General features: G+C 42.5%; 4 protein-coding genes across 4 annotated transcripts; 1 reads left to right on the top strand and 3 right to left on the bottom strand.

The window, feature by feature from the left end:
* Nucleotides 1-9,590: 9,590 nt before the first annotated feature.
* Nucleotides 9,591-37,812, bottom strand: pomgnt1 (protein O-linked mannose N-acetylglucosaminyltransferase 1 (beta 1,2-)). The gene is made up of 21 exons (XM_023998141.2): nt 37,669-37,812; nt 33,621-33,869; nt 33,405-33,507; nt 33,100-33,215; nt 32,796-32,861; nt 32,032-32,145; nt 31,706-31,823; nt 30,360-30,458; nt 24,450-24,577; nt 24,257-24,327; nt 24,002-24,077; nt 23,746-23,829; nt 23,480-23,521; nt 23,326-23,384; nt 19,626-19,698; nt 15,352-15,480; nt 15,134-15,259; nt 14,832-14,941; nt 14,460-14,595; nt 13,080-13,189; nt 9,591-12,921 (listed from the first exon to the last, which is right to left on the bottom strand). The coding sequence occupies exons 2-21, from the start codon at nt 33,753-33,755 to the stop codon at nt 12,840-12,842; spliced, it is 1,977 nt and encodes a 658-aa protein (XP_023853909.1). The 5' UTR covers nt 33,756-33,869; nt 37,669-37,812; the 3' UTR covers nt 9,591-12,839.
* A 12,400-nt stretch (nt 37,813-50,212) lies between these two features.
* Nucleotides 50,213-52,986, top strand: LOC111971387 (interferon-induced protein with tetratricopeptide repeats 2-like). Its single transcript, XM_023998139.3, has 3 exons — nt 50,213-50,287; nt 50,702-50,902; nt 51,621-52,986. The coding sequence occupies exons 2-3, from the start codon at nt 50,898-50,900 to the stop codon at nt 52,891-52,893; spliced, it is 1,278 nt and encodes a 425-aa protein (XP_023853907.1). The 5' UTR covers nt 50,213-50,287; nt 50,702-50,897; the 3' UTR covers nt 52,894-52,986.
* Nucleotides 52,987-53,657: 671 nt separating this feature from the next.
* LOC111971389 (pre-mRNA-splicing factor 38A) lies at nt 53,658-57,429 on the bottom strand. The gene is made up of 10 exons (XM_023998140.2): nt 57,211-57,429; nt 56,620-56,779; nt 56,329-56,450; nt 56,142-56,227; nt 55,951-56,061; nt 55,689-55,798; nt 54,634-54,660; nt 54,346-54,431; nt 54,119-54,167; nt 53,658-53,951 (listed from the first exon to the last, which is right to left on the bottom strand). Exons 1-10 carry the CDS (start codon nt 57,338-57,340, stop codon nt 53,906-53,908), a joined length of 927 nt encoding a protein of 308 aa, XP_023853908.1. The 5' UTR covers nt 57,341-57,429; the 3' UTR covers nt 53,658-53,905.
* Nucleotides 57,430-64,411: 6,982 nt separating this feature from the next.
* LOC111971597 (thrombopoietin receptor-like) lies at nt 64,412-69,247 on the bottom strand. Its single transcript, XM_023998450.1, has 12 exons — nt 69,031-69,247; nt 68,274-68,394; nt 67,957-68,132; nt 67,630-67,781; nt 67,195-67,360; nt 66,982-67,093; nt 66,703-66,863; nt 66,288-66,430; nt 65,938-66,097; nt 65,770-65,848; nt 65,567-65,654; nt 64,412-65,389 (listed from the first exon to the last, which is right to left on the bottom strand). The coding sequence occupies exons 1-12, from the start codon at nt 69,152-69,154 to the stop codon at nt 64,877-64,879; spliced, it is 1,995 nt and encodes a 664-aa protein (XP_023854218.1). The 5' UTR covers nt 69,155-69,247; the 3' UTR covers nt 64,412-64,876.
* Between the last annotated feature and the right edge of the window lie 883 nt (nt 69,248-70,130).

Here is a 70,130-nt window from a genome sequence, read left to right as displayed (position 1 = left end):
TAGTGGCCCTATGTGCTGCAGTGTGTGTATGTGCACTACAGGTATTTGTGTGTGTGTCTTGTCTCCAGGCCGAGGGAATCCTGAAAGATCTCAACATCTGGAACAACACCATGACAGAGGTATGTTAACCTAAATCTAACTGCCCTGATCAGAGTGAACTCACAGCTACCCACAGTATATCCAAAAGCAAGACAGACAGGTACCATCGTTCTTAGAGAATGGTGAGCCTGAACTATCCAAGTCCTTGGGGAGTCCTCATGACTGACATTTTGACCCATTCCTGCTGAGTTTGCCATACACTAGTCAACACATTCTAACCTGTAATAATGACATGGCTTTGACTCATTTTATTATAGGGCTCCTGTATTGTGCCTTACCATCAATAGTGTTTTCACTTGCACACAATTCAAGTCCATCAAATTGCATTTGTCACATGCTTCATAAACAACAGGTGTCGTGACTTTCCCTCCTGGGTGAGGATCAGAGAGAGCCCCCCTCTCTCCCACCAAAGAGGAGGGGGAAGGGGGGGAAGTTGGCCAGTTTTATGATGGTCGTAAATACCTTGTAGGAACTCTCTCTCCCACTCTGCAGAAATGGAATTAAAAATACCTTTGTTGCAACAGAGAGAGACTTTGCAGTACTGTAACATCAAAAGATTGGACATTGAGACAATATTCCCAACACAAAGTCCCTCTCCAGCTGTTTATGCACTGTTAGCCTAGGAAACGCGAATGAAGACGAGAGACATAGAACAATTTCCTTTCACCACTATAGGTATCTCTAGGGTATCTATTTTAAACAAACAGAGTGAAGAATAAGGCCCATTGAACACCGCATGGTACACCTCTGGAAGAATCGTTCTACTAGACTCTCCGAGACCAAGAAGCTACGACGACCAGAGACTTTCTGTCGACTGACTCCACAAACTGATTGGGCGTTTTCAACAGAGCGAGACGACAAAGACATACAAGCGTAAATATGTACCTTGCATTTCTAAATCCGAATGAGCGGTTGTTGGCATACTAAATATCCATATTTACGATGAGTGTATTATTCAACTGTATGTACGATAGTTGAATTCCTTTGTCTCTCCTCCTCCCGCTCTTTCTCCCCCCCCATTTATTGTCTAACAAGCCGTCATATCGGGTTAGTCCAATAGGGACGTATCATTGTCTAACAAGCCATCATATCGGGTTAGTCCACTAGGGACTTTTCATTGTCTAACAAGCCGTCATATCGGGTTAGTCCACTAGGGACTTTTCATTGTGTAACAAGCCGTCATATAGGGTTAGTCCACTAGGGACTTTTCATTGTGTAACAAGCCATCATATCGGGTTAGTCCACTAGGGACTTTTCATTGTGTAACAAGCCGTCATATAGGGTTAGTCCACTAGGGACTTTTCATTGTGTAACAAGCCGTAATATAGGGTTAGTCCACTAGGGACTTTTCATTGGGTAACAAGCCATCATATCGGGTTAGTCCACTAGGGACCTTTCATTGTGTAACAAGCCATCATATCGGGTTAGTCCACTAGGGACTTTTCATTGCGTTATGTACTAATAAATGTATAATCTATCTGTGTGTTTGTTTATGTAATTCTTTGTGATTATTTAGTTAGTTAGTAAATAAATAATTAAGCCAATTTGTGTATCGCTGATTCATCATGGAGACTAGGGTTTGTGCAGATATGAAGTCAACAAGGTTCAGAATGAGACTGATGAGGTAATAGATGACTTGTATAACAATATATATCTTTAATTCAGGAAACAGTTAATTCAGGAAACAGTAACTCATTAAACAAAATTATTCTGTGGTGCCCCAAGATTGCTAATGAGTTAATTGTTACATTATTAATTTAATCATCGTAATATTTAAACATAGTTAATTGATTTGATAAACTAATCGTCATCGCATTAATGGCACCAACGTCACGACACAGGTCTAGACTAACAGTGAAATGCTTACTTACGGGTCCTTTTCCAACAATGCAGAGTTAAAGACACACAAAAACAAAAGTAGAAAGTGACACAAGCAATAAATACAGAGTGAATAACAAATAACATGGCTATATACAGGGAATACCAGTCCCGAGTCGATGTGCAGGGGTATAAGGTAATTGAGGTAGTTATATACATATAGTTAGGGTAAAGTGACTAGGCAACAGGATAGATAATAGACAGTAGCATCAGTGTATGTGGCGAGTGTGAAAGTGTGTGTGTGTGTGTGTGTGTGTGTGTGTGTGTGTGTGTGTGTGTGTGTGTGTGTGTGTGTGTGTGTGTGTGTGTGTGTGTGTGTGTGTGTGTGTGTGTGTGTGTGTGTGGGGGGGGGGGGGTAGAGTCCAGTGTGTGGGCCTACAGTCAGTGCAAAAAAAGGGTAAACGCAGGTAGTAAGTGTGTATTATACACGTGTGAAATGGAAATATGTTTGTTTTGCATATCGGAGAGTGGGATCACGGCCAGGGATCAGCAATTATTGACAGCAACCCTGGAGCAATTGGGGTTTCCTTGCTCAAGGGCACATCACTAACTTTTCACCTAGTTGGCTCTGGGATTCGCTCTTAACCTCTAGGCTACCAGCCACCCCGGGTAGCCATTTGATGAGCTATTTAGCACTCTTGTTTAGCAGTCATGGCTTGTGGGAAAAGCTGTTCAGGGTCCTGTTGGTTCAAGCGGTGATGCAGCACTCAATGGTGCAGCTGTAGAACTTTTTGAAGATCTGAGGGCCCATGCCAAATCTTTTCAGCCTTCTGAGGAGGAAGAGGTGTGGGTGTGTTTTGACCATGTTAATTCGTTAGTGATGTGGGCACTGAGGAACTTGAAGCTCTCAACCCGCTTCACTACAGCACCATCCATGTGGATGGGAGCGTGCTCGCCCCTCCATTTCCTGTAGTCCACGATCATCCCCTTTGTCTTGCTGACGTTGAGGGAGAGGTTGTTGTCCTGGCACCACACTGCCAGATCTCGGACCTCCTTTTATTGGCTGCATCATCATTGTCAGTGATCAGTCCTACCACCGGCGTGTCGTCAGCAAACTCGATGATGGTGTTGGAGTTGTGTGAACAGGGAGTACTGGAGGGGACTAAGCACACACCCCTGAGGGGACCCCGTGTTGATGGCCAGCGTGGCAGATATATTGTTGCCTACCCTCACCGCCAGGGCCTAAAATAAATGTTTTGGTCCTCCAGCCACACTTAGATGAAAAAAAATCAACCAGCCACTCACATTTTTTTTACAGCCAAAATATTTTTGCGCCATAAATACAGTGCATTTGAAAGTATTCAGACCCCTTGACTTTTTTCACATTTTGTTTCGTGACCTTATTCTAAAATGGATTAAATACTTTCCCCCCCTCAATCTACACACAATACCCTATAATGACAAAGCAAAAAATAATGAAATATCACATCTACATAAGTATTCAGTCCCTTTACTCAGTACTTTGTTGAAGCACCTTTGGCAGCGATTACAGCCTTGAGTCCACATGGGTATGACACTACAAGCTTGGCACACCTGTATTTGGGGAGTTTCTCCCATTCTTCTCGCAGATCCTCTCAAGCTCTGTCAGGTTGGATTGGGAGCATCACTGCACAGCTATTTTCTATTTTCAGGTCTCTGCAGAGATTTTTGATCAGGTTCAGGACCACTCAAGGACATTCAGAGACTTGCCCCACTCCTGCGTTGTCTTGGCTGTGAGCTTAGAGTTGTCCTGTTGGAAGGTGAACCTTCTCCCCAGTCTGAGGTCAAGAGTGCTCTGGAGCAGGTTTTCATCAAGGATCTCTCTATTTTGCTCCATTTGTCTTTCCCTTGATCCTGACTAGTCTCCCAGTCTCTGCCGCTGAAATACATCACCACAGCATGATGTGCTGCCACCACCATGCTTCACCGTAGGGATGGTGCAAGGTCCATGCTCTTAGTCCATTTACCTTTTGACAAATTCTAAGTGGGCTGTCATGTGCCTTTTACTGAGGAGCGGCTTCCGTCTGGCCACTGTACCATAAAGGCCTGATTGGTGGAGTGCTGCAGAGATGATTGTCCTTCTGGAAGGTTCTCCCATCTCTACAGAGGAACTCTGGAGCTCTGTCAGTGTGACCATTAGGTTATTGGTCATCTCCCTGACCAATGCCCTTCTCCCCCGATTGCTCAGTTTGGCAGGGCAGGACTCTAGGAAGAGTCTTGGTGGATCCAAACTTCTTCCATTTAAAAAAGATGGAGGCCGCTGTGTTCTTGTGAACCTTCAATGCTGCTGAAATTTGTTGGTACCCTTCCCCAGATCTGTGCCTCAACACAATCCTGTCTCGGAGCTCTACGGGCAACTCCTTCGACCTCATGGCTTGGTTTTTGCTCTGACATGCACTGTCAAATGTGGGACCTTACATAGACAGGTGTGTGCCTTTCCAAATCATGCCCAATCAATTGAATTTGCCACAGGTGGACTACAACCGAGTTTTAGAAACATCTCAAGGATGATCAATGGAAACAGGATGCACCTGAGCTCAATTTCAAGTCTCATAGCAAAGGGTCTGAATACTTATGTAAATAAGGTATCTGTTTTTTTCTTTGTAATAAATTTGCTAAAATTTCTAAACCAGTTTTTTTCTTTGCTATTGGGTTTTGTGCGTAGATTGATGTGGAAAACATGTATTTAATACATTTTAGAACAAGGTTGAAACATTACAAAATGTGGAAAAATCACTGTTCATACAAATACACAAAAAAAACAGATGACCATGCTTTACATTTGACATTTTAGTCATTTAGCAGACTTACACCTTAAGATAGCTAGGTGGGACATTTCATTTAATTTGAGCCAAACGTATCAGATGAGACCAAATTTTCACCTGCCCCTTTAAGGGCACGAGGTGACAGTGGTAATGGGGCAACTCGAGTTGTGTCACCTGTGTCTGTGTGTGAGATTTGGGATCTGACTAGGGCATCTCTTTACTATTATTTGAAGCAGCAGATTCAAACTAATGTTGAAAAACAACTGTGCTTGTGAACAAAATGTAAATAGCCAAGAACACGAGGAATTAGACCAACTTTTATGCCTGTGCGCAGCTCTTCCAATAATGTATCTATCAGCACAGGTCTCCTGCCAGGCAGTTTTGTGTTTGTATTTGTAATACTTTGCGATTAGCAGCTATGAAACAAAACAGCAGAAATACTTTAAAAACAGCTACTGCAGAATTGTTCTACTATAAATCGTACATGTGCTTCTATTTGACTTTTGACTATTTTTATTCACGAATGTAATGCTCGCAATGTAGAGCCCTGCAAATCGACCACCCGCCAACGTGGCTGGTGAAATAGACATTCTTATCTGCCATTACATTTACCTGCATTTGGCAGGTGGTGAGTGTTCATTTTATGCTCTGCTCACCGCCTGTGGGAGGAGCACCAGCTGTTCCGGGAAGTCCAGGATCCAGTTGCAGAGAGAGTTGTTCAGTCTCAGGATCCTGAGCTTGGGACTATGTTATTGAATGCTGAGCTGTAGTCAATGAAAAGCATTCTCACATAGGTGTTCCTTTTGTCCAAGTGGGAAAGGGCTGTGTGGAGTGCAATTGAGATTGCATCATCTGTGGATCTGTTGGGGCGGTATGCGAATTGGAGTGGGTCTAGGGTTTCCGGGATGATGGTGTTGATGTGAGCCATGACCAGCCTTTCAAAGCACTTCATGACTACCGACGTGAGTGCTACAGGGCGGTTGTCATTTAGGCAGGTTACCTTCGCTTTCTTGGCACAGGGACTATGGTGGTCTGCTTGAAACATGTAGGTATTATAGACTCGGTCAGGGAGAGGTTGAAAATGTCAGCGAAGACACTTGCCAGTTGGTCCTCGCATGCTCTGAGTACACATTCTGGTAATCCGTCCGGAACTGCTGGTGCTCTCATGCATGCTTCAGTGCCTTTCATGCCTCGAAGCGAGCATGAAAGGCATTTAGCTCATCTGGTAGGCTCTTGTCACTGGGCAGCTCGCGGCTGGATTTCCCTTTGTAGTCCGTAATAGTTTGCAAGCCCTGCCACATCCGATGAGCGTCAGAGCCAGTGTAGTAGGATTCAATCTTAGTCCTGTATTGATGCTTTGCCTGTTTGATGGTTCATCTGAGGGCATAGCGGGATTTATTATAAGCTTCCGGATTAGTGTCCCACTCCTTGAAAGTGGCAGCTCTAGCCTTTAGCTCGGTCCGAATGTTGCCTGTAATCCATAGCTTCTGGTTGGGATATGTACGTACGTACAGTCACTGTGGGTGGGACGTCGTCGATGCACTTATTGATGAAGCCAGTGACAAAAGTGGTATACTTCTCAATGCCATCGGATGAATCCCTCACAACCGCAGACCACATGTAACCACACCAGCCCAGGACCTCCACATCCAGCTTCTTCACTTGTGGAATCATCTGAGACCAGCCACCCGGACAGCAGATGAAACAGGAGTATTTCTGTCTGTAATAAAGCCCTTTTGTGGAGAAAAACAAATTCTGATTGGCTGGGCCTGGCTCCCCAGTGGGTGGGCCTATGCCATCCCAGGCCGCGCCCCTGCCCAATCATGACAATCAAAGAGCCTTCCCCAAATTGTTGCCACAAAGGTGGAAGCACAGAATCGTCTAGAATGTCATTATATGTTGTAGCGTTAAGATTTCCCTTCACTGAAACTAAGGGGCCTAGCCAGAACCATGAAAAACAGCCCCAGACCATTATTCCTCCTCCACCAAACTTTACAGTTGGCACTATGCATTCGTGCAGGTAGCGTTCTCCTGGCATCCACCAACCCAGATTTGTCCATCAGACTGCCAGATGGTGAGGCGTGAGTCATCACTCCAGAGAACACGTTTCCACTGCTCCAGAGTCCAATGGCAGCGAGCTTTAGCCAACGCTTGGCATTGCTCATGGTGATCGTAGGCTTGTGTGTGGCTGTCCAGCCATGGAAACCCATTTCATGAAGCTCCAGACGAACAGTTCTTGTGCTGACGTTGCTTCCAGAGGCAGTTTGGAGCTCGGTAGTGAGTGTTGCAACCGAGGAAAGACGATTTTTACACGCTACACGATTCAGCTCTCGCCTACTACTTTGCGGCTGAGCAGTTATATATTAGTGTTTTATTTTTCATACATAAAAAAATATATATAATTTTTCTTCCACTTTGACATGACAGAGTATTGTGTGTGTATCGTTGACAAAAAATTGACAATGAAATACATTTTAATCCCACTTTGTAACATAACTTAATGTGTAAAAAGTAAAGCGATGTGAATACTTTGAGGGCACTGTAGGTACACTATTTCTACACAGTTTCAGTTTGGTTTTAGTCATTTTAAAGTACATTGAGTTAGTTTCCTTACAAACCACCCGCGGGCCGGATAAGTTTGATACCTCTGGCCTACACAGAGTGCTAAAGAAAAGCTGTTTGTTACATAACCGTCAATGTCATGTTGCTTTTTATTGAACGCTAAATCACTAACTACTCATGTAAGAATGCCTTCATTGTGGTGAACACTAGCTAGTATACCATCCATCTAAAACAATTTTCATACCTCAGTCATTGTTGTTAGCATGTCACTCAAGCGATTGCTGAGAAAATGCTACAACATTACAGAGTATCTCAGATTTTCTCTCTTTCTCTCCATGTCCTTGAAGATGAACTGCTGTGGCTTCACCAACTATACTGACTCGTACTACTCCGAACAGAGTGAGGCAGCTACCCACCCAACTGCTGCCGACTAGACACTGTAGCCAGGAACAGGCACGGCTCAGTGCTGTTCAGGTGAGACCATGGCAGCCAATGGTTCAATATCCCCTATATAGTGCACTACTTTTGACCAGGTCTCAAAGTTCTGGTCAAAAGTAGTGCACTATATAGGGAATAGGGTGCCATTTGGGATGCATTCCGTAAACGTAATAGGGTGAGACACCCACAGAGGGATACCAAACAATAGGCCAGATGTACCTGTTTTTTGTGCCCTTGTTTTCCCCATGAATAAAAGGGATAGAAAAGACAAAGGAAAAACCTATATTTGTTACACCTTCTTCACTCACGTCCTCAAAAACCTTACATTTATCTAAAGGAAAAACAGATGCAACCTTTGCATCTGATGCAAATACAGTTGAAGTCGGAAGTTTACATACACTTAGGTTGGAGTCATTAAAACTCGTTTTTTTCAACCACTCCACAAATTTCTTGTTAACAAACTATGGTTTTGGCAAGTCGGTTAGGACATCTACTTTGTGCATGACACGTAATTTTTCCAACAATTGTTTACAGATTATTTCACTTATAATTCACTGTATCACCATTCCAGTGGGTCAGAAGTTTACATACACTAGTTGACTGTGCCTTTAAACAGCTTGGAAAATTCAAGAAAATTATGTCATGGCTTTAGAAGCTTCTGATAGACTAATTGACATCATTTGAATCAATTGGAGGTGTACCTGTGGATGTATTTCAAGGCCTACCTTCAAAGTCAGTGACATCGTCAGCCTTAAAGGTGAATAATTAATATCAAACTGTTGTTCCCGATTAACGAAAATGATGTAATTAATGTTGTTGTATTGTGCTGGAACTTATGACAAACTATAATTTATTGGGTTCAATAAAAAAAAAAAAAGGACTAATAGGATTCTGAATGGGGTGACAAAACACTACAAGATCTAGGCCTTTTGATTTCCAATAGGAAAAAAAGTAGTCCAATAGGATTCCATGATTCTGATACAGGTGACACAAAATCCTATAAGATCCAATAGGATTACATTTAATTTCCAATGGGGGAAAAGTTGTCCAATAGGATTCCATGATTCTGATACAGGTGACAAAAAATCCTATAAGATCCAATAGGATTACATTTAATTTCCAATAGGAAAAAAGTTGTCCAATAGGATTCTGGTAGAGGTGACATATCTTATAGGATTGTGAGAATCCGATTGGAAAATCACTCATCCTATAGGATATTTCGACTAAGGAAGGACTAAGGGGTTTGTCCTGTTGTGGGTCTGGTCATATCAGGAAAACCTTGTGGCCAGAATGACAGCTAGTGTTGGAAACAGAGGCTGTTACATGTAATTAAAGCCATGTCATTATAGCTGTAATCTAATCTTCCGAACACGTTTCCCTCTCCTAGGTGGCAGCCACGGTGGGGTCCAGGTACATGTGTTGTTACCTGGCCAAAAATGTCTGCTGAGATGTTTTGTTGAACGGTTGTAGTGCCATGTCTGATAGGTTGCCTTGGTGTTATCAGATTGTTTTTTAACAGTATGTTCCTACATATGAGATAATACACACCCGGGTATTAAATCAGTGCGCAACAACATATACTGATTTGTAGATGGAGGAAGTTTTGATTACAAAGTGTGTGCGCGCAGTTTTTGTTTAGTCTTGGTTGTATTACTTTCCAAACTGTAAGGATACAGAATAAGAGAAAACAAACAAACCAAGAACGAGAAAATTACAAATATTCCAAAGTAATAAATCAATGTTATGCCTGCTGTAGATTCACCTCTATTATAAATTCACATGCTTATGTTAATCACACACCTAAGCCTTCTTTCACTGCAACTCCCCCAATCAATAATACAAACACTGCAAGAAAAACTGACACCAGAATTAAAAAACATATTTATTCATTTCATTGAGAAAGACTAATACTGCACATGTAAGTCAAACTGCAAAACAAATGTTTATGGACCATTATCAAACTTCCATTATAATAGATCTGTCTTTGAAATTAGAGGACTGTAGAGCTAGACAACGAGATGATCATGACCAAGTTCTTCCCACTGAAATGTCCATTGCGCGTGTGCGCACACACACACACACACACACACACACACACACACACACACACACACACACACACAGCAAAATAACAAGTGGTTATTATGACTGAAATGAAAAACATTGTTAGCTGCAGGATATCGGCACGGTACTGATGAAACGCACTGCAGCCATACACAAAGAATAAACTCTGCAAAAACGGAGATACAGTATACGTACTTTTACAAACAATTTCATCACCATTCAACCCTACAGTAGATACTGATAACATATCCAACATTTTAAAAAAAGTGATAGGCTTTCTGAAATACTCCACCAGTAGTACCTTGAAATGTCTCTCAACCACACTGTGCAGAAACCATCATATATGTGCAGAAACAGACTGACAACAGACTTTAGTGTTCACGGGTTGATGTTAACCACTGTTCTTTGCGTGGCAAATGGCACCCTATTCCCTAAAGAGTGTACGACTTTTGTCCGGGACCCACAGGGCTCTGGTCAAAAGTAGTGCACTATATGGGGAATAGGGTGCCATATCTCTTATGTGCCTAATCTGCAACGACTAGCACTTTAAACATAGGTTAATGAAAAAATAATAATAAGAGGAGCCTTTTTATTCAGATAGATTTATCTATCTATATATGTAACAGTTGAAGTCAGAAGTTTACATACACTTAGGTTGGAGTCATTAAAACTCGTTTTTCAACCACTCCACAAATTTGTTAACAAACTATAGTTTTGGCAAGTCGGTTAGGACATCTACTTTGTGCATGACAAGTAATTTTTCCAATAATTGTTTACAGACAGATTATTTCCGCCGTTCAGATTGTATCACAATTCCAGTGGATCAGAAGTTTACATACACTAGTTGACTGTGCCTTTAAACAGCTTGGAAAATTCCAGAAAATTAGGTCATGGCTTTAGAAGCTTCTGATAGACTAATTGACACCATTTGAGTCAATTGGAGGTGTACCTGTGGATGTATTTCAAGGCCTACCTTCAAAACTCAGTGCCTCTTTGCTTGACATCATGGGAAAATCAAAAGAAATCAGCCAAGACCTCAGGAAAAAAATTGTAGACCTCCACAAGTCTGGTTCCTCCTTGGGAGCAATTTCCAAGCGCCTGAAGGTACCACGTTCATCTGTACAAACAATAGTACGCAAGTATAAACACCATGGGACCACAAAGCCGTCATACCGCTTAGGAAGGAGACGCGTTCTGTCTCCTAGAGATGAACGTACTGTGGTGCGAAAAGTGCAAATCAATCCCGGAACAACAGCAAAGGGCCTTGTGAAGATGCTGGAGGAAACGGGTACAAAAGTATCTATATCCACAGTAAAACGAGTCCTATATCGACATAACTTGAAAGGCTGCTCAGCAAGGAAGAAGCCACTGCTCCAAAACCACCATAAAAAAGCCAGACAATGGTTTGCAACTACACATGGGGACAAAGATCATACTTTTTGGAGAAATGTCCTCTGGTCTGATGAAACAAAAATAGAACTGCTTGGCCATAATGACCATCGTTATGTTTGGAGGAAAAAGAGGGAGGCTTGCAAGCCGAAGAACATCATCCCAACCGTGAAGCACAGGGGTGGTAGCATCATGTTGTGGGGGTGCTTTGCTGCAGGAGGGACTGGTGCACTTCACAAAATAGATGGCATCATGAGGTAGGAAAATTATGTGGATATATTGCAGCAACATCTCAAGTCATCAGTCAGGAAGTTAAAGCTTGGTCGCAAATGGGTCTTCCAAATGGACAATGACCCCAAGCATACTTCCAAAGTTGTGGCAAAATGGCTTAAGGACAACAAAGTCAAGGTATTGGAGTGGCCATCACAGAGCCCTGACCTCAATCCCATAGAAGATTTGTGGGCAGAACTGAAAAAGCGTGTGCGAGCAAGGAGGCCTACAAAACTGACTCAGTTACACCAGCTCTGTCAGGAGGAATGGGCCAAACTTCACCCAACTTATTGTGGAAAGCTTGTGGAAGGCTACCCTGAAACGACAGGGAATTTTTACTCTGATTAAATGTCAGGAATTGTGAAAAACTGAGTTTAAATGTATTTGGCTAAGGTGTATGTAAACTTCTGACTTCAACTGTACATTAGTATATCAGATCTGTAAACGTTTGGCCTAAAAAAAATAAAATAATAATTGATATTAATAAAACATTTCAACCACTTGTTCGTTGATATACTGGCAAGTTAAATAAATTAAAATAAGTTAAAATGTATACAGGATTGACAAAGCACTTAGAAATAAAATAAAAATACAATATTTTCTGGTTGGGCAAGTTTCATCAGAAGCCACTTATTTATGCGGGTGTGTCCCCACAAAGCTGGGGTTGAGATTTGAGTGTCAATTATCCTCCCTCTCCTTCTCTCCCTTTTCATCCAGTTTGTTTCTTCCATACATCATCCAACCGTCGTAAAGGAGACACAGTAAATGTTAACAGATCCCTTTTGTACTCCTCCCTGGTCCAGCCTCTGTCCCCTCTCCTCTTCTCCGAGAATTCACAGGTGGAGTGTCAGTAAGGGGCATAGCTATATATACGTAACCATTTGGACGGAATCCTGTGGCACAGCCTAATACGGTCAATCTCCCACTTCGTCAAAAACCTTCTAGTGAACCTCCACACAGTGAAAGACAAATGATGATCAGTGGTTCAGTCCAGTCAGTGTCTGACCACCACCATAAAAGCACCACTTCCAAGAAGCCTTGCTGTCTGCGTTAAGGCCAGGAGGGTGGTGTTGGTAGTAGTGTAAGGGTGCAGGCGTTAAGGCCAGGCTAGAGAGTGTGTGTGGTGGTGTTGGGCTACTCCACCTTTTACACGACACTATTTTGAAACCGGTTTCAAAAGAGACTATTTTCGCAGTGTAAAGAAACGGATCTGGCGCCAAATCTGACCTCAGGAATCAAGCTACCTCAGTAGGCAGTGTGGATCACTTCTACACCACATACCCCCCTCTGAGTGTTGTAGTGTAAAGAAAATGGCTCTCCGACGCCCCAAGCCCCTGCAAGAATGACCGTAATACCAGTCGAGAGCAATGTGAGAGGGTGTGTGGTGGTGTTGGGCTAACGCTGCTCTATGGGGGCTCCCTCTTCTTTGGGCGGAGGCTCTAGGTGGATGGGTGTAATGTTCACTGGCTTCTTCACACTGAACAAAGTGAAGAGAGGGAAAAAATATAGATATTAGCGGTGGAAATAAGTTGGATGGGATTCTGTTCTGGTTAAAAAAAAAAGTTTAGTTGAATATACATTGTCATTCTATTGTGAAGTACTGCAATTGATTCTTAACTCACTATAATAACTTACGAGTATGGCGAGATAGGAACGGCCACAACCAGGACATGGTTCCTCTTCCTGAAGAGCCTCCACAGGCCGTTGTGGTACCCTCTCACATCCAGATCCCACACATGGAGACACTGAGGAGGACAGCACACAAGTTAGTCCACAAAACACTCTTCAGAGAAAGACAAGGAAAAGAACTATAAAAAATACAACAAAAAAATCTCATGTGACAACAAATCAGCCACGAGTTTGATACCAATTCGTTTTAAGGTTAAAAACCTCTACCTACAGTGCATTCCTCAACTTTTTCCACATCTTGTTACGTTACAGCCTTATTCTAAAATGGATTAAATTGTTATTTTCTTCACCAATATATACACACACAATACCCCATAATGACAAAGCAAAAACAGGTTTGTAGACGTAAAAAACTGAAATATCACATTTACATACATTTTCAGACCCTTTACTCAGTACTTTGTTGAAGAACCTTTGGCAGAGATTAGAGCCTCAAGTCTTCCTGGGTAGGACACTACAAGCTTGGCACACCTGTATTTGGTGAGTTTCTCACATTCTTCTCTGCAGATCCTCTCAAGCTCTGTCAGCTATTTTCAGGTCTCAAGAGATGTTCGATCGGGTTGAAGTCCGGGCTCCAAAAGCCACTCCTGCATTGTTTTGGCTGTGTGCTTAGGGCCGTTGTCCTGTTGCAATCTTTAGCAGGTTTTAATCAAGGATCTCTCTACTTGGCGCCGTTCATCTTTCCCTCGATCCTGACTAGTCTCCCAGTCCCTGCCGCTGAAAAACATCCCCACAGAATGATGCTGCCCCACCATGCTTCACTGTAGAAATGGTGCTAGGTTTCCTCAAGACGTGATGCTTGGCATTCAGGCCAAATAGTTCAATCAGACCAGAGAATCTTGGTTCTCATGGTCTGACAGTCATTTAGGAGCCTTTTGGCAAACTCCAAGTGGGCGGTCATGTGCCTTTTACTGAGGAGTGGCTTCAGTCTGGCCACTCTACCATAAATCCTGATTGGTGAAGTGCTGCAGAGATGGTTGTCCTTCTGGAAGGTTCACCCATCTCCACAGAGGAACTCTGGAGCTCTGTCAGAGTGTCCATCAGGTTCTTGGTCACCTCCCTGACCAAGGCCCTTCTCCCCTGATTGCTGAGTTTGGCCAGGTGGCCAGCTCTATGAAGAGTCTTGGAATGCCAACTGTAGGACCTTATATAGACAGGTGTGTGCCTTTCCAAACCATGTCCAATCAATTGAATTGACCACAGGTGGACTCCAATCAAGTTGTAGAAACGTCTCATCTGAATACTTTCCGAAGGCACTGTATATTGAAATGTGACGAGCTTGTCTCGATATCTCCCCTCCCTCCCTTTTAATCCCTCCCCCTCTACCTTGGCAAGCTCAGTCCAGGTGGATGTGTCAGTCTCCAGCTCCATCTTGATGTACATGACATAGGTCTTCCCCTCTGTATCAGGGATGAACAAGTCCTCACATGGGTTCTTACTGTGGTCCAGTACATCAGCCTCCCTGAGCACAACACAGAATAACACACACGTTAGTCACCGAAAAGGGGGGGCTGTGTACTTTGCTACTAGCGTTAGAGCATTGACATGCTAGCTGTTCCCATAGACTTACAGTTATTGAGGCAACGACTATCCATTTAAAAGCGAATCTTGGTGGAAATACATATTTTTAAAAACCCACACATGCGCACGCACACACAGCTTAGATTTGTGGACTATATCTGATACATGCTCACTCACTTAAGTAAGTTCTGAATCTCCAGCTCGTAGGCATCTTTCTTCAAGCCGTCTACATTCTTCAGCTGGACATTAGGAACCGTGTTGAGCCTGTGCTTCTTGAAATACACTTCCTAGAGAGGATCAATTAGGAAGTAACACTCAATTGCAAGACCGGTCAAACCCATAATCAGCTTATGAAAACCCACTGAGAAAATATGTCAGTATCCTGATTCATCAAGTTCACTTTAAAATGGATACCAGGCTGAGCAGATGGCATGAAAGGCTATACCATAGTATTCTAGTAGTGAAGAAGAGGGCCTTACGTGGAAGTAGCCGTTCATGTTGAGTCCGATGATGCCAAAGTGGTAGGAGCGGGACACGTCAGGGATGATACACTCTCTGCCTTTCCTCTGTTCTGGCATACGCATCCACATGTCCCAGTCCCACAGCTACACACACACACGCGTTGTCATTATCACACAGAGAAAATATTAACTATCAGTTTCGGAAACACTGCACGCACACACACATGTGCTAGTACCTTCTCAGGCGTAGGCCACTTGGGCTCCAGTTCGTCCTTGTAGAGACTCTTCTTCAGCACCCAGCCCAGGCCTGGCATACTCTCCACTCTGTAGAGGAGAGCTGGGTCCTCTGCTGTGTGCTCATAACCCTGCATAGCAGATATTAAAAACTACATAAAACACCATTTCCACACATTACAGTGATACATGCCAATTCCCAGACGCTTTTATCCAAAGCAACTTAGTGTCATGCGTGCAGGGCCAGCTCAAGGCATAAGCGAAATAAGCGGTGTCTGCATGCTTCCCAGCCAAAACAGTTCGGAAGAGTTTGTGCATATATTATGACATTTCGTAACGTTTTTGTTCATTTTGGACTTTGGTGTGGGTTTTAAGGCTGTTTGGGCACACAACATTTTTTCTAGAGGCAAGCCGAAGTTCGGAGCCGGAAGTCTACGCCCCTTCGTCAGTGATTGGCCAAGAGTAGGGATTCTTCAATAAAGTCTTTGTTGTCATTCATTGAGAGACTAATTTTCATGCAAATTTTTAAATTTAGAAATACTGCACCAAACAGTTTAGTTAGATGTGTATTTTTACAACTAAGATCCTCTGCAAAAACATAAAAATTAATGACATTTCTTGAGTTATTTTATATTGAGTCTGACTAATTTGAGGAAGTGTATATTTTTTTCTCTTTTTTCAAGCGAAGGTCTATTAAGGGAGTATGTCAGCACACTCGTTGGTTCGGCTAGCCGCCAGCCGAACTGAAGCATGCTGACGCCTTTAGGGCCCCCAGACCCTTAAGGCAAAACTCAGTCAGTCTCAACTTACTATTGAGAGGAAGAATAGTCAAATATACCAGGTGCAATTTTGAAATTTGGTTGTGCAACAGCAATTTTTTTTGTTATGTCAGTCATTCGATTAGCCATGTCAATGTTTTGATTGGTAGGTAGTCTAACCAGCCATCTAAACTTGTAGTAATCATGGCCAAATACCAACTGGGCACGTGCCCAGTGGCCCTGTCCTCCATGGGCCCCCCATTGATTTTGTTAGTCATTCTCACTCAGATATCATATTAACGTGGCACAAGTCATGGCAAAATGTGTAGAATTGTAACTTTAAAAAGGCCCCCACCAGAGGGCAATTCCGCCCCTATTTCTACATAATTACTGTCCTATAGAGGAAATTCTCATTTAGGTTCCACCTCCGAAGAATGATGCAGCCTGCTAATACATATTCACGAATTGGGGGTGGGAACGTTGTGTTGATTTCCACATGGTGTGGAGAAATCACAAGTAGGGCCCTGACAGCTGTCAGTGTATTTAGCTAGCATGCTAACCTTATTTATCCAGCTAATATTATCTGTTGTTGCTACACCTTATTCAAAAGATTATCCAGCTGGCTACAGCTGGTTCTGGAGCTGAATTTGTCATAAGCATTTAGGGAAATGTTCACCAGATGGATAGGGGAAAGCAGTATCTTTGACTTTGCCATCTACTGTTATATCCAAAGTCCTGGCATATTTCATAAATTGCAGCTCTGAATCCGCCATAGAAATAGAAAAAGTAATATGGAAAGCCTAACTACTGAATGATTTGGACTAGGTGCAACCTTTGGTAGGCTGCTGGCAGGCTGTTCAGCTGCGCTATAACAGTGATAAGTCAGCCTGTGCTCATGTCATGGTTCTCACAGCTAGGGGAAGTCAAATCATAGGCTACAATGACTTTGCTCATGATGCACGCCGCAAATGATATGTAAAACCACCCAGTTTATAATACAGGATAAACACTTGTGATTGAGCTGCACCAATAAAAAGCAGTGAAGCATGGTCAAAACCATTCATCTTGGGGTGGTGGGGGGAGTAGGGTTCCCAAATGCAATCATGTTACATGCAAGTTTACCATTTATAAAATGGTCATATACACTCAGTGTACAAAACATTAAGAACACCTTCCTAATATTGAGTTGCGCACCTGGTCAGTCTATGACATGGAAAGAAAAGGTGTCCTTAAATAAAAGAGATTCTACACTTAGTGTATATAAACTCAGCAAAAAAAGAAACGTCCTCTCACTGTCAACTGCACTTATTTTCAGCAAACTTAACATGTGTAAATATTTATATGAACATAACAAGATTCAACAACTGAGACAAACTGAACAAGTTCCACAGACATGTGACAGAAATTGAATAATGTGTCCCTGAACAAAGGGGTGGGGGGGGGTAAAAATTAAAAGTAACAGTCAGTATCTGGTGTAGCTGCCAGCTGCATTAAGTACTGCAGTGCATCTCCTCCTCATGGACTGCACCAGATTTGCCAGTTCTTGCTGTGAGATGTTACCCCACTCTTCCACCAAGGCACCTGCAAGTTCCCGGACATTTCTGGGGGGAATGGCCCTAGCCCTCACCCTCCGATCCAACAGGTCCCAGACGTGCTCAATGGGACTGAGATCCGGGCTCTTCGCTGGCCATGGCATAACACTGACATTCCTGTCTTGCAGGAAATCACGCACAGAACGAGCAGTATGGCTGGTGGCATTGTCATGCTGGAGGGTCATGTCAGGATGAGCCTGCAGGAAGGGTACCACATGAGGGAGGAGGATGTCTTCCCTGTAACGCACAGCGTTGAGATTGCCTGCAATGACAACAAGCTCAGTCCAATGATGCTGTGACACACCGCCCCAGAGTACAGGCCTCGGTGTAACGCTCATTCCTTCGACGATAAACGCGAATCCGACCATCACCCCTGGTGAGACAAAACCGCGACTCGCCAGTGAAGAGCACTTTTTGCCAGTCCTGTCTGGTCCGGCGACGGTGGGTTTGTGCCCATAGGCGACGTTGTTGCCGGTGATGTCTGGTGAGGACCTGCCTAACAACAGCCCTACAAGCCCTCAGTCCAGCCTCTCTCAGACTATTGCGGACAGTCTGAGCACTGATGGAGGGATTGTGCGTTCCCTGGTGTAACTCAGGCAGTTGTTGTTGCCATCCTGTACCTGTCCCGCAGGTGTGATGTTCAGATGTACCGATCCTGTGCAGGTGTTGTTACACGTGGTCTGCCACTGCAAGGATGATCAGCTATAAATCCTTTCTCCCTATAGCGCTGTTTTAGGCGTCTCACAGTACAGACGTTGCAATTTATTGCCCTGGCCACATCTGCAGTCCTCATACCTCCTTGCAGCATGCCTAAGGCACATTCACGCAGATGAGCAGGGAAGGGACACTGGGCATCTTTCTTTTGCTGTTTTTCAGAGTCTGTAGAAAGGCCTCTTTAGTGTCCTGACGGTCATAACTGTGACCTTAATTGCCTACCGTCTAAGCTGTTAGTGTCTTAACGACCGTTACACAGGTGCATGTTCATTAATTGCTTATGGTTCATTGAACAAGCATGAGAAACAGTGTTTAAACCCTTTACAAGTAAGACCTGTGGAGTTATTTGGATTTTTATGAATTATCTTTAAAAAGACAAGGTCCTGAAAAAGGGACGTTTCTTTTTTTGCTGAGTTTATATTTGTATACAGACTAGCTCAAAAATAAGTGAAACTTGACAAATTATCCAATGGATTATGATAATTTCCTGGTAAAAAAAGTGGAGGTGCGAAAACATACGTTTAATTTGCTCCCTCTCTCAGGCAGCTAAGTGTAGGCTATGGGAAAAGCGGTTTGGCTCAGCCAAACGTCATCTATTATATTGCTCAGCTCAGTCGCGACTCGAAGAGAAAGAACTTTGCAGGTGTTTGATTAATAAACAATGCCATGCTGGTGGGTGGTAACATTCAAATAAAACCCAGCTCTGAAAAGAGACTTAAAAGTATGAGCACGTCATATAGGGGAAACGCATGGCATTGGCACTGAAAATATCGTAAATTACCACTTCGGGATTTCCCATTTCCAACTCCAAATACAGTATATCATACTAAAACAATGACTTGACTTAAATTGTTGTGCAACATCATTGGTAAGCTATTGGCATCGTCTTTCAGCTGAAATTCTACTCGTGGGCATTTAAAACACATTTTCTCTGTATGGAAAAATGTGTAGAATTGCAGGAAATGTACTTTAAAAACGTACATTTCTCTCTCCGTCATCAAGAGGGGCCACAAATGTTTTGCCATGAGGTGGGGGGCCCCCTAACCAAATCTCACTTTGGGCCTGCATGCATACATTTTACGTACAGTGGTCCAAGGGAATTGAACCCACTATCCCGGCACTGCAAGCGCCATGCTTTACCAACTGAGCTACAGCAACGAAAAGAAAACGTTTAAAAAGGGTGGAAAGTATCGAGAGGAGGAGGACACTGACCTGGTCGTTCCAGGCTGAGATGCAGTACAAGCTGTCGTCCTCGTTGAGCAGATGGACGGTCTGGCTCAGGAAACTGGACAGGAACAACAACCATAACAATGTCACCAACCATTGTCTTATTTCAGACGGCGCGTCGATTCCGCCTGCACTGATCTGTCACATTGGTTGAGGGACAAGAGTCGCATCGGAATGACACCATCTGACTTAAGACGATGGTCACTAGCACAACAGCATGAGTTCACCACAACACTTGGATGTCTTCATGCTGGGGATGAATAAAGTTGATCCGAGTCTATGATTCCCTACCACAAATACATTCCACTCCAGTATGTGACAGTTGAACCATCTCTTCCAGTTCTTTCGAAGAGCATGTTTGCGAGGTTACACAAGCATTGAATTCAGTTAGCCCAATACTCCAACTGTTTTCAGTTAGCCCAATACTCCAACTGTTTGTGAGCCATTTCTCATTAGTTAACGGAGGACAGAGCTGGAGAAGTTGCACATGTTCAACAGTTAATACATTTAAGGCTTGGGGCACACAAAGGAGAGATTTAGTAAAGCAGGAAGCATGTGGATCTACTGCCCCCTTTTGGTCAATAATGGTAATATTCATTCTAAAGTACATACTCGGCTACATTAAACTCACTGACAACCTTCCAATGATCTTTGCGCTGAGATTGAAGTCTCGCTCTCTCGCGCTCCCTCTCACCTGAGTGTACTACACATTAAGAACACCTTACTAACATTGAGTTGCACCTCACCCCTCAGAACAGCCTCAATTCGTCGTGGGCAAGGACCCGGGTCTGAATACTTATGTAAATGGGATATCACTTATTTGTATTTTTTATATATTTGCAAACATTTCTGAACCTGTTTTTGCATTGTCATTATGGGTTATTGTGCGTAGCTTGATGAGGAATTTGGAGATTTTTTCAAATCTATTTTAAGGCTGTTACGTAAAAAAAAAAAAAAGGGAAAATGTCTAGGGGTCTGAATACTTTCCGAATGCACTGTATGCATGTAGAATGCATTCGGAAAGTATTCAGATTCCAGTTTCCACATTTTCTTGCGTTACAGCCTTATAAAAAATTGATTAAGTAGTTTTCCCCCCTCAATCTACACAATACCCCATTACGACAAAGCAAAAAGAGGTTTGTTGAAATGTTAACATATTTATAAAATTTTGAACTGAAATATGACATTTGCATAAGTATTCAGACCCTTTACTCAGTACTTGTTGAAACACCTTTGCCAGCGATTACAGCCTTGAGGCTTCTTGGGTATGACGCTAAACACTTAGCACACCTGTATACTCAATGACATTGAGTCTTGTCCCGAAGCCAATCCTGCATTGTCTTGGCTGAATAGGGTCGTTGTCCTGTTGGAAGGTGAACCGTCACCCCAGTCTGAGGTACTGAGCCCTCTGGAGCAGGTGTTAGTCAAGGATCGCTCTGTACTTTGCCCCGTTCATCTTTCCCTTGGTCCTGTCTCGTCTCCCAGTACCTGCCGCTGAAAAACATCCCCACAGTATGATGCTGCCACCACCATGCTTCACTGTAGGGATGGTGACAGGTTTCCTGCAGACGTGACAGTTGGCATTCAGGCCAAAGAGTTCAATCTTGGTTTCATCCGACCAGAGAATCTTCGTGGTCAGAGTCCTTTAGGAGCCTTTGGACAAACTCCAAGCAGGCGGCCATGTACCTTTTACTGAGGAGTGGCTTCCGTCTGGCCACTCTACCATAAAGGCCTGATAGGTGGAGTGCTGCAGAGATGGTTGTCCTTCTGGAAGGTTCTCCCATCTCCATAGAGGAACTCTTGAGCTCTATCACGAGTGACCATTGGGTTCTTGCTCACCTCCCTGACCAAGGCCCTTCTCCCCTGATTGCTCAGTTTGGCTGGGTTAGGGTTCTAGGAAGAGTCTTGGTGGTTCCAAACTTATTCTATGTAAGAATGATGGAGGCCACTGTGTTCTTGGGGACCTTCAAAGCTGCAGAAATGTTTTGGTACCCTTCCCCAGATCTGTGCCTCGACACAATCCTGTCGTCTCGGAGCTCTACGGACAATTCCTTCAACCTCATGGCTTGGTTTTTGCTCTGACATGCACTGTCAACTGTCATACCTTATATAGACAGGTGTGTGCCTTTCCAAATCATGTCCAATCAATTGAATTTACCACAGGTTCGACTCTAATCAAGTTGTAGAAACATCAAGGATAATCAATGGAAACAGGATCCACTGGAGCTCAATAGCAAAGTCTGAATACTTAAGTATCTGTTTTTTATAAATTTGCAAAAATAAAACCTGTTTTCACTTTGTCATTATCGGGTATTGTGTATAGATTGATGAGGGACATTTTTTTGGATCAATTTTAGAATAAGGCTGTAACGTAACAAAATTTGGAAAAGGGAAGGGGTCTGAATACTTTCCGAATGCACTGTATATACACACACATGTAAAGTGTTGGTCCCATGTTTCATGAGCTGCAATAAAAGATCCCAGAAATGTTCCATACGCACAAAAAGCTCCTCTCTAAAAAGCTGTGCAAAAATGTGTTTACATCCATCCCTGTTAGTGAGCATTTCTCCTTTTTGCCGAGATAATCCATCCACATGACAGGTGTGGCATATCGAGAAGCTGATTTAACAGCACGATTACACAGGTGCACCTGTGCAGTTGTCACACAACAATGCCACAGATGTCAACTGCATGATGCTGACTGCATCATGAATGCTAATTTCTATACCATAAGCTGCCTCCAATGTCATTTTAGAGAATTTGGCAGTACGTCCAACTGGCCCCACAACCGCAGACTAAGTGTAACCACACCAGCCCAGGAACTCCACACCTGGCTTCTTCAGCTGCGGGATTGTCTGAGACCAGCCACCCGGACAGCTGCTGAAACTGTGGGTTTTCACAACCGAAGAACTTCTGCACAAACTCAGAAACCGTCTCAGGAAAGCACATCTGCGTGCTCGTCGTCCTACCCAGGGTCTTGACCGTGGCGTTGTAACTGACTTCAGTGGGTAAATGCTCACCTCCGATGGCCACTGGCACACTGGAGAAGTGTGCTCTTCATGGATGAATTCCGGTTTCAACTGTACAGGGCAGATGGCATCGTGTGGGCGAGCGGTTTGCTGATGTCAACGTTTTGAATAGTGACCCATGTTGCATGGTTTATGATATGGGCAGGCATAAACTACGAACAAAATTGCATTTTATAGATGGCAATTTGAATGCACAGAGATACCATGACAGGATCCTGAGGCCCATTGTCGTGCCACTCATCCACCGCCATCACCTCATATTTCAGCATGATAATGCACAGCCCCATGTCACAAGGATCTGTACACATTACGGATCTGTACACAATTCCTGCAAGCTGAAAATGTCCCATTTCTTCCATAACCTGCATACTACCCAGACATGTCACCCATTGAGTATGTTTGGGACGCTCTGGATCGACATGAACAACACTGTGATCCAGTTCCCGCCAATATCCAGGAACTTCGCACAGCAGTTGAAGAGGAGTGGGACAACATTCTACAATCAACAACCTGATCAACTCTATGCAAACTCTATGGCTTTCTGATCCTCATCCCTACTTTTTTCTTTTAAAGGTATCTGTGACCAACAGATGCATATCTGTATTCCCAGTCATTTGAAATCTAAATCCATCAATCTAAAACTATAGAGATCTTACCTGAAGAAATCTATGGAGATATCTAGGTCTTCCTCCAGGACTACGGCAAAGTTGGCATCCTGCAAATCAATCACAAATCAACCACAATGGCAGAAATCAACCACACCATAATAACTGATCTTGATTTGATGGACAGAAAGGTGAAAATACTCACTGGGTGTAGGTTGAAGGTTGCAGTGAGACTGGCTTTGTAGTGCTGAAAGGAGAGAGCAGACAGATGCATGGAGGTGGTAGTGACTGGGTGATGGATGCCAAAACACTGTGTGCATTACAATACGACATTGCCTTTGATTGTCTCATTTGTTGGTGTTTGACAAAATAAGTGACTTCTAGTTGACTGTATGACCGACTCCGTTTCAGCTGGTCTGTGATGGAGGCTGCTCTGAGTGCGATGAGTGAGTTGGCTGACAGACGTCTCACCTGGGATACTCTGGCATTCTTGATGCTGATGGGAGTGTGTTGAACCCCCTTCAGTCCAAACAGCTCCACCACATCCATGGGCTCCTGCACACACACACACACACGCAAGCACACGCAAGCACACGCAAGCACACGCAAGCACACGCAAGCACACGCAAGCACACACACGCAACTTTAAGCGCAATAAATGAAATACCATTACAGTTGAGAAGATGGTTAAGGAGGAGGGTGACGATAAAGAGAAGGAACTCGGTACCTCATAGTATCCATCGATGAAGACTGTGACCATATGTGGGTTGACCCCCTGGGCCGAGAGCAGAGACCTCAGCATCCTAACATGGAGATGAAAGAGCTGGTCGTAATAATGATAGGACATCAGACAATGTTTGCCTGATTAGATTTCGGTTTGCTATTTGGCCTCAGAAAACCCGCACTGATTTGTAAGATCAAAACAATGTTTCTGGTCTGAACCCTACTTCCAGACCCCTTCCCGTCAGAATCACAGTCATACCTGTACAGATAGTTAGGTCTGTTCCCAGCGATGACCGCCACAGGAACATTGAACACATTGTTGTTGGGGAGCTAGAGAAAGGAGGGGGAGGGGGGACAGCTTGAGTTCAATCATCCAGACGGGCCCTTATAAAAATTTAAAAAAAGTAGTGCACTAAATAGGGAATAGGGTGCCATTTGGGACGTAGCCTTACTGGGTCTGGGCTGAACTCAATGGGGGCCGGGTCTTTGCAGCTACAGATGCTGCCGTAGCCCTCCACCTTACTGCAGAAGAGTTTCCTCCTCCTGTTCAGCTCTGTGTCAGCCCAATGGCACTCTGCATCTGCAGGGGGACAGAGAGGAGAATGGTACCCAATTACAATTAACTGACACATTTATTTAATTTTTTTCCCACCAGGGAACATTGAGTGTGGCAATCAGAATAAAACACACATGACAAGTAGGTGTTGAGATGGTGGTTGACATGGTGCAGGAGCATAAAGCCACCTTACAATGCATAGTGAAAGTATACACACCCCTTGCAGTCTACACATTTTGCTGCCTCAAATTAGATTATTTTTTTTTTTAAACGATCTACACAACCTAGTCCACACTTTCAAAGTAAAAGACAAAATATTGAAAATTAATCTTCATAAAAAATTAAGATGTATTGATTGCATTTGCCTTCACACCCGAGTTAATACTTGGTGGAAGCACCTTTGGCAGCCATCACAGCTGTAAATAATTTTGAATAATACCAACCTTGCACAACTCTTAGGGAAACATAAATCAATTGTTTTTCTCAAAATTGCTCAAGCTCAGTAAACTTGGTTGGGAATCATTGACGGACAACAATATTTAAAAACCTGATTTTCAAGCAGATTAAACCAGGAATGAGAATGCACCTTTCTGGAACACTCACCACCTCTTGGAAAGCCATTCCGGTGTGCCTTTGGTATTAGCATTTGTGTAATTGTCCAGCTGATAACCTAACCCTGGGATAGTGTCATTTTTCAGAAGACTACAACAGGTTTTCCTCTAACTTTTGTAACTGGGCTTTGCTCCTCATATTTATTTGATCCTGACAAACTTCCCAGTCCCTGCTGGTGACAAGAATACCCATAACATGATGTTCCCACCACAATACTTAAAGACACAGAGGATCAACAACACTGCATTCACGCCACATTACTGGCATGTATGATAAAGTGAAAAGAAGTGTTAGGTTCTAAATCAAGGGGGCAAAGTACGCCCCCGATGTTTTTTACCCCTTTTCTCGCCCAATTTCGTGGTATCCAAGTGGTAGTTACAGTCTTGTCCCATCGCTGCAACTCCTGTACAGACTCGGGAGAGGAGAAGGTCATGCGAGAACCATGCGTCCTTAGAAACACGACCCGCCAAGCCTCACTGCTTCTTGACACAATGCCTGCTTAACCCGGAAGCCAGCCGCACCAATGTTCGGAGGAAACGCCGTACACCTGGCGACCGTGTCAGCATGCATGCGCCCGGCCCGCCACAGGAGTCGCTAAAGTGCGATGGGACAAGGAAATCTCGGCCTACCAAACCCTCTCCTAACCGGGAAGACGCTGGGCCAATTGTGCGCCGCCTCATGCGTCTCCCAGTCACGGTCAGCTGTGACACCGCCTGGGATCGAACCCGGGTCTGTAGTGATGCGGTGCCTTAGACCGCTGCGTCACTCAGGAGGCCCCCGCAAATTGATTTTAACAAACAATTAATCCCCCCAAAAATGCAGCCCTCCATTGAATTTCTTAATCCCAATGTGGCCCTCGAGCCAAAAAGTTTGCCCACCCCCGTTCTAAACGAACCGAGTGAAAACTGATGGACAACTATAAAAGCTCAAACCAAGCTTATTCACCCAAAGGGTCGGACACCTAAACAGACAAGCACAGGTATATACACCCCAATTTGGGTGCAATATCCTCCTTCTCTCTTAACATTATATCTTTATTGCTAGGCAAGAAGTTAAGCGATGCGGACAATAAACTGTTCCTTCTCCCTTAATGCGCCCTGACCTCGGCACCCATTCCTCACTAAACCACATCTCTCCACCCTTATCAGTGCCTGCAACTATGTGATTGGAATGTATTGAGTAAAAGAAAGGCAAACTTAATTGCCCCCACCATATTCATTCCTCCTCCAGATTAACTTCCGGTTTAGAAACCAGACTATGGCACTCCTCATTTCCATAGGATACCTGATAATTAACAATATTTCAAGTTTAGGAGTCAGAACCCATCAGAAGGAAGCCTGTGTTTAAAAAAAAAAATCCACTCCAAATCATCCATTCTGTTTGCAACAAGGCCATTAAGTAATACCGCAAGACAACACGGCAAATAAATAAACGTTTGGGCCTAAATTAAAAACTTCAGGTTCGGGTCAAATCCAATATAACAGTGAAAGTGAAAAATCACTGTATTTTCAAGTATTGTGGTGGCAGCATCATGTTATAGGTATGCTTGTCACCAGCAGGGACTCGGAAGTTTGTCAGAAGAAAAATAAAGATGAATGAAGCAAAGCCCAGGTAAAAAGTTATAGGAAACCCCACCTGTTTTGCTCTAGGATACCCACAAGCCTCACCTGAAGGCAGCCCGGTACCATTTTCTTTTTTTTAAATTTATGGAAGCACATATGGAAGTAGTTTAGTACCAAAAAAAAAAGAAAAATGCTAGAACAACCTAACCTTTCAGCCTATAAGTACCCGCTGAAGAACGTTGCCGGGCGTCTCCTTTAGCATATGCATCAGATGCATATCAACCCGCAAGGTGTGCAAACATCGACACCAATGCTTGATAACTAGAGAATAAACTATTACAAAGTAGAAACAAAAAAGATAACCAAGTGAGCAGGTGAAATGATTTGCCGTATTCCTAAACAAAAGCACCAGTGCATGAACAATTGTCAAGGATGAAATGCATAAAGAAATATGTGGAAATATATTAATGACAAGATATAAAAAGTCATTTGTTGAGTGTATCGGACACTATTGTGCCCTTATACCTGCGCTTTTAAGCATCGTCTTCTCTTTATGCGCCGGGTCCACAGTCAGCAACGTCAATTTTAAGCTCAATTTCCGATCCTCCAACTCATAAATTCTACAGCATTTGCAATGCTGTCAGTGCATCAATTAGTTTGGTTCGGCTTGCCATTGTGAACTACACGCGTTGTATGTTGTACAGTGTCCGATTTGACTGAGGAGAGATTATATACACAATTTCCAGGCTTTCATAATCAAATAAATTAGACCGCCCACAATTCTTCATCATTACACGATTGTTCTAAATTCAATCATCCTCGTCACCCTCAACATTCAGATCAATCTGTTAACTCGAAATGACACAACGACAAGGTTCCAGTTGAACAAAGTTTACTATACTGTATGAACACACTACAAGGTAGCCATTCCACTCAAGGCTAGGTCCATCAACAACCAAACTTCCCGCGCAGGCGCACTCTTTACAGAGTAACAGCCCCGTAATAACAGAAATATAGGGATACTTAAAACATGAACTTAACACAATCAAATTCAATCACCCTCCTCATCATTCAGTTCATTGAAGTCACATGCACCATTATCAGTTCTGGTTTCTACCACCCATTCATCCATTGAAGACAAAATAGCATATTTTATTAAGTTACTCGTTTTTGCTTAGTAGTCAGAGCAATGCTGCCGCGCGAGTGGTCATGTGCTGAACACACTGACAGCACGGATATTCTTGGAAAAAGTTACATTTGGAACTGGAGCTGCACCTCTTGAATTTTGCGTTATTTGACGAATTTTGCGTTATTTGACAAATGTAAGTGTCATAGAGCAAATTCTGCAGTTTCTTTCTGATACGATATAGAAATCAAAATGTTTTACCTGCATGCGTATTGATAAAGTGATGCTCCTTTCCCTGCATCTGTCAACAAGACGCACCTCTCTCTTCATGTACAATTTTACAACTGATAATATTGTCACTCATCAGATTGTCAATTTCATCTCGTCTATAGGCCAACCATTTGTGTGTGAAATTTGTTGTTTCGGTATAGTTTAGGTCAGTGGAGGCTGCTGATGGGAGGATGGCTCATATTAATAGCTGGAATGGAGCAAAAAAATGTAATGGCGTCAATACATGGAAACCATGTGTTTGCTGCATTTAATATCATTCCCCCTCTTCCGCTCCAGCCATTACCATTACCACGTCCTCCCCAATTAAGGTGCCACCAACCTCCTGTGGTTTAAGTGTAGTTTCGATAGGCCGGCTGACTGGCATCGTTTGTTTCCTGCTCATCAACTTGGATAGAGTCAAGGATATGTTTTGCAATATTCTAAAAAGGCCTACTGCAACACGTAGCGTGTTTGTGAGTCCCTTACAATAAAATGTAATTAGCAATAGAGTTATAGTAAATAAAAGTCCCATACCAGATTATTTTCATAACGTAAAACAGAATGATATCAACCAGCAAGGCACGTGGTCAAATTATTTGCTGCTGATAAATAACACCCTCATGACACTATTGTCATTCTAAATCAAAGAAAAAGCCATATCTCAGACTAGCCAATAAAAATAAAAGATTAAGATGGGCAAAAGAACACAGACACCGGAACTCAACAATGACATTTCTAAGTGACCCCAAACTTTTGAACAGTAGTATATTTTTTTTTGGGGGGGGGGGGGGGGGGGGGGGGGGGTAGATGCCTACAATTTTAAATCAAATAGATAAATTATCCTTGGTATGAGCATCTTAAAACAATTGCCCCCCAGCTTAGACTAGAGGGTTGAAACAGTTGCATAGTTTAATTGCTGTGATAGGAAGAAACTGAGGATGGATCAGCAACATTGTAGTTACTCCACAATACTAACCTAACTGACAGAGAGAAAAGAAGGAAGCCTGTACAGAATAAAAATGTTCAGAAACATGCATCCTGTTTGCAAGGCGGCACTAAAGTAATACCGCGAAACATCTGGCAAAGCAATTCACTTTTTGTCCTGAATACAAAGTGTTATGTTTGGGGAAAATCCAAAACATTACTGAGTAGCACTCTCCATATTTTCAAGCATGGCTGCATCATACTATGGGTATGCTTGTAATCGTTAAGGACTGGGAAGTTTTTCAGGATAAAATAAACCTAATGCAGCTAAGCACAGGCAAACTCCAAGAGGAAAACCTGGTTCAGTCTGCTATGCTGTATTTTGTGTAGATCGTTGACAAAAAATTACAATTAAATCCATTTTAATCCCACTTTGTAACAAAATGAGGAAAAAGCCAAGGGGTGTGAATACTACTCTACCTCAATTACCTCGTACCCCTGTACATCGACTCGGTACCGGTACCCCATGTATATAGCCAAGTTATCATTACTCATTGTATATTTGTCGGGTTATTATTTTTCTATTTTTCTCAACATTGTTGGGAAGGGCCCACAACTAAGTATTTCACTGTTAGTCTACACCTGTTTACAAAGCGTGACAAATACAATTTGATTTGAAAACCTAACTCAAGAATAGTTGTATTTTTCAGAGAGACAATTACACACAGTTTAATGCCAAAGACAGACCAGAATGGCTTTCCAAGAGCTGGTGAGATGTTCCTGAATGTTCCAGTCTCAGTCCTGACTTAAATCTGCCTGAAGATTACAGACAAGGTTTGAATACAGCTGTCCATCAAAGATTCCCAACCAAATTTACTGAGCTTGAGCCATTTTTGACAAAAACAATTGATATACATTGCCTTAAGAGTTGTGCAAGGTTGGTAGAATCTTATTCGAAATTATTCTGTTTTTAAAAGATGCTTCCACCAATTATTAACTTTGGGGTAAGAAGACATGCAATCAGCACATCTTGATTTTCATATGGAAAATGTTATATTATTTTTCTTTCACTTTGAAAGTGTGGAGTAGGTTGTAAAGATCAGTAGGACAAAATTCTAATGTAATCCCTTTTAAGATATATTCTTAAGGCAGCAAAATTGTAAAACTGCACAAGGGTTGTGTAGACTTTCGACTAGCGACTGTATATTTGAGATCATTTCTCTTAATAGCTGCATATAAAGGATGATTGGTCATTGTTGAGCGTGGAGCAAGGTGAGGAGGGAGAAGAGGGGATGGGAGGCGAGGTAGGTACCTTCAGAGGCAGTGAGCTGGACCTCAGTCTTCAGTAGAACAGGATCTCCCCAGGTGGACAGGGCTGGGGACTTGGAGTGTTTCTCACCATACAACTGACCTGAAAACAAACATCCCAAGCAGCTCATCATCAACACACCCACATCGCATGACACACAAATGGACAAAAACTATGATAAAGAGATAAGAAAAATTCATAACATTTCACAATGCAGCTGCGCTGCTGCCAGCAGCGGTTTGGGTCTCACAGTGCACCCCTTTGCTGTTGTAATGGTAGTACAGGGAGCCTAGTGGTTAGAACATTGGGCCAGTAACCGAAAGGTTGCTGGATCGAAACCCCAAGCTGACACGGTAAACATCTGTCGTTCTGCCCCTGAACAAGGCAGTTAACACACTGTTCCCCGGTAGGCAGTCACTGTAAATAAGAATTTGTTCTTAACTGACTTTCCTAGTTAAATAAAGGTTAAATTATTATTATTATTATTTTAAATACCATTACTGTACCTCAATTCCACCTCGCAAAATGTGCATTTACTTCTCGAAGTATTGCCATACAGGAATTCACTGCGGTCGCTTGCCTTTCTCTGGCATTTTTCCAACTTAAAGACAATGACAAGGCGGTGGAGTCAATACTCCCGGTGTCGACTCCCATTTCTGAATATCAAGATTAGTACGGCAACTAATCAAATGCTTGCATATTTTACAGCGAACTAGCGAGGGACGGAGAGAGAGGGGAGGGGCACAGTACAGGCAGGTCGGCCACCAGGCAGACAGTCAGGACCGTGCACTAGGCCCATCTTCAATACATAAAAAAAAAGCTGTATTTCGCAATGCAATATGCTGCAATTTCACACAACTTCAGTAAAGCAGGGCTTATCATCAATGAATAGCTTATTCTCATGCAACAGACCAAAGACCGAACACACTCACATTATTATTGAAAAGAAAGAGCAGGCGAGCCAGCGCGTGGGAGAGAGAGGAGGGGGCAGGCAGAAATAATTCATCTCTACCTTGCAATGTCAAGGTATGCCTTGCAAATTCACCAAAGTAGCCTTACGTTTGCTTCTTCCTCTCTGGTTTTATTTAAATTACAACTTTCCCCAGGCCTTTATAGCCGGTCATCAAGTTATGCTATAACACGGAAAAGAATATGTTTTGTGATAACTGCACTTGTGATTTACATTTTGTGGGGGAAAAACAAGTCTTTGGTTAGGTTTTTTTTCTTAACGTAAAGATCCCAATTTCATTTAAACGTTCACACCCCTAGCAGTAACTGTCATTTGTGTGAAAATGGATCCCGGTGTGTGTGTGTGTGTTTCAAGAGTGAGGGAACATCTGTTCCTATACCTCCTTTCTTCACCACCAAGGTCCACATGTCTCTCCAGCTGAGGTTGAGACCCGCCTGGCTCCCAAGCCCCTTCAGCAGGTTTTTAGCAGACTCTTTCAGGTGGAACGTCCCCTCATCCTAAAGGTAAACAACACAACACAGACGGGCACAAAGCACTGCATCGTCAGGCTAAATCATTAGCCTTACTCTACATTAGCCCATTTAGCGCATCAAGTTTATTGCATGCAAATACAATAGCTTTGATGCAAGTCACTACTGGTGCATCAAGAACTAGCTTATAGTATATACATACGCAAAGCCGGAAGGGAGTTAGTGAGTGACTCACCTTGATGGTGAAGATGAGGACCCTGCCACGCGTCACCATGTTGAGGAAGAGGATCATGGCCTCGTCCTCATGGGGAGAGTAGGTGTCAAATATCCTCTTGGCCATCACATGGCCCTGCACACACACACAACGAAGTGACATTTATGCTGATGACCTACAAATAGACCTTGTCTAGAGAGGAGAGGTTGGTTTAGCAATAGGGCGATTCCACAGTAACAAACGGAGACAAGATTTTTCACTTTAAAATGTTAAACTAAAAAACAATGACTGCAAAGTTAAACCATACAGCTCTATGCACAAGGACTACTTTTAACAATTTCCACTGAACATTTTACAAAAACACATTTACTTGGAGAACAGTGCAAATGAAAAGTTTGGTAACTGAATGACGGCACAAACAGCCAAAACCATTCTCTTAACAAACTTTGTATCTTAGCTGTTCCTCAAGTAAACGTGTTTCAGCAAAACGTGGGAATTGTTCAAAGTAGACCTTGTGCATACAGTTGTGTGGTTTGTTTAACTTTACAATGATTGGTTTTTGTTTGACATTTTAAAGTGGAAAAACCTGAGTCTCAGTATCACTCTTACCATGGAATTGCCTACTACCAAGACTAGTAGTTTCATCTCACTATGTTGTCGACATGCTGCGCTTCATGAACGCTTGAAAAACAAAGGCTAAATTGAAACACCGCTCACAAGTGCAGAGAAAAAAAAACACCAGATTCAGTGTGTCTCTAGGTGAAGAGTCAGAAACGCTCACTTACTGTAGCCTGGTTGAGGACTATCACGTGAATGCCTCGGCCCTGCTCCCGCATTTCATCCTCCAACACCTGGAGAGGGATACCACAGACAACACAAGCACCTTTCAATATCAATAGTTACATCATAAATCACACTACGAAACCCAGTTTATAGGACACACATCAACAATAAGCCAGATTGTTGTTTTTATTGTTTTTTCCCAGCAACTACGGAGAGGATGCGTACCTAGGCCAGTGCAGTTCAACTGGGTTTGGCTCAGTAGTGTGAAAAGGGTAGCATTATAGTGAAATGCCTACAAGTACTCACAGTGGTACCGTCCACTGCCACATAGACTTTGGAGCGGCTGGAGTACACCTCAATGTCCAGGACCTTCCTACCGCTCGCCGTCTTGCGCGGGGTCTCCATGTTGGGCAGGGCGTCGTCTTTAAACCAGCATGGGAAAGTTCAGCCATTTTGAATTGTGGAAAGTTGCTTCATAAATTGACATAACATTGCTCAGCAGTACAAATTCCATAGATCAACAACTTCGATAGGCTATAATGAGTGAGAAACAGCTTTTGACATCGAAAATGGAAAAGTGTGAAAGAAATGGAAGAATTGACAAGACTCACCATACTCCTGCACTGCCTCTTCCTCATTGGCTACTCTTCTTGTGTCTAAGATTAGTTTGATATTCACAATGACTGTGACCAGCAGAAAGAGAACCGCTCCAGCCTGCACAGAGGAAAAAGTAAAGTTGATTTCTCAAAAATACCTCAAATGTAGGCTAACCAAAAGTGACAGTGAATGGTAGCTGAACTGGCAAAACAACATGTATCTGGGTTCACCTGGCAGCCTCGACGGAGAGCTCGCTTGTTAGTTAATTTGTACTTCCAGGTGAGGTAGAGGCTCCGTTGCTGGCGAGGGATGAACGGTTTTGCTCGAGGATTCGGTGTCCAGGTGTCCATACCTGACTGTGGCATGAGACTGTAAACCCTCTCCACCTCCTGCTGCTGAGTACGTTACAACAATAACGCATATGCCTACACAGCATCCAGTCCAAGCTGATGACCAATTGGTTGCAATCACCTCGTCATCTTGAAAGCAGAGAGTGCAGAAGTTGAAGAATGCAGTAGCTAGCTAGTTTATGTGCACAGTTAGCGAACGGTAGCATAACAACAAATATTTGATTGTGCAAAATAAATAACCAATTTTTGTTGACAACAAACATAACATTGCTAGTAGTATAACTAATTAGTAGCTAACACACCAAGATTATTCAAATGAACTAATGAAGGATATAAAAAAAAAATAACACCACCACAGGTTCATCACACCCATAGATACTGTATTTAGCTAGCTAGGAGGTCTTAACAATTTTTCTGCTAGCAAAACTAACGAAGATGTCACTTTCCTATGGTATTGAGGAAACCTTTAAAATAAAAGCATGTATTTCAAAACATTGCAAGATGGCCAACTCATTGAAAATATATTACATTTTAATCAATGTTGAAGAATGCAAGAAGGAATTTATGATTCAAATAACCAACATCATCGAGCTTTGATTATTTGAATCAGCTGTATAGTGCTAGGGCAAAAACCAAAACATGCACCAGTGGATGGGGGGGAAATCAACAATCAACCCCAGCAAGCATTACAAGACGGTCTTGCCGAGACAGATCTCGAATAATGAGGTGAGAAGTGGTTTAATTTGCACAAAATAATTAGTGTCACAAAACCTGGCATACATCTCTAAATATAATGTGCGTCCTTTTCTTTCTGTTTGTGCTGGTGGTTCCCACCTTGGTGCCTTAGTGGATGGCATTGTGCCGATGCCAAATCGCAAGGGTCGCACAGGTCATGCTGGCCTGGCTTTTGGCTTCCTGTCCACTCCTGGAGCTAGAGCGTCAATGCTGTACCCCACAAAACCTTAGTACCCCACAAAGCCTTAGTACCCCACAAAGCCTTAGTACCCCACAAAGCCTTAGTACCCCACAAAGCCTTATCCCAGACATTGTCTGTCTATTAGCTCCTGGCAACAACCTTATATACAGTCTCTCCATGGCTAACGCAGGAAAGGCGTTTAAAGAACTTCTCTGTGCTGCTCTGTTGAAGTGAACTCGGGTAAATCCTTAATTACCATTACTAGTTGCATCAAAACATGACAAACAATTTCCAAGATGATGTCTTGCAAATTACTAAAACCCTGCAATGCCACTTGTAATTATAGGTCTGTGTCCTTGACTTCCCAAAATATCTAAAGTACCAGGAGCAGCTAGCATTGGAGTATGAATGCCAAGCATGGGAGCTGGGTGTGACTTACAGAAGGGCTCACCGTGCCTCTGGTGCCACGATAAAGTACACCTGAGTGATGATTATGCCAATTTTGACACTTTGTTCGAGGAACTGCGGTGCATGGGTGCAACTTTGACTTCTGGGAGTGGAAGTAATGCTGGCCAGATCTCCAGGACTACCAATTCTAGTGGACCCCATTAGTACCCTCGCCTCAAGCCTCACCTGATGGCCCACCTGCTCATACTTATGCTGGGATCTTAAGTGTAAGATTTTCTCTGCACTGTCCAGACCATAAATGTTGTTTGTTTTGTTATGTATTCGGAAGTTTGGACGACTGAGGTGCCCAAAGTAAACTGCCTGTTATCAGGCCCAGAAGCTAACAAATGCATATGCATGGTTGTATTGGATAGAAAACACTCTAAAGTTTCTAAAACTGTTAAAATAATGTCTGAGTATAAGAGAACTGATTTGGCAGGCAAAACCCCGAGGACAATCAATCCAGGAAAGCATTTTCCAATGCTTTTCTATGGGGAAGCCAAATTATAAGGTCCAAGATTGCAGTTCCTATGGCTTCCACTAGATGTCAACAGTCTTCAGAAATTGTTCGATGTTTTTTTAATTTTTTTTAATGAAGAAGTAGTTGTATTCTTTCTAAGTGTCACTCAGGTGGACTCTAGTCTTTTGGTGCACGTGAATGAGAGCGCGCTCCGTGTTGTTTTTCTCCAGTATTGGAAACAGTTTATTCCGTCTTAAATTGCATAGATTATTTACATTTTAGGGTACCTGAGGTTGGATTAGAAACATTGTTTGAAATGTTTGGACCAAGTTTACAGGTAACTTATTAGATCCTTTGTAGGCATGTTGGGCGAGTTGGAACCGGTGTATTTCTGAACCAAACGCGACAAATAAACAGACATTTTTGGGATATAAAGAAGGACTTCATCAAACAAAACGACCATTCATTGTAACTGAGACCTTTGGGATTGCAAAAAGATGAAGATCTTCAAAGGTAAGCGATTTATTTTATCGCTATTTTTGACTTTGGTTGGAAAATGTTTTTCATGCTTTTGTATACGGGGCGCTGTTCTCAGATAATCGCATGGTATGCTTTTGCCGTAAAGCATTTTTGAAATCTGACAAAGCGGCTGCATTAACAAGAAGTTATACATTGGCTTAAAGATTAACACTTGTATTTTTTATGAATGTTTATTATGACTATTTTGAATTTGGCGCTCTGCAATTTCACAGGATGTTGTCGAGGTGGGTCGCTTGCGGAACGCCTACGCCAGAAAGGTTAATAATGGTGGTGGGGACAAGGTCGGACAGATCTCCAGGGACCCCAGCATAGAACCTCACCTGATGGCCCACCAGCGACAACTGAAACACTTCCATCTCCACTTTTACATTGGCACAAATCATTTGTAAAAAAATATATATATCTTTAACCCAATATGTAACGCATATACAGTGACTTGCATTGTGGCCAATGTAATGGGTGGCATATAAGGTCAGCAACACTACGTATTATTCAGTGCCCCATGAAATAACACTATATGGTTTCTACAGACCCTAGTGTACTCCCAACCCCACTTTTACACAGCAGGTATTTTTATGTAGGCCAATATGTAATTTATAGGCCTACAGTTAATTCATTGGACCACTGGAATGGGTGGATTTGAAAGTGCTGCTGGGTATGTAAACCTGTCCCCCAATAAATAACACCATATCTACAGACCCTACGGAGTAATCCCAACCCTACTTTTACGCCGGCAGAGTCGTTTTTTCTCTATAAGCCAATATGTAATTCATATGCAGCGTATTGCATTGCAGTGAATGGAGTGAGGGGGTACAAGGAGTCACCAGCACACTATATTAAACCCTTTGCCCAACACAATAGACCAATTAAAGTTTTTTAGACTGGAGTAGTTCCAATTACATATATATTTGTATTTGATTAAAAGTGTATTTATTTACATATATAACCTTTATTTAACTAGGCAACATATAGCCTTACATAATAGCTTTCAACATACTAGTACTGGTGTACACTTTCTACAGAAATGCTGGTATAAATAATACAATATAAATAATAAAAGTTGGCCATATGTTCCATTAATTTAGCCTTAAAACATGCTTAAAACTATAATGTTGATATCATGGATGGTCAGTCCTTGCATCCATAGCTCCGTCAATTAAGTTGAGAGTGGAACACTTCTCCAGACCCATCCCTTCCCTGTTTCAGTAAAAGGCTGTGGGGACTACGCTTTGTTATGGTTTCAACTTCTGATTGCTGCAACGCTGTGAAAACAGTTGTATTGCACTAGAGTGCGAAAAAAACGATATTGCCAAAGTTTAGCATGTCTTTGTATGGGGACTCTTATTTTGAATAAATATCCGCGATCATCCTGCCAGAATAATATCCTGCTGCCAGGATAACGGTAATGAGGTTTTAACACACCAATGCAGCTAACGTTGGATGGCTAGCTAACGGTAAAAAGAGCACTCGTTGCTGGCTGGTTGTCTGATATGTATCTAGTTGCATAACAACTTAAGTTAGCTACTACAATTTATCTAGCTAGCAAGTAATAACTCAACACTTACGCCGGCCGTAGCGTGCAGGACAATCGCTGGAGTTGCTTTTGTGTAAAAGGCAGCTGGCTATCGGCTGCGAACTGCTAGACTGACGACTCTCACACTAAATTCTTCCGCTGCTCTGTCGGTCGCTAGTCTCGCAAAGCCCCCTGATCCTGCGAGTTTTAGTGACGTGGAGTTCATGAACCATTCGTTCTTCTTCTTCCTCCTCAAATTTGTATTGTCGTATCGCAACCGTGGGGTGCTTACACCGCCTCCTACTGTACTGGAGTGTGAGTGTAACAGTACTCTTCTTGCGTTGTGTACGATCAATCATCCACACCCATCCAACTTGTAGCACCAGTCATGGAGATTTATTCTGATAGAAACAGCACGTCATGCAATGCACGGCTTCCCATCTAACTCTGCACTCACGGAACTGGATAATATATATAGATTAAAAGCAGAAGGAGCCTTTATTAGACCTAGGAAAAAATGGATTGAGGAGGGAGAACAGAATTCATCCTATTTCTTTAGACTTGAGAAATTTCACTCTAAAAATAACACTATCCATAAGTTAAACATTGATGGTGTTATTACAGATGACCAAAAATTAATCACTAAATACTGTAGCAATTTTTACAGAAAATTGTATAGCTCTACGTACTGTCAGGAATCCACAGATATGTTTTTTAACTCACTGAATAATGTTCACTCTATCAGTGATATAGAATCTAAACAGTGTGATGAACCCATCAAAGTTGAAGAGATTATAGAGTCTATCAAACATCTAAAGAACAATAAATCGCCAGGTGTTGATGGAATTACATCAGAATTTTACAAATTATTTTCTGAACAAATAGCTCCCTTCCTATTTGAATTCTTTTTAGAGAGTATTAAAAACAATGTTCTCCCTCCTACAATGAGTCAGGGGTTAATAACACTGATACCAAAGCCTAAAAAAGAAGTGCTGCTCATCGATAACTGGCGTCCAATTTGTCTTCTTAATAATGACTATAAGATATTAGCCTTACTACTTGCAAAAATAATTAAAGAAGTCCTGGTTGCAATCATTGATGAAACACAGTCTGGCTTCATGAGGAACAGACATATTTCTAACAATGTCAGACTAGTATTAGACATACTTCAGCCACTCCTGGGCTACAATCACGTTTTACGGCCAATGCGGAGCCCCACCGGGCCTTCACGACTGACTACCGACGTTATCTGCCCGAGGGAGTTAACCAACTGGCACCTCCGTCGCGACGTTACCTGAACGCTCATCTGGGGCCCGCTAATCATTAGCTGTCTTATCGGCTGCTATCTGAATAAGTCTATCGGACAATTTTTCTTGGGTCACTATAACTATATCTATTTTGCCAATTGGATTGATCCCCTCTACCACACGGAACCCCACTAATCTAACGACGGAAACGCACGAGGTGGCTAAAAACAGACCTCCATCCTATGCTAGCTTGCTACCGATAGCCCGGCTAGCTGTCTGAATCGCCATGACCCCAACCAACCTCTACTCACTGGACCCTTATGATCACTCGATTAAGCATGCCTCTCCTTAATGTCAATATGCCTTGTCCATTGCTGTTCTGGTTAGTGTTTATTGGCTTATTTCACTGTAGAGCCACTATACCTTATCCAACCTTTCAGTTCCACCACCCACATATGCGATGACATCACCTGGTTTCAATGATGTTTCTAGAGACAATATCTCTCTCATCATCACTCAATACCTATGTTTACCTCCACTGTATTCACATCCTACCATACCTTTGTCTGTACATTATGCCTTGAAGCTATTTTATCGCCCCCAGAAACGTCCTTTTACTCTCTGTTCTAGACGTTCTAGACGACCAATTCTCATAGCTTTTAGCCGTACCCTTATCCTACTCCTCCTCTGTTCCTCTGGTGATGTAGAGGTGAATCCAGGCCCTGCAGTGCCTAGCTCCACTCCTATTCCCCAGGCTCTCTCTTTTGATGACTTCTGTAACCGTAATAGCCTTGGTTTCATGCATGTTAACATTAGAAGCCTCCTCCATAAGTTTGTTTTATTCACTGCTTTAGCACACTCTGCMAACCCGGATGTTTTAGCCGTGTCTGAATCCTGGCTTAGGAAGACCACCAAAAATTCTGACATTTTCATCCCTAACTACAACATTTTGAGACAAGATAGAACGGCCAAAGAGGGCGGTGTTGCAATCTACTGCAAAGATAGCCTGCATAGTTCTGTCCTACTATCCAGGTCTGTTCCCTGATAAGGTATAACAATTTGAACTTCTACTTTTAAAAACCCACCTCTCTAAAAACAAGTCTCTCACCGTTGCCGCCTGCTATAGACCACCCTCTGCCCCCAGCTGTGCTCTGGACACCATATGTGAACTGATTGCCCCCCATCTATCTTCAGAGCTCGTGCTGCTAGGCGACCTAAACTGGAACATGCTTAACACGCCAGCCATCCTACAATCTAAGCTTGATGCCCTCAATCTCACACAAATTATCAATGAACCTACCAGGTACCACCCCAAAGCCGTAAACACGGGCACCCTCATAGATATCATCCTAACCAACTTGCCCTCTAAATACACCTCTGCTGTTTTCAACCAAGATCTCAGCGATCACTGCCTCATTGCCTGCATCCGTAATGGGTCAGCGGTCAAACGACCTCCACTCATCACTGTCAAACGCTCCCTGAAACACTTCAGCGAGCAGGCCTTTCTAATCGACCTGGCCGGGGTATCCTGGAAGGATATTGATCTCATCCCGTCAGTAGAGGATGCCTGGTTATTTTTTTTAAATGCCTTCCTCACCACCTTAAATAAGCATGCCCCATTCAAGAAATTTAGAACCAAGAACAGATATAGCCCTTGGTTCTCTCCAGACCTGACTGCCCTTAACCAACACAAAAACATCCTATGGCGTTCTGCATTAGCATTGAACAGCCCCTGTGATATGCAACTTTTCAGGGAAGCTAGAAACCAATATACACAGGCAGTTAGAAAAGCCAAGGCTAGCTTTTTCAAGCAGAAATGTGCTTCCTGCAACACAAACTCAAAAAAGTTCTGGGACACTGTAAAGTCCATGGAGAAAAAGAACATCTCCTCCCAGCTGCCCACTGCACTGAAGATAGGAAACACTGTCACCACCGACAAATCCACTATAATTGAGAATTTCAATAAGCATTTTTCTACGGCTGGCCATGCTTTCCACCTGGCTACCCCTACCCCGGTCAACAGTACTGCACCCCCCACAGCTAATCGCCCAAGCCTTCCCCATTTCTCCTCCCAAATCCAGTCAGCTGATGTTCTGAAAGAGCTGCAAAATCTGGACCCCTACAAATCAGCCGGGCTAGATAATCTGGACCCTTTCTTTCTAAAATTATCTGCTGAAATTGTTGCCACCCCTATTTACTAGCCTGTTCAACCTCTCTTTCGTGTCGTCTGAGATTCCAACGATTGGAAAGCAGCTGCGGTCATCCGCCTCTTCAAAGGGGGGGACACTCTTGACTCAAACTGCTACAGACCTATATCTATCCTACCCTGCCTTCCTAAGGTCTTCGAATCCAAGTCAAAAAACAGATTACCGACCATTTCGAACTCCACCATACTTCTCGCTATGCAATCTGGTTTCAGAGCTGGTCATGGGTGTACCTCAGCCACGTTCAAGGTCCTAAACGATATCTTAACCGCCATCGATAAGAAACAATACTGTGCAGCCGTATTCATTGACCTGGCCAAGGCTTTCGACTCTGTCAATCACCACATCCTATCGGCAGACTCGACAGCCTTGGTTTCTCAAATGATTGCCTCGCCTGGTTCACCAACTACTTCTCTGATAGAGTTCATGTGGTCAAATCGGAGAGTCTGTTGTCCGGGCCTCTGGCAGTCTCTATGGGGGTGCCACAGGGTTCAATTCTTGGACCGACTCTCTTCTCTGTATACATCAATGATGTCGCTCTTGCTGCTGGTGAGTCTCTGATCCACCTCTACGCAGACAACACTATTCTGTATACTTCTGGCCCTTCTTTGGACACTGTGTTAACAACCCTCCAGGCGAGCTTCAATGCCATACAACTCTCCTTCCGTGCCCTCCAATTGCTCTTAAATACAAGTAAAACTAAATGCATGCTCTTCAACGGATTGCTGCCTGCACCTGCCCGCCTGTCCAACATCACTACTCTGGACGGCTCTGACTTAGAATATGTGGACAACTACAAATACCTAGGTGTCTGGTTAGACTGTAAACTCTCCTTCCAGACTCACATCAAACATCTCCAATCCAAAGTTAAATCTAGAGTTGGCTTACTATTCGCACAAAAGCATCCTTCACTCATGCTGCCAAACATACCCTTGTAAATTCTGACCATCCTACCAATCCTCGACTTCGGTGATGTAATTTACAAAATAGCCTCAAATACCCTACTCAATAAATTGGATGCAGTCTATCACAGTGCCATCCGTTTTGTCACCAAAGCCCCATATACTACCCACCACTGCGACCTGTACACTCTCGTTGGCTGGCCCTCGCGTCATACTCGTCGACAAACCCACTGGCTCCAGGTCATCTACAAGACCCTGCTAGGTAAAGTCCCCCCTTATCTCAGCTCGCTGGTCACCATAACAGCACCCACCTGTAGCACGCGCTCCAGCAGGTATATCTCTCTGGTCACCCCCAAAACCAATTCTTCCTTTGGCCGCCTCTCCTTCCAGTTCTCTGCTGCCAATGACTGGAACGAACTACAAAAATCTCTGAAACTGGAAACACTTATCTCCCTCACTAGCTTTAAGCACCAGCTGTCAGAGCAGCTCACAGATTACTGCACCTGTACATAGCCCATCTATAATTTAGCCCAAACAACTACCTCTTTCCCTACTGTATTTATTTATTTTGCTCCTTTGCAACCCATTATTTTTATCTCTACTTTGCACATTCTTCCACTGCAAATCTACCATTCCAGTGTTTTACTTGCTATATTGTATTTACTTCGCCACCATGGCCTTTTTTTTGCCTTCACCTCCCTTATCTCACCTCACTTGCTCACATTGTATATAGACTTATTTTTCTACTGTATTATGTTTGTTTTAATCCATGTGTAACTCTGTGTTGTTGTATGTGTCGAACTGCTTTGCTTTATCTTGGCCAGGTCGCAATTGTAAATGAGAACGTGTTCTCAACTTGCCAACCAAGTTAAATAAAGGTGAAATAAAAAATTAAATAAATAAAAAATACTTGACTACTCAGACCTAATAACTGAGGATAGCTTCATATTATTTTTAGATTTTTATAAAGCATTTGACACAGTAGAGCATCAGTTTCTCTTCCACTCCCTTTTTATGAAAGGCTATTAAGACTCTCTATGCAAATGGTAACAGCTCTATCAAATTGAAATATGGCACCTCACCTAGATTTGAGTTAAAGAGAGGAATTAGGCAAGGTTGTCCTATCTCCCCGTACCTGTTTTTATTAATCACCCAACTTCTTGCAAATTCTTTAAATAATAGTCCTGTACAAGGTATTTCCATAGCTGGTAAAGAAATTATTATAAGCCAGCTGGCTGATGATACTACACTTTTTCTGAAAGATGCTAACCAAATTCCGATATCGATCAATGTGATACAATTATTTTCCAAAGCGTCTGGTCTATACCTTAACATTAATAAATGTGAACTCATAGCTGTGAAAGATTGTGTGACACCTTCATATTATGGTATTCCAGTAAAAGAAGAACTTACATATTTAGGCATAACCATTACAAAGGATCAGAAGTCTAGAGGCTTACTAAATTTTAACCCTCTTATTAAAAATACCCAGAAGAAGTTAAATCAATGGCTACAGAGGGACTTATATTTAAACGGTAGAGTCCTAATAACCAAGGCCGAAGGTATCTCTAGACTAACATATGGCGCTCTATCTTTATATCTTGACAGTAAAATAAGCAAGGAGATAGACCAGATGCTTTTCAACTTTCTTTGGAGAAACTGTACCCATTACATTAGGAAAACTGTTGTAATGAACACTTATGAGAATGGTGGACTGAATTTTCTGGACTTTACTACTTTAAATAATACTTTTAAGATCAATTGGATAAAACAATTCCTAAGTCAATCAATCAATCAATCAAGTTTATTTTATATAGCCCTTCGTACATCAGCTAATATCTCGAAGTGCTGTACAGAAACCCAGCCTAAAACCCCAAACAGCAAGCAATGCAGGTGAAAGACCCACTAAGAAGACCCACTTCTATCTGGAATTTTATTCCTCATCATGTCTTCTCTACTTTTGGTGGCCTTAACCTCATGTTGTTTTGCAATTATAATATTGACAAAATTCCAGTGAAACTTTCTGCTTTTCTTTGGCAGGTTTTCTTGTCATGGTCCTTCATTTATAAACAAAATTTTTCTCCACACAGATATTATATATGGAATAATCGGGATATATTGTATAAAAATACATCTTTGTTTTTATAATATTGGTTCCGAAATAATATGCTATTGGTGAGCCAACTGGTAAATGCAGAGGGTCTTTTAATCAGTTATAAGGAATTCTTATCACTTTACAAGGTCCCTGTAACACCTAAAGATTTTGCATGCCTTATTGGAATGGATTTATTGATAATATCTGTTGAAAAAAGTTTGGATGTTGCCACACACATACCTATTAGTTAACAAAATTAAGGAAGTTTCCTTTAAAATGATTCATAAATATTATTCTGCCAACCACTATATGAAGAAGTTTAAGGAAAACATCAACTCAAATTGCTCCTTTTGTAATGACCACCCAGAAACAGTGTTGCATCTTTTTTGGCATTGTATTCATTGTATTGGCATTGTATTCACATTTATGAAGATTTTACACTATTGTGGAAAGATGTACTGCTTGGATTCTTTACATACGATAGAAATAAGCTGAAACATTTTTATGTAATTAATTTCATTATTCTTTTGGCCAAATTTCATATACACAAATGTAAATTTACGAACAAAAAAACACATATTCTTACCCTACAAAAAGAAATTCAACTGTATTTTAATACAGTTAAATACTCTACTAACAAAAAATCTGTTAGAATTGTAAGTATATGTATGTCCCTTAAATTAAGGTCCTTGTGTAATTGTAATGTGATATTGTACCCCCTAGCTCGATTGTCCATTGTATATAATCTATATATACTTGTGTTCCCTCATGTACTTTATGTATTGATTTGTTGTTGATTAAAATAAAATAAAATAAATATATATATATATTTTTTTTAAACCTCTGCTCTTACGCACTACGATATAAATAAGCTGAAACATTTTTATGTAATTAATTTCATTATTCTTTTGTCCAAATATTCACAAATGTAAATTTACAAACAAAACCACATTTTCTTACCTTACAAAAAAGAAATTGAACTGTATTTTAAGACAATTAAATACTCTACTAACAAAAAAGCCGTTAGAATAATAAGTGTATGTATGTCCCTTAAGGTCCTTGTGTAATGTGATATTGTACCCTAGCCCAATTGTCCTTTGTATATTATTTATATATACTTGTGTTCCCACATGTACTTCCAGTATTGATTTGTTGTTAATAAAAAATAAAAATACACTTTTTTTTTTTTTTTAACTCTGCACTCACGCATGCTGGTTTGGTGCTTGTTCATTGGGCAACATTGTTACCAAAAATAATACAGCAATTACAATATACAATATACTATTTTTAACAATGTACCTGATAAAAACAGCACAAAATTGCACGGCTCACCATCCAACTCTGCACTCACGCACTGTACAAAATGTACGAATCTCCACTACCAGACACAGTAAGTTGCTAGCTAGCATTAGCTGGAATTCTCTACAACAAATATGCAAAAAAAAACGCTGCATCTTGTGTAATGTTATAATAACATTTACAAACTAATTTATATAAATTGTACATTCAAATCATCACTTGGGAGTATAAAAATCACTTTTGACATACAGTGCTTTGCAACCAACAATTTACCGCTGGTTTGGTGCTTGTTCACCGGGACGATTCTAACTGAAACATCCTCCCTCGTAAGTAAGCCACGCAAACCAGCCAATAAGATGCCATGTTGAGTAGGTGAAGGCAAGACAAAAAACAACAACATTGGCTTAACAATAAAGTGGCAAGGGGAATAACCAATATAACCCTGTTACATGAGGCCATTCACAGCCTGCTTATTCTTCTTATGTAGCACTGTTTCCACCTACCGTTCTGGCGTGTAAGTTCATTATATGGAGCGAGATAGCTGCCAAATGGTTGAACGTACCCCAGCTAGCACAGTCGATCTGGGCCGATTCCGGTCTGGGCCGCCTTAGACAGTATTACTTATGGCTAGGACGCAGGGATTGAGCTCGGGCCGATTCCGGCGTGAGTTATCTGGCCCAAATGTATTACTTTGGGTCTCGGGCCGATTGGGGCTACTCTCTGGCAGATGATTACACGGGCTGCTTTATATAACATTTCATTATTATTATTTTTTTTCACATTTTCTCATTGTTTCTGTGATCAAAAAAATTAAATTAACATTTCAATTAAATTCTTTAAGAGTCCTGTTTAAGTAGTAATTTAGTATTTTGATACTTTGTGCAAGGCAATTGATTCACAAAACTTTGTGGATCGAGAATCTTGAGTGGCACAGCGGTCTAAGACACTGCACCGCACCGCAGTACTACAGATGCTAGTTCGATACCCGTGCCGGTAATGACAAGGAGACCCATGAGGCGACGCACAATTGGCCCAGCGTCATCCGAATTAGAGGAGGGTTTGGCCGGCAGGGAAGTCTTTGCCCCATCGCTCTGTAGCGACTCCTGTGTCGGGCCAGGCGCACGCTGACACAGTGACCAGGTGTACAGGTATAATTTGTATGTATAATAGTAATATTTTATGTTTTTTTTTGCGTTATTTGTAACTTATTTTGTACATAATGTTTCTGCCATTGTCTCTTATGACTGTAAAGAGCTTCTGGATATCAAAACAGCGATTACTCATCTCGAACGCGAAGGATTTACTCCAGATACCCGACCAGGCCCAAATCCCTGTGAAGAGAAGACGCAGATACAGGGGATGCAGGTCTGGATGCCTTGTGAGAATTCATCTGCGAGTGGGTAACCCGCCTCTACCATCCGTCCAATTGACCAACGTGCAATCATTGGAGAATAAACTGGATGAGCTCCGGTCAAGACTATCCTACCAACGGGACATTAAAAACTGTATATCTTATGTTTCACTGAGTCGTGGCTGAACAACGACATGGAAAATATACAGTTGGCTGATTTGTCCGTGGATAGGGCAGACAAAACAGCTGCCTCTGGTAAGACAGTCTGTTTCTATTTGTCAATAACAGCTAGTGCGTGAAATCAAATATTAAGGAAGTCTCTAGGTTTTCCTCACCTGAGCTAGAGTATCTCATGATAAGCTGTAGACCACACTATTTATCATTTTTCGTAGCTGTCTATTTACCACCACAAACCGATGCTGGCACTAAGTCCGCACTCAACGAGCTGTATAAAGCCATAAGCAAACAAGAAAATGCTCATCCAGAGGCAGCGCTCCTAGTGGCCGGGGACTTTAATGCAGGGAAAATTATTGTGCCACAAGAGGGGAAAAAAACTCTAGACCACCTTTACTCCACACACAGAGACACGTTCAAAGCTCTCCCTCGCCCTCCATTTGGCAAATCTGAGCATAATTCTATCCTCCTGATTCCTGCTTACAAGCAAAAATTAAAGTAGGAAGCACCAGTGACTCGCTCAATACGGAAGTGGTCAGATGACGCAGATATAAGCTACAGAACTGTTTTGCTCGCACAAACTGGAATATGGCATTGAGGAGTATACCACATCAGTCACGGGCTTCATCAATAAGTGCATCGATGATGTTGTCCCCACAGTGACCGTACGTACATACCTCAACCAGAAGCCATGGATTACAGGCAACAGCCGTACTGAGCTAAAGGGTAGAGCTGCAGCTTTCAAGGAGCGGGACTAAAACCCGGACGCTTATAAGAAATCCCACTATGCCCTCCGACGAACCATCAAACAGGCAAAGCGTCAATCTTACAGGATTAAGATTGAATCCTACTACACCGGCTCCGACGCTCATCGGATGTGGTAGGGCTTGCAAACTTTTATGGACTACAAAGGGAAGCACAGCCGCGAGCTGCCCAGTGACACTAGCCTACCAGACGAGCTAAATTACTTCTATGTGCGCTTCGAGGCAAGCAACACTGAAGCATGCATGAGAGCACCAGCTGTTCCGGATGACTGTGTGATCACGCTCTCCATAGCCAATGTGAGCAAGACAATCATAAACAAGTCAACATTCAGAGACAGATTACCAGGTTGTGTACTCCGAGCATGCGCTGACCAACTGGCAAGTGTCTTCACTGACATTTTCAACCTCTCCCTGACCAAGTCTGTAATACTAACATGTTTGAAGCAGACCACCATAGTCCCTGTGCCCAAGAACACCAAGGTAACCTGCCTAAATTACTACCGACCCGTAGCACTCACATCTGTGAAGTGCTTTGAAAGGCTGGTCATGGCTCACAACACCATTATCCCAGAAACCCTAGACCCACTCCAATTTGCATACCACCCCAACAGATCCACAGATGATGCAATCTCTATTGCACTCCACACTGCCCTTTCCCATCTGGACAAAAGGAACACCTACTTGAGAATGCTATTCATTGACTACAGTTCAGTGTTCAACACGATAGTGCCCTCAAAGCTCATCACTAAGCTAAGGACCCTGGGACTAAACACCTCCCTCTGCAACTGGATCCTGGACTTCCTGACGGGCCGCCCCCAGGTGGTAAGGATAGGTAACAACAAATCAGGGGTGTGTGCTCAGTCCCCTCCTGCATTCCCTGTTCACCCATGACCGCATGGCCAAGCACGACTCCAACACCATTATTATGTTTGCCGATCACACAACCGTGGAAGGCCTGATCACTGACAACAATGAGACAGTCTATAGGGAGGAGGTGCCAGGATAACAACCTATCCCTCAACATGATCAAGATAAAGGAGATGATCGTGGACTACAGGAAAAGGAGGGGGCCGAGCACGCCCCCATTCTCATCTCAGGTTGAGAGCTTCAAGTTCCTTTGTGTCCACATCACCAACAAACTAACAAACTATCATGGTCCAAACACACCAAGACAGTTGTGAAGAGGGCACGACAATGCCTATTCCCCCTCAGGAGACTGAAAAGATTTGCCATGGGTCCTTACATCCTCAAAATGTTCTACAGCTGCTCCATCGAGACCATCCTGACTCGTTGCATCACCGCCCAGTACATCACTGGGGCCAAGCATATTTTTTTTACTTCAGTTTAAAGTAAATACTTTCTTAACACTTCTCTTTCTTAAAACTGGATTGTTGGTTAAGGGCTTATAAACATTTCACTGTAAGGTCTACACCCGTTTTATTCGGCGCATGTGACCAATAAAATTTGATTTGATTGAGTTTTTCAAATTAAAGGCTGACGGGGTACTGCAGGCTGCTATTAGCTACTAAATGATTCTTATAACTTATTCTGTGTGCGATTTTGGTAAATAATCGGTTCAAGGACTTACATCTGGTGTTATAGAAGTAACTATTGGTACCATGAAAGCGGTCGGCCTTGAACTTTGTGGCTTCAATGAGAGAGGGTAGTTGTTCTCCCCTGCATTAAAACGCTGCACAGCATTTTATGTAAGCTCGCAGGATCAGGTGGCTTTGTGAGGCTAGTCATTCACGTGGCGTAGCTTTTGGCCGGAGCAAGGAGTCTGGCTAGCCAGGCAAGCTAAGTGCTTTGGTAGCATCAATGACTGTATATATGACGGGTAGCATAACTTTCCTGCCTGTACTCAGCATTCAACAAACAGCTCCTCAAACTGGTCAGAATGTGGTATTACACAGAACAAAATGCAAGCTATGTTCAACAACGTTATGGTCAGCAGGGAGCGCCAAAGAATAAGAAATAGATTAGTTACACAATAAGGTCTTATAAAATAGAAGTTGCTTTGTACTCCTGTTCTATGTTCACTGGATTGTGGTTGAATTGAAGAATAATTTACCTCTACTATTGATAGAGAGCATCATTTACTTCAGGAAGCTGAGGGTCTAAAACAGATGTCGTACTTCCATATAAAGTGGATGAGTTCTTTCACATCATTGAAGATGAAAGGAGTAGGCCAAGAGAAGATCTATCGACATCCAATTCCTTTTTCATGTTGAGTCAGTTTTGGTCTGGTCACGAGATGAGTTCTATTTTCAAGTTTCGCTTTCATAGAAGTCATAAAGATAAAGTATTGCATCCTGGAACATGCCATGTCGTGTTGTGGTGTCTCTTGTCGTGATGTGTGTTTTGTCCAATATTTTTATTTTATTTTTTATTTTTAATCCCAGCCCCAGCCCCAGGCCCCGCAGGAGGCCTTTTGGTAGGCCGTCATTGTAAATAAGAATTTGTTCTTAACTGACTTGCCTAGTTTAAATAAAGGTAGAAAAAATGTACGGAGAAAGGTAACAGATTATTTTATTATAGTGGTTAAAATGCTTTGAATGCACGGAAACAGGAAGTAGAGTACGCAGACAACAGCTAAAAACAACGTCACGCTTCAGCCTCGGGAAAATATTTGTTTGTAAGTTCAATTGAATCATATTGCTAGTGATGATAATATTGTTATTGATAGAATTGCTGATTTATCAATGTTAGTTGGTTACATTTACTCACCTTTGATGTTTGCCGTCAGCTGTATTAGTTTGCTCCTGCGTCATGTATGCGAATTGTAAAACATACTATACTATTGTTACTGTTTCTAGTGTAATATGCTTTGTTATTGTACAGAGGTGTTTGCACATTAATAGAGTAATGAAAGGAGTTGGCTAGTTGCTACTTTTATGGTAATTGTCTATATGGTTTGGCGTCATGCCAGACATGGGACCTTGTCAGGCGCTTTGCATTTATGCAACTTCGACTTGAAATGTATAATGTACAGCTACAGTATGTCCATGTGAATACTACTAATACTGTATTTTTTTTTTGTTTGTTGCAGTTCAACAACATAAACGTTTTCAATATATTCTCTAAAGAAAAGTCACGCCTTGGGAGTTTTATTGAAGACTCAGTTATTAGCGATCTGTCTAGTTTTGCATGGGAACTCAATTCCAGGGCAGAATAACTGTGTTCACTGACACTCACTTGTCCAGGAAACTCAGGGACATCCACAATAATTACTCGACTGCCCAACTATGAAGTAAGTACTCTGTAAATAAAAATCGACAACAAAACAGCAGATCCAATCGTTTTCAATGTAAAGTAACTAAATGTAGACGGGTGATGGACTTGTGTCACATTAAATATTGATGCTTAATAGTGTGGCTCAGTTGGTAGAGAATGGCGCTTGCAAGTTCGCCAGCGTTGTGGGTTTGATTCGCATAGGGGACCAGTATGAAAAAGTACAAAAATGTATGCATTGTCTACTGTAAGTCACTCTGGATAAGATTGTCTGCTAAAATGTTAACAAAGTTTCATGTTGGGCAATAACATGCAACGGAATTACACTGCAACTACAATTTTTCACTTTGAAATGTATGTCAAACCAAAAAAAACATTGATTTCATAGTTTAACAAACCATACAGCTCCATGCACAATGTCTACTTTGAACAATAAAATAAATAAAAAACATTTACTGGAAATACTATGCAGATGCACATTTTTGTAAAATTACAGTAAAATCTCCCTCAGATTTAGTCTGTTGTCAAACATTATCTGCACATTTCTTCCTGTAAATGTGTTTTTGTAAAGTTTTCAGTTGAACGTCTTCAAAGTAGTCCTTGTTCATAGTTGTATGATTTGTTAAACTTTGAAATCAATGTTTTTTGTTTGGTATACATTTTAAAGTGAAAAATCTGAGTCTCAATGTAATTACATTACCATGGAATTGCCCTGTTCAAACCCTTGTTTTAACCAGCCCTACTCAGACAGCCCTGAGGACTAAACTGGAGAAGCTGGAGTGTCACTTCACCTGGGGGCTGGAGGTCAGCAGGTACAAGCTGCTCAGTATCAGAGATCACCTGGAGGACATTGGCAGTGACGAGAGCTATCCATGGCTGGGTCAGAAGTACAACTTGTGGGCTTATGTACACCACACCCTGGGCTCCACTAGCATGGCCGTACAGTGCCTCAGTAATAAGGCAGAGGTGGCCTTTCACCAAAACAATCCTTTAGACACAATGGGTCCTTGGCTGCTGGTCCACTATGGAAACCTAGCCTGGGTTCACTATCACCTGGATAACCAGGCAGAGAGCCAGGCGTATGTGACAAAGGTCGCGGCACTGCTACGGGATTACCCCTCACCGTCCCAGGGAGAACTGCACCCCGAGGTATGTGCTGAAAAAGCCTGGACCCTCATGAAGTGTGGCCAGGACAAAAGACAGAAAGCGATAGAGTACTTCCAAATGGCTATTAGGATGGAGCCTGGGAGAAAGGAGTGGCAATCGAGCCACGTCTTGGCCCTAGACTCAGTTATCTTTTCTAAAAGGCAGGAGTCTGAGTTTCTAGAGAAGTTGAGACTTGCCAAGGAACACGATCCAGACAACTTGTATGTAGCAAGTGTTTACCTGTTAAGACTTGGCAGGAGTGGCCAGGTGAGAAGAGAGGAAGCACAATGTCTAGCCAAGCAAATTTTAAAGAAGCCTGCCAGCTGCTATAATGGTATTAAACCCTTACTTCGCTTTTACAGGCAATATTTTTCACATGATGATGCTATTGACCTTGCACACAAGGCTCTGGAAAGACATCCAAATGTGCGTTACCTGAAAAAGCGGCTTGCAAAGTCCTACAAATGGAAAATCAATTCAGGAGGTAGATGGCCTAAGGGTGACAGTCTGAGCCAGAGTTTGATCAACAAAGCCATCAGTGTCTATATGGAAGTGGTCTTACTCTACCCAGAGACGTCAATTAAGGTCAAACTGGAGCTTGCAAGCATCTACGCAAAATCAAGAATTGACAAGAGGGAATTAGCCAATCAGATCTATGAGGAATTACTCGCCAGCGTACAGGATCCATCCAAGTTACAGTTGCTCTACACCCAATACGCTACATACCTGTATTCTGACATTAAGGATTACAATGGATCAATTGATTATCACAAGAAGGCAGCAGAAATACCAAATTCTAACAAATATGGTAGAAAGAGTATAAAAATTTTGAGGAAGATCAGAGAAGAGGGGGGAAAATTTTAAGATGTGGGAGTGTAATTCTGTGTCCTTGTATATATAAAAACGGAACAGAGTCCTGCCTACGGATCAAAGAGAAAATTGTAAGATGTGGGAGTGTAATTCTGTGTCCTTGTATATATAAAAACGGAACAGAGTCCTGCCTACGAACAATAAATATGTGATATCACCCAAAGCTTTGGACTTGGCTGTACACTGCGCTTTGTAACTGTTATTCTCTCTGAACTCAGAAATAAAATCTGTTTGACTTGGACTCCAGATCTTTTTTTCATAATATCCAAAACACTTAACATAAAAATAAGAGCAAGGAGTAAAATTAACAAAAATAAGAGCAAGGAGTAAAATTAACCAATCAAAAAGGTTAACCAAATTGAAGGTGACATACTGTGTGTCTTATTTCGATTGTCTTTGGTCTCTGCCGGGTTACTGTTAAGCAATTTGTGACAAATGTTTTGTCAAAAGCACATAAGTTATTTATTTGTATAAATGTGGCTAACACTTTCAGGGTGCAACTCATACCACAAACCAGTCACACATTCAAACGAGGACATCGTTATCTGCACTGACGACAGCCATCCATAATAAAATGCAACTATTTACCCACTTCTGTAGTGAGACGCATCACATTACCAATTGTTTTTACAACAGCTCTCAATAATGGTTTCATTAAAACTAATATAATTGGGATTAACAACCATTGTTACCATGGTCCCTAACCTGCTTGGCCAGAAAATTCATACAAGGAGACTGTGCAGACATGACATTCTCAGTCTATGTTCAAACCACCAAGCAACTTTATTCACCGATGCATAGGGTGTGGACAGTTCCATATGAGCTGCAGATTTTAGAAATAAAATTGAGATTGATTCTTTCTGCAACATGGTCTGAAAATATCTTAAAATGCAATTACTTTCGAAAACAAAATACAAGGGATTCCATACACAGATGGACATTTATGTGGCCAAATTTGTACAAGTCAGAAAAGGGAACTGTCGAAGAGAACAAAATACAAAGTGGATCACACGTTTCCTCTTCGACTCTTCTTGTGGCTCTTTTTTGAACTCCTTGAATAGAGATGAAGCAAAACAAAAGTTGGTGATATACTCACAAAAATGTTTCATTTGATGCTATTCAGACAGTTCAACTACACCATGAACACAGAGCAGCGTTTAAAAAAATATTGTAGATACTAGTATAGTGGTGAGGGTCTTTCTCTTCTTCCATCACTCACCTCTCTGGGGATTTGGAGTGACTGCGATGCCTGTGGCTTCTGTGATGCCCTGGGACAAAATGGAGACATCTTGAGGTCAGACTGGGCAGGGGGAACTTTTGTTTCAAACATCTTAAAGTCTAATGATTACAGCTGAAAATATATATGTCACACATCACAAATATAAACACTGGTTTGACTTTTTAATCTTGTGCGTTGCAGGACTATGGTAGCCATTGCTATGATACCTGGGGACTTTGAGCGGTGACGTCTCTCTCGGGAGCGGTGGCGACGGGGGCTTTTGCTGCGGTGACGTTCTCGTCTGGGGGATGGGCTGTGTGCAAAGGAGAGACAAACAATACAGGCATCATTAATACAGGGCACTGTTTGCAAGTAACCAGGCCCTGGTGAAGAAGTCTCAGTTCATGTATAAATTAAACACTTCAAGTAGGTTCCGTGTTATTATATTCAATACCATCAGTTTGGAATTCAAACAAAGGAAAATAAGAAATCCAGCAGAGAACATGGCTACATACCTTCGTCTCTTAGGTGATCTGCTCCTCCTAGACGGAATAAAAAGGATGCACAATCTTTAGTGTCTTGAGGATGTTATAGGAAATGACTATGAACTAGGAATCTTTCAAGACATCTATTAGTGTATGTCGGCACCTACACTGAACCATAAGGGGGGGGGGGGGGTCATGCATGTTTGCCCCCACACTTTTGATCTTAAATTACCACCTGCTAATTAATAAATTTTTGCAAAAATGACAAGTGTTTGAGCTAGTAATGTATCAACATTTATCTTAAGAAATTAGCTATGACATAGCCAATGAATCCACTTCAATCAGTGTAGATGAAGGGGAGGAGATAGGTTAAAGAAGAGACTAGGATTGTGTATAGGTGAATTGGCAAGACAAAATATTTAAGTGCCTTTGAAAGGGGTATGGTACCCGTTTGAGTGTCAAGAACTACAACGCCGCTGGGTTTTTCACAGTCAACAGTTTCCTGTGTGTATCAAGGATGGTCCACCACCCAATGAACATCCAGCCAAATTTGACAACTTTGAAACGCATTGGAGTCAACATGGGCCAGCATCCCTATGGAATGTTTTCGATATCTCGTAGAGTCCATGCCTCAACTAATTGAAACTGTTCTGAGGTCAAAAGGGGATGCAACTCAATATTAAGGTGTTCCGAATGTTTTGTACACTCAGTGTATAGCACAACTTCGGATTTCTTCCCAGTCTAAAAAAACCCGAAAGGTATTAAACATTTGGAAGTTTTTACGGAGCTTCTCTTCTCTCCATTTTTGGTCATGCAGTGCGGTTCACAACGTGATTGTGGTCCTCATTATGAAGTTATTAACGTTACCCAAGATTTCTAAAAATGACATAAGTTGTCACAAAAGATTAGTTATTTTCAGAAGGTAGAAAGAAAGTAATGAGCAAAAAAAAAAAAGGAAGCGATTTTATGACTGACGCATGCTAGAATTGGATCGGTTAGGGGTCTCGCGGATCGATGCACTCGTATCGTAAACATTCATTACATCCCTACTATAAACTGAGATACATGCATTGCTGGTTAGTTACCGTCTGGGTGAACGACTGCTGCGTCTGTAGCGTGGAGAGGGCGAGCGGCGAGGCCGATCGTTGTCTCGGTAACTCCGTCTGTGGGGCTCTGGGGTCTGAACTCTCTCTGTCTGTAGACATTTGAACAGACAGGTAGACAAGAGACAGACATGGACAGTGAAACAGAATTCCTCCACCCACTACACTAGTGTAGGTTTACGCAGCTTTACAGTTAGCTTATGCAGGTTATTGGTGGATAGGGGGATAAAGTTAAGACTACTACCTTCTCCTCTTCCTCATCTTCCTCATCGCTGGTCTCCACCTCATCCAGGTCTTCTTCCAGGGCACTGATGCGTGTGTCTAACAGCTCCGCCTCCTCAAGAACCTGCCTTTTCTGTAGTCAACACACACACAATCAGTGATCTAGGTCAGTGAAACAACGCACGTGAGCACGTACACGGGTAGAAGACTTACCTGAAGCCTGGGAAGGATGATGTCACACATTCTCTCGGAGTGTAGCAGTTCATCAATAAACTCATCAACGTGTTGCAGCTCAAACTCTGAAACAGAGGGTGAGGGGAGAAAGTGCCATTTAAATCAAAAGTAGACAATTTCGGCATTGTGTAATCATTCCATGATACGCGTAAACGTAAGGACTCACCCCCATTTCGGTTCTGACTCTTGATTTTTCTGTAGTCGTTGTACAGTGGTTCCAGGTATTTATAGCAATCCACTGATGTCCCAGTCAACCTCATGTACATGGCGCCAAGCAAGCGGACATATCTATGGTGTGGAAACCATCACAGTGACTTGTGTAAGGTATTTAGGTTCCGATTTTTTAAATCATATTTGTCAAGTTGGGAGTTAGAAGATAATGATAAATGAAAAGTTTAAAAAAACGAAATACAGAAAGGCCTCTTATACTACAACCTGCCTGAAAGCCACATCTTACTTGAAATCCTCGTTTTTGATGAATTCTACAATGATGTCTTTCTCTGGCTGGATCTGCAGCATCTTCAGAGTGAGACACAGGAACGGTGTAGGTTTGATATTTCCGCCATAAACGCCACCGACAAACTTCAGCGCCATGGCTTTGTCAACGACAAGCTCAGCTGTTGATCAGAGAGAAACCAGTGAGGAGAAAGAATCAATATGGACTAGGCATAGTTCGCTAACTAGTACTTCTGATGTGCATAAACCTCAATTGAGAGTAACTAACTAAATGTAACAGGGTAAAATTGCCTAGATGCTAGCTAGCGCACTTCCTAGTAGTGTTTACATTTGTGGTATTTGTATTTCAAGCTAACTAGCGTTAGCTAGTTAAGACCATAGAGATAGATAGAAGACTCAGAGGACTTATCTTATATCTGTGGCATTATTGCGTCTATGGACAGTGCCATTGAGGCTACAACCCATATGAAACCCCACCCGGTTGGTTACTTTGACTCCTTTAAAATAGTGGAAGCCCGCAATGGCGCGGCCCATGCTAAAAAGTCATTTTGGCCACACAGGGCCTCTATCATTCTTTATGGCCACAACTCACCCGTCAGTCCAAAGCATTCTTCTTTCCAGTATTTTGATTCATAGATTCGAGTACGAATAATTTTCTCCACCAAGTATTGTGGATTTGTTCCATGTATACTGTTGGCATCTTTAACAGTCCTATTTGCCATCTTCACAGCTCAAAACTGAATGAAAATGTTTTCCCTTGCGAAACGAATTCGCATTTTTACAGTATATCTTCCGGTGCAACAATTTACACTTCCGGGGCAGATTGTGAAGGCGTTCATTGGATGAAACTTTTCAGTCACATGCCAAACACGCAATTTTCTCGTGTAAGGTAACTAACTACGTGTTAAGGATAACTATTTAAAAAAAAGTTTATTTAACTAGGCAAGTCAGTTAAGAACAAATTCTTATTTATTTTTGACGGCCTACCCCGGACGACGCTGGGCCAATTGTGCGCCGCCCTATGGGGCTCCCAATCACGGCCGGATGTGATACGGCCTGGAATCAAACCAGGGACTGTAGTGATACCTCTTGCACTGAGATGCAGTGCCTTAGACCGCTGCGCCACTCAGGAGCCCTGTGGCTACATCACATGTGCATCTTCATTTAGCTCTATTATTTGTCCTGTCTTTTATTTATTTTAAACTGCTTGGAATTTGATCAATTTAGCCGTTTACTCAAATATGAGTTCCCGTCTCTTTGTGAGGATGGCAGCTAGCTAGTTAGCGCATATTGACAATAGTATTTTCTGGCCAGGGAAGTTTGTTAAAAGCCCTGACGCTATCTTTCATATCAGCGAGAAATTATATAAACTCAGCAAAAAAAGAAATGTCCCTTTTTCAGGTCACTGTCTTTCAAAGATAATTCGTAAAAATCCAAATAACTTCACATATCTTCATTGTAAAGGGTTTAAACACTGTTTCCCATGCTTGTTCAATAAAGTATAAACAATTAATGAACATGCACCTGTGGAACGGTCGTTAAGACACTAACAGCTTACTGACGGTAGGCAATTAAGGTCACAGTTATGACCTTAGGACACTAAAGAGGCCTTTCTACAGACTCTGAAAAACACCAAAAGAAAGATGCCCAGGGTCCCTGCTCATCTGCGTGAACGTGACTCAAGGAGGCATGAGGACTGCAGATGTGGCCAGGGCAATAAATTGCAATGTCTGTACTGTGAGACGCCTAAGACAGCGCTACAGGGTGGACAGCTGATCGTCCTCGCAGTGGCAAACCACTTGTAACAACACCTGCACAGGATCAGTACATCCGAACATCACACCTGCGGGACAGGTACAGGATGGCAACAACAACTGCCCGAGTTACACCAGTAAGCCTGTTGTAAGGCAGGTCTTCACCAGACATCACCGGCAACAATGTCGCCTATGGGCACAAACCCACCATCGCTGGACCAGACAGACTGGCAAAAAGTGCTCTTCACTGACAAGTCGCCGTTTTGTCTGTGGAACTTGTTCAGGTTATGTCTCAGTTGTTGAATCTTATGTTCATACAAATATTTGTGAAGTTTGCTGAAAATTAACGCAGTTGACAGTGAGAGGACGTTTCTTTTTTTGCTGAGTTTATATACACTAAGTGTAGGATCTTTTTTAATTTAAGAACACCTTTTCTTTCCATGTCATAGACTGACCAGGTGCGCAACTCAATATTAGGAAGGTGTTCTTAATGTTTTGTACACTGAGTGTATATGATCATTTTATATATGGTAAACTTGCATGTAACATGATTGCATTTTGGAACCCGTTCCCCCCACCACCCCAAGATGAATGGTTTTGACCATGCTTCACTGCTTTTGATTGGTGCAGCTAGAAATCACAAGTGTTTATCCTACATTATAAACTGGATGGTTTTACATATCATTTGCGGAGTGCATCATGAGCAAAGTCATTGTAGCCTATGATTTGACTTCCCCTAGCTGTGAGAACCATGACATGCGCACAGGCTGACTTGTCACTGCTATAGCGCAGCTGAATAGCCTGCCAGCAGCCTACCACCGTGTCCATTACAATGTAGAACAACGCGACACTAATCCAAATCGTTCAATAGTTAGGCTTTCCATATTACCTTTTCTATTTCTATGGCGGATTCGGAGCCGCAATTTATGAAATATGCCAGGACTTTGGATATAACAATAGATGGCAAAGTCAAAGATACTGGTTTCCCTTATCCATCTGGTGAACATTTCCCTAAATGCTTATGACAAATCCAGCTCCAGAACCAACTGTAGCCAGCTGGCTAATATTTTGAATAAGGTGTAGCAACAACAGATAACATTAGCTGGCTAAATAAGGTTAGCATGCTAGCTATATATAAATATATCTATATATATTTTTTTTCTTTTTCTATTTCCTTTTCTTAAACCTGTGTGCTTGGGTATGTTATTTGCTAAAAATGTATTTGAATGTGTAATTCAACTTCCGTATATGTTTGTACAATTTGAAAAGTTTAATAAGATATTTTTGTTGTTGTTGAGCACACATTTTCTCTTGATGCTTGTCACAGTTCAGTAGCCGAAGTCTACGCCCTTCATTGGTGATTGGTCAGCAGTAGGGATTATTCAATTAAGTGTTTGTTGTCGTTCAACAACAGAACACTGGTTTTCATGAATTAAAAACAAATTGAGTTAGTTAGGTGTAAAATAGCTCGACTAAGACCTCTGGAAAAACGTCAAAATTAATAACAGAATTCTTGAGTTATCTTTGATTAATTCTGACAATTTTGAGGAAGTGTACTTGTTGCTGCGGTGTTTCAAGAGGGACAAACCGTAATATTGCTGCTTTTCTCTAGTTTTTCAAACGAAGGTATTTAAAGGGAGCATGCGAACACAGACGTTCACTTCGCCTAGCTAGGAGCAAAATGAACCTGTCTGCGGACGCCTTGAGGGTTCCCACATATTTCCATGTTACAGCACGGAAAACCGACAGACGTGTACCTGTGCTAATGAACTATCTGCATGTCCGCGGCCCCGTTTTGATTTCAAAAATGTTTTGCTACCCCACCATGTAAAAAAAGTTATATAATCAACGGCCAATGTTTACTTTTTTAATTGGGTCTATGACAGTCTATTACAAAATCACAATATCACCAAAGTGTGTTGTATCGAACATTTCAAGCAACATTCCCAGCTAATGAGAAACCAGTCATGGTGTTAAATATAAGAATGAACAAGATTTAACAAGGCACCCTTGGGGCTAATTTGTATGGGCGCCAATGGCAGATTTTGAGGGATTTTTACATCCGTATCCCAGCAGAGCGGCGTGTCCACTAAAACGTAATTCCGTGAGGAACTACACTACATGATCAAAAATATGTGGACACCTGCTTGTCGAACATCTCATTCCAAAATCATGGGCATTAATATGATGTTGGTCCCCCCCTTTGCTGCTATAACAGATTCCACTCTTCTGGGAAGACATTCCACTATATGTTGGAACATTGCTGCGGGGACTTGCTTCCATTCAGTCACAAGAGCATTAGTGAGGTTGGGCGATTAGGCCTGGTTCGCAGTCGGCGTTCCAATTCATCCCAAAGTAGTTTGATGGGGTTGAGGTCAGGGCTCTGTGCAGGCCAGTCAAGTTCTTCCACACCGATCTCGACAAACCATTTCTGTATGGACCTCGCTTTGTGCATGGGGCATTATCATGCTAAAACAGGAAAGGGCGTCACCAAACTGTTGCCACAAAGGTGGAAGCACAGAATCATCTAGAATGTCATTGTATGCTGTAGCGTTAAGATTTCCCTTCACTGGAACTAAGGGGCCTAACCCGAACCATGAAAAACAGCCCCAGACTATTATTCCTCCTCCACCAAACTTCACAGTTGGCACTATGCATTCAGGCAGGTAGCGTTGTCCTGGCTTCCTCCTAACCCTGATTTGTCCCTCGGCCACGGCAACCCATTTCATGAAACTCTTGACGAACAGTTTCTGTGCTGACGTTGCTTCCAGAGGCAGTTTGGAACTCAGTAGTGAGTGTTGCAACCGAGGACAGACAATTTTTATACGCTTCAGCAATCGGCGGTCCCGTTCTGAGAGCTTGTGTGGCCTACCACTTTGCGGCTGAGCCGTCGTTGCTCCTAGACGTTTCCACTTCACAATAACATCACTTACAGTTGACCGTGGCAGCTCTAGTAGGGCAGAAATTTGATGAACTGACTTGATGGGAAGGTGCCATCCTATGACAGTGCCATGTTGAAAGTCACTGCTCTTCAGTAATGCCATTCTACTTCCAATGTTCGTCTATGGAGATTGCATGTCTGTGAGCTGGAATTTATACCCCTGTCAGCAACTGGTGTGGCTGAAATAGCCAAATTATATAAAAATAACAAATTTGAAGGGGTGTCCACATACTTTTTATATATTTAGTGTATCAGTGCAAGTCCTGATCGGGTCTCCTCCTCCAGAAACTGACCAGAAGGCGACCGCTGACCACACTGCAGCCCTATTGGAAAAGAGTTTCAGTAACCCCGCCCCCAAGAAGGAGACCACCGTGCTATTGGCTGAGACTCTATCTCGACTCTGTAAGGATAGGAGAATTACTTTTTATTTTGGTTGTAACCGTCGTTGACCCCAAGTGGGAGATGCCGATGATAGATATCAAGACAGAGGATTGTGCCCATTCTATACTTGTCTCATTATTTCTACTCTACATATTTATTGGACACATTGCAATATAATAACACATCATTGACTTGAATGGGGATGCTTGTTCTAGTCATTCCATTTCTATGACTGACCCTGTGTTACACTCCTTAGGAAGCAGAACGTCATGTACAACCTGTTTGATTGGCCAAAGAGGCGCCACGTCCACCACCACATGAGGGCGCTGTTCTACTAGTGTGTCCAGGCTCTCAATCACCTCTACTTTCATTGCATTTGTACTTACTAAGGAGCTTACTAATGAGCTTCTGACAGGTCTTCAACTTTATATATTCTGTTTCTGTGTTGCTTATGAAATGTCGTTTTGCATTCTTGCAACTCTAATGGTGTGTGCAGTGTGGATGAAAGTGTTTGAGTGTGTTTAACCGCATCTTACAGTGTTTAAAACTGTGTGTGTGTGTGTGTGTGTGTGTGTGTGTGTGTGTGTGTGTGTGTGTGTGTGTGTGTGTGTGTGTGTGTGTGTGTGTGTGTGTGTGTGTGTGTGTGTGTGTGTGTGTGTGTGTGTGTGTGTGTGTGTGTGTGTGTGTGTGTGTGTGTGTGTGTGTGTGTGTGTGTGTGTGTGTGTGTGTGTCTCTCTCTCTCTCTCTCTCTCTCTCTCTGTTTGTGTGTCCAGGGCCTGACCAGGATGTCATTCCAGCCGTACAGCTGCAGCAGATCATCACGTCCAGACTGAACAAGTTCAAGGCCTTTGAGGAGGATGCTCTGCAGCTCATCTCCAGAAAGGTAGGCCTTTTTGTCATTTTATTATCCATCCCAAGGGGTGCACAACTGCGTTCCAGTCCTTCTGTTTTTTTTTCTTCCTGCCTCTTAATTGATCAGTTAATGTCATCGATTGGAACCATGAATTGGAAAGGTCTGCCAGTGATACTGTGAAGTGTTCTATTTGGCAGTACCTATCGGTGAGTGGTGTGTCTGTCTCTGACCGGTGTCCCTCTCCCGTCCTCCACAGGATTGGTGGGCATCATCATGGCGGCCCTGGATGAGAAGTTCTCCTCCTCTTACATCAAAGCCATCAGGTAAGATAAACCCCATTGGCCCACAGAGCTGTCAATTGGTTCCCATTGGCCCAGAGAGCTGTCGATCTATGTGAAATCTATGTGTGTTAGGTATGCATTGGTGTAGGAGCAGCTCTTCCTGAGGGCGGTCATCGCTGAGTTCAGGCGGCTGGGACTGGAGGCGGCCACCTTCCAACAGGTGTAGACCCTACTGAGGTCAACATTGACTTACTACAGCTCTTGCTCAACACACATCTTTCCCTCTTTTACTTGCATTGTGAATTTTTCCCGAGATTCCCTTATCTAAAGGCCACTGTCCTCCACCCTCCCTCTAGGTGTTAGTGCAGCACCAGGCGTTGTGTCGTGTGGAGGGCCTGCAGCCCATCAGTGTGTCCGAGGGTCAGCACCTGAGGTGTGTCAGCACCTAAGGGCGTGTTGTCTGCTGCTGCTGGAGGCTAGCCATCTAGACGTACTACAGCGGGTCTGACTCGACGTCAGCCAGGACGACGTGCTCTACGCACGCAAGGCCGACAGAGAGACCACCAGGGGTCCAGGCAGGGGTCCACCCTGTGTTTTCTGACAAGATTGGTCCTAACGTAACAATTTTTTTTTCTCAGTTCGGGAGAGCTGCAGTATCACCAGGTTTCAGTTGCAGTCAAGCATTAGACTTAAGTATCTCAGTTCCTGAGCCAGGTAGGGAAAGGAAACTGGCTCTATCAGGACTATCTCTGTCCGGTCAATTGATCGATGTACTGTTTTGTGAGAACCAAGATCCCTCTCTCACACTGAAACTCTCCATGTCCACCGTTGGACCGCATAGTCTCATGCCTGCCCTTGACCACAGCCAATACTACTGTACCACTCAGGACTGGGATCATGAATCCCACAGACACCCCTGGCTGTGTCCACGAATCTGACCATATATACAAGGTGATATGGTGGCTCTTTTAGAAGCTCACAGTTTTGTTTGATGCTGTCTTCTGAGAGGCAGGTTTTTTTTTTAGGACAAGGATCCTCTGTTTTTAACATTTATTTTACGAATGCTTTTCAACGTTGTCATTGTTGTCAGCACCATTCGTTTTTGGAAGCATTTGAAAGGGAAATGGCATCGTATTTTTTTATAGAATTCTGTTTTAATCCAAGCACACACGAGATCATGACTTAATTGGCTTTGTGTGTGTTTGCTGAAAATTACCCTTGTTACAAACTTTTGGAAGGAAATTTAGATCTGGCTTCAACTCATTGTGTTGATGGGAGAACTAGAGTTCCTCATCAGAGTTAGCCATTTGACTTTCCTCATTTATCCTTATTCAAACCTTTTAATGTTGCTTTTGTTTGTTTTATGATTGTCTGTATTCTTTTTGTTTGAATATACAAATGTCATAAAGATATTTGACAATACTTGTAGGTTTACTTTTCCATTCTTCATGTACTCATGAATACATTACTTGAACACATTACTTGCACAGGTATGGCTTTCCAGACATGGCTCGAATGAAGAAAGCATAGTTTGTAGGGTGAAAAGATAACGATAGACATATACTGTACAGCCAGGCATAAGACAAGAAAAATAGATATATATTTATAGTATGTCCAAGGAAAATATCAAAGTCCATCCAGATTTGGGTACACCTGGCATGTTATCCCACAAATCCCAAACTAAATCTATAATAATAGTCACACCTTTTTACAATGTACTGTACATGCTACAAATGAATGACATATTCAATGACCTGTTTTATTAGTGATGTAATGGATATTGTGTTGATGTTTTGTAACTGTCCATCCATTCCTTTTATATCCACAAGCACACTTGAGCTGTGTCTTACATTTTCCTAGACACATTAAGATATTTCATCCAGCATTGTGCAAAGTTGAATATCCTAAATACATCCTTGTTTTGAGAATAGCACATTTGATATTTAAAGCATTGATATTGTATTTTGTACTTGGTTTCATCTATTTTTCCCATGTCTTTTTCATGAATTTGTGTGCCCTTGTTGTGTTGTGCTGTGCGAGAGTGCCAATCAGGCATTTGTGTTTGCTGAGCTTGTGCCCTCCAGGTTGACATAGACCCTGCTGCCCTGGGGGGCGCCCTGCTGCCCTGGATAGTCCAGTCTCTCTATGGGGTGCTCGGCCAGCAGTAGGTAGGAGTGGTTGAGGATGTCCGTGGTACTGGAGGATGATGGGAAGCTGGAGGACCTAGTAAAGGAGCAGTGACACCTCACCTGGAGCGCCCCCTCTCCCCCCACCCGCAGGCTCGGAGACTCCGCCCCCACCTCCCCATCGTACACGTACTCGTTCCCTCCGAGACGGGGGATGACGTCATCCATGGTCAGGGTCACGTACTCCGGACTGACCTCCAGGACCAGGGTAGGCAGGCTCTCCTCCTCCCCGCCTGAAGTGCCTTGTTCTGGGGAGAGTAGTAAGGGGGACTCCCTGGGAAGCATCCCTCTGCCTGGAGCCTCCCTCTCAGACATGATCTCCACGACACAGGCTGCTGTCTCCTCTGAACACTGCTTGATGTTGAAGGGAGGGTCCTATGGAGGTAACACAGGAGCGTACAGACATACTCAGATCCAATGGTTTCCAATGCGTGCACACAATGATAAACTAAATGTGTTGCATATTGAACAAATTTCATTGTTAAAACTTGATCCTTTCAATTGACCTAGGTCCGTTAATCCACGGTGTACTGTAATCAATTACGTTTTTACCCAAGTCTGTCCGTTGATATCTGTCAGGAAGCCGTGGAGTACTTTGTCAAGGTTTGGGACTGGTGGCCACAGATACTGTTTGAGCTTACTGGTGGAAGAAGATAACATTTTTCAGTACAAGTGTCCATGAATAAGGTGGTAAGAATACATTCATGGTAAAACAGATTTTATTATGAAACAACATTTAAAAAAATGCATTTTACCTGAGATACCTGGAGAACATGGAGATAAAGACGACTGATACAACGAGCACCATGAGAGGGATGCAGGAGATGAGGGCACCTGTTGAGTTACATTAAAGAATTCTAGAAGAGTTTGAGAAGGAGGATATCTCCAGAAGTTAAACATAATAAGTGATTGTTTTACTGTACCTATGTCGGAGGCCGTGTCCACAGTGAGTCGGGGTGACCAGTCGCTCCAGTAGCCAGCGTATACTGACCCGTTGGGTCTGGCTCTGACCTGGATGTAGTACTGAACTCCAGTCTGAATGTCCAGACAGGTACTGGTCTCTGGGCCCTGCAGGATCACCATCTGGAGAGAGAGGACAACACACAATTGCACCCAGTTATTGGTGGGTGATTGGTATGTGTACTGTGCTGCAAAATACAAACTCGTGACAAAACATGTAGTTCTCTGTTTACATGCGATAAGGACAGAGGCAGGGTTCTACCACACAACAGAATGAAGTAAACAGAAGAAGATCATTTAGCTAATACTGTACCTTCCAGACAGTCTCCTCTCGAGGCTGGTAGCGATGCTGGTACATCAGGTGGACAGACAGGGCCAATAGGGGGGTGTCCCATTTCAGACACAGCCTGCCCTTCTCCCATTGTCCCCTCAGCCTCCCAGGAGGGACTGTTTGAACTGACCGCAACATAGGGAGAGGAGAGAGAGACATAACAGGAGTTTTGCAGAGATGATTAGTGCATGTCCAGCAATACAGAGTGTACTGTCTGTTACAGATGACTATCAATATCTTACTTCATTGTCAGCAATACAGTAAGAGGCATGCTAGACTCGACCACTTTCCATTTTTTACTCAATGGAAACGTAGTATACCGGTAGACGGTGGCCTCCTTTTTAAATGAAGGGAGGATTTCACAGCTGCCAGTTGGTATTTTATCAGTGTGACTCACTGCTGTTGTTGAGTCTGAAAGGCTCAGTGTAGAAGGTCCGCCTGGGAGTAGCAGGACCAGCGCTGAGTTTGACCCGTATCTCACTGGACTCTGCTCCATGGAAACTGCAACGGTAGGAGATGTTCTCATTCTGCGTACACTCTCTCCAGTCCTCACGTTCACTGCAGAGACAAGAGAGGTTAAATAGCCAATGATCATGTTTTGGCTGTAAAACTACATTTAAATGACTTTGAGGAGGGTTTTGCAGGAACCTCATTGGAGAAATGAATTTGTTAATACCTGGGTCCCAGCTTGTAGTATATGGTGTAAGTATCATCTCTGTAGGCCTGCCCATTCCATTGGCAGGTGATGTTTTGCAGGTCAGAAGTGTGGCACAACAATGAGATATCAGCTGGGGGAAAATTATAGTAAAACTCCATCACCTAACTCAGTAATGTAAAGTGACCATATTTAGTTTCTCTATACCACATTTACAGCAATACTACCACAGACCTGCACTCTGGGGAACCATGGCAGTTTTGGTGACCGACCAGTCGCTCCAATGACCGCTGGTCTCTTTCTCGCTGTAGCCGTTGGGTTTGACCCTCAGCTGGACGCTGACCACCTCCCCTGGCGCCAGAGAGACCAGGCTGTGGATTTGGGACCTCACTGGCTTTATCTGGGGACAGGGAGGGTACAGAAATCATAGGAGTTCTACACCAGCATGGGGTTTGGGTGATGAGGACTTTCTGACACAAATGGATGCCCTGTAGCCAACCATCAAGTTGAGTAGACAAACTAATAGTGAATGTCCCAGTCATGATAGATTTTTTTACCAACCGTTCATCTGTCTTTTTCCCCTGGCAGCTAATCTGACTAGTTGAATTGGTGTTGATTTCGTGTTTCAAAGGTTCAATTGGTGATGTTTTCGAGTTTCAGTAGGCCTACCAGTTCCGTTCTCTCCCTCAGGCTCTGGGAAGAGTAACGTATCCCATACTGCATGTTGTTCTCCCACTCTCTGGGTGTGTGCCACGCCACCTGGAACTGCCCAGTATGCCCTGTCGGGTGAAGGGATACATTCACAGGGGGGTCCAGGAGAACTGAGGAGAGGCGGAGGAGAAATAAGAGAGAAGAAAGAATGAAGCAGAGAGGATATGCCATTACTGGAAAGTATGAACTTTAGATTTCAAATGACTAAAATTTGCATTATCTCTCTCTCTCTCTCTCTCTCTCTCTCTCTCTCTCTCTCTCTCTCTCTCTCTCTCTCTCTCTCACCCTGGTCCTCGATGCTGACAGTGCGTGCGTATAGTGTGTAGTTGGAGCTGCTCTCCATCACTCTGATGTGTGTGAAGGTGAACAGGAAGACATCAGAGGGAGGGAAGGAGCAGACATGGAGGATTTGCCCCTCCTCTGTCCTCTGGAGAATAAGATTACACCTCTTCTCCTCCCGACTGAACAGACAGAGAGAATATGACTGGCATCGGTGACTGGCAGAATGGAGTGTATGTCAGGTCCACTTCAACTGTTAGTGTATTTCATTTCTTGCTGAAAATATTGTTGTTTTGTAAATGACCAGAATACACTGAACATACTCATCGTTACTATAGAAGAAGTCATAAGACTTGTTGTCTGGCATCTCCCAGAAACAGGTGAAGTCATACTGTGTCCTGGTAAAACACTTTGGATCTGCATCATCCGCCAACAGTAGAACATCTGTTATGGAATGTAGTACATACCGATAGGATGAGTTTCATGAAATATACTGTGTCATAAAAATTATGCATATAATGTATAACACTTAGTATAACAATTTAACATAGAATCCCAGGTCGTTAAAGGAAAATAGTACTCAAAAACGATCATTTTGGCATTTGTTTCATTAGTCCACTGTTGAAAACGTTTTGCATGAAAGCAATCAAGTTTTCAAGATATAGAACTTTCAAAATACAGAAAGTGTCACAGTATGATGCGTTTTCTGTGGTATACTGTGACACTTTCTGTATTTTGAAAGTTCTATATTTTGAAACTTGATTGCTGACATGCAAAACGTTTTGGTACTTTATCAACAGTGGACTAATGAAACAAATACCAAAATATCGTTTTGGAGTGGTATTTTCCTTTAGTCTACTGATGAACTTGTTTGTGAACATGTCATGTCAGTGCTTAACAGAAAAATTGGCATAAATCCTCAGCAGAGAACAAGGGACAGCTGTGAGAGGATCAACATTATTGCCTTGATTTGTGTAGCTCTGACAGTGACACTATTTCAGATATTGTACATACTGGTGGACAGTTTACTATTGTTATTGATTTGTTGTTTAAGATTAAACAGGTGCTCCAATGTCCTACCTTTCTTTGACAGATGAGGGACAGCCCCAGCCCCAGCCCTGGTCCCCTGCCCCAGAACATTCACCGAGCATGCTATGGTCCAGAGCCAGACGCAGAGTATCCTCCGGGTGAGATTGAGATCCATGACATATACATCCACAGGTATGTCTAACCTACCCCATCACTATCCATTAACCTCTATGTCTGAGAGTGTCAGTGTGTTGTGTGTCAACATAGCATTGTGGTCTGGGGGTTAGTAATGAGGGGAGGCCCTATCTGACAGGTCCTCATGCTACAGGAAGTGTGTGTTGTGTGGATTGAGCCAGTCAGGCGTCCAGATGGGGGTGAAAGAGAGGTTGGCCTCTGACACACATTGTAAACTTAGTTGATATTTTCACACACTCAATACATACCTCTCTTACACTATAAGCCATTATGGCTACTCTAAACTCTCTCACCAAAAATCTAAGATCAAATGGAAATCTTTGAACATGTCATCCTTTATTCAGAGTCTGCAGAAAAAGTCAGTTATATGACACATACAGCCTTCAGAAAGTATTCATACCCCGTGACTTATTCACATTTTGTTGTGTTACAGCATGAATTCAAAATGGGTCAAATTATTTTTTTTCTCACCCATCTACACACAATACACCATAATGACGAAGTGAAAATATGTTTTTAGAAGTGTGTGCAAATGTATTGAAAATGAAATACAGAAATATCTAATTCACATAAGTATTCACACCCCTGAGTCAATACTTTGTAGAAGCACCTTTGGCACCGATTACAGCTGTAAGTCTTTCTCTGTAAGTGTCTAAGAGCTTTCCACACATTATTATTTTCAAAATGTTTCAAGCTCTGTCAAATTAGTTGTTGATCATTGCTAGACAACCATTTTCAGGTCTTGCGATAGATTTTTAAGTAGATTTAAATCAAATGTTAACTTGGCCACTCAGGAACATTCACTGACTACTTGTAAGCAACTCCGGTGTCTGGTGAAAAGGTTTACCTCTTGGATTTTGCCTGTGCTTAGCTCCATTCCATTTCTTTTTTATCCTGAAAAACTCCCCAGTCCTTAATGATTACAAGCGTACCGATAACATGATGCAGCCACCAAT

Source organism: Salvelinus sp. IW2-2015, linkage group LG13 (assembly GCF_002910315.2).
Source record: "Salvelinus sp. IW2-2015 linkage group LG13, ASM291031v2, whole genome shotgun sequence".
NCBI classification, from domain to species: Eukaryota; Metazoa; Chordata; class Actinopteri; order Salmoniformes; family Salmonidae; genus Salvelinus; species Salvelinus sp. IW2-2015.
This window is presented reverse-complemented; position numbering and strand designations above follow the sequence as displayed.

Coding starts and splice junctions, on each gene's coding strand:
- LOC111971389 (XM_023998140.2), bottom strand. CDS start 57,340: ATGGCAAATAGGACTGTTAAAGATGCCAACAGTATACATGGAACAAAT. Junction 55,799..55,950: donor AAGATGAGGAAGAGGAGAAG/GTAGTAGTCTTA, acceptor AAATGTCTACAG/ACAGAGAGAGTTCAGACCCC. Junction 54,661..55,688: donor AGCAGTCGTTCACCCAGACG/GTAACTAACCAG, acceptor TATTCCGTCTAG/GAGGAGCAGATCACCTAAGA.
- LOC111971597 (XM_023998450.1), bottom strand. CDS start 69,154: ATGGATCTCAATCTCACCCGGAGGATACTCTGCGTCTGGCTCTGGACC. Junction 68,395..69,030: donor CCCTCATCTGTCAAAGAAAG/GTAGGACATTGG, acceptor ATTCCATAACAG/ATGTTCTACTGTTGGCGGAT. Junction 66,098..66,287: donor GAGAGGAGACTGTCTGGAAG/GTACAGTATTAG, acceptor CTCTCTCTCCAG/ATGGTGATCCTGCAGGGCCC.
- pomgnt1 (XM_023998141.2), bottom strand. CDS start 33,755: ATGCCACAGTCAGGTATGGACACCTGGACACCGAATCCTCGAGCAAAA. Junction 32,862..33,099: donor TGGCAGTGGACGGTACCACT/GTGAGTACTTGT, acceptor ATCCCTCTCCAG/GTGTTGGAGGATGAAATGCG. Junction 24,578..30,359: donor CCAGCTCACTGCCTCTGAAG/GTACCTACCTCG, acceptor GTCCCCCTGCAG/ATGCAGAGTGCCATTGGGCT.